This window comes from Haliotis cracherodii, unplaced genomic scaffold (genome assembly GCF_022045235.1).
Source record: "Haliotis cracherodii isolate W230 unplaced genomic scaffold, xgHalCrac1.p SCAF_17, whole genome shotgun sequence".
Lineage (NCBI taxonomy): Eukaryota > Metazoa > Mollusca > Gastropoda > Lepetellida > Haliotidae > Haliotis > Haliotis cracherodii.
In genome coordinates, this window is record NW_027266272.1 from 13148751 (window position 1) to 13220839 (window position 72089).

A 72089-nucleotide genomic window follows, 5' to 3' on the forward strand; every position below is an offset into this window, starting at 1 on the left:
ATCATGACCATCGATGTACGCAATCTACACTATCCCGTTAGATGCCTTTTACGACAAGCATAATCGCCTTTTACGGCAAGCATGGTTTGCTGAAGACCTATGCTACCCCGGATTTTCACAGGTACTATTCCTGCAATATCACGGCGGGCGACACAAGAAATGTATTCATAGATCTAAAATGAAACAGATGAGGCTGTTTCACTGGTCATGTATCTTTCTAGTTCAGGGAGGTAAATCAGTGGAGTGAGTGAATATGGTTTTACGCCGCTTTCAGCAATATTCCAGCAATATCACGGCGGGGGACACCAGTAATGGACTTCACACATTGTACCCATGGGGTGAATTGAACCCGGCTCTTCGGCGCGACGAGCGAACGCTTTAACCACTTTGCTGCCACATCTTGCAGTACGTTTAATAAACACTGTTCTGAAATGCTGCTATTCTCAATGACATTGTTTTATGACCACTATTCCTCTTTGTTATCATTTGCGATCCTCAGTCATTCCTAACTTGGCTTAAACATAACGCTTGTCTTCGCCACTGCATAAGAAATAGATTTCAGTTGGAACTATATTGGCTACTGTCACTGTCCGACTGACACATCACTTACCCTGTGACGAAATCAATATCAATGCGCGCATTCCAGGAAAACTCGCAATGTTTCGGTAATGTTTGTGAGAGAGGGAAAGCGATTTTGAAGCACAGAATTAAAGAATGACATTATATGATAAAGAGGTTATCACGCTTGTGTGCTTGGGGATGGTAAATATCCTGTATTAGGAATAAACACTATGTATTTAGCTCGCCAAGGCTCGCTAAATACAATGTTTATTCCTAATGCAGGATATTCACCATTCCCAAACACACTCGCGTGATAACCTCTCTATATTTGCGTTGAAACATGGTGGAATAGTTAAGAGCTATGAAACGGGGTGAGTATTGGAAGATTGCGGTTTTTTAATCCAGAAGTATTTGTTGTTCTTCAGATGGTTTCTTGAGGTAGCAATTATCTCCGCTGATGACGTATATGAATCTGTACTTTTGAGTGTTGTGTTATGTCTTGCAACGAACCCGTTACACTTAGCCAAGATTGGCACAACAGGGTTGAGCTCACAATGTCTGACTGGCGTACGTAAGACAACGTGACCGTGTTGTGCCGCCAGCACATATGTCCTGTACTTTACAGGGTTGTTATTCAGCCGAATTTTCTCCATGCGTTGAACTTTCGTTTCATATGGTCTGAAGTCGACAATGTCATATATTCCTGTATGGTTGCCTTCAGATTATCCATGGTTTGGGCGACAGTATCTGATTCCCGGACGTTATATTAACTGGCGTTGTCTATGACAATGACACTGACGTTGTTTAAAATGGACAATAGCTGAAGTTCCAACCAGTCTATGAACACATCACCTCCTATAATTTCCTTATGAAATTATCCAGTTTTCTTTTTCGCCTCGAAAACTAGCACACATCCATTAATAAGCCCCATATGCATATCATGGGTTGCAGCGTGCACAGCAATGACACGATTACCTTTACCTGATGGTCTGTGGATGGTTTTTGCCGATATCTGCCGATAACCACATGTAGTCAGTGGAATGATTCATCAAGGTAAATTATCTGGACGCCCTGACTGTGATAGTTATGAATAGTTCGCAGATAATGATAGACAGGATGGAATATTTTCCCCTGAAAAGTGCTGGGTCATCGCCAGACGCAGTGCATCTTCCCGAGGCAAGGGAGTTAACTGACTATAAAAGTCCAGTTTCCACCCTTGGCGAATTAAGGCTGGTATTATGGAATTACATTTTGGCTGGATTAACGAGTCTATGCATAGTCCAATCAAAATCGCGCACCGAAATCGAAATCTGGTTCGTAAACTGTCAAGCAGATTTCGGTCGATTGCAGGATTTGCAAAGCATGTGCACCGCTAACTCGTTGTCAACAGATATTTTCTAAATCTTTTCATGTTTTTAATCAAGGTGCTCACGTGATTTGATGCATTTTGCGATGTAATACCCGTTTTGTCACAATATAGATCTTGATTATCGATCAGATTGTCTTGACTGGGCGCCGCCGTTTGGTTTGAAACAAATGCAAGTGATACGAGATATGGAATCTGATTGGTCCATAGGAGAGGCATAGACGGGACATAACTCGTAATAGCCACTGGTGGCGCTCCGATCGAGCCCAGGATTTCCAACCTAGTTCGGCAAGGGTGGAAACTGGACTTTTAAAGCCAGTTAACTCTCTTGCCTCGGGAAGATGGGCGCAGTGTATCGAAATCCCATCTCTTGGAGGGCAATAGTTAGTGCAGTTAACATTAATTGTATCTTGAAATTCCTTCCAAATTCTACTACAAGTCAGGATTACCTTCTGCTCATAAAGCTCGTACACTATACGCCTTACCACCCTGTATCAAAGCTGTCGAATATCCTTTTACGTCCTAGTTTTGTTTTTGAGACCACCCCTGTACCTGTTTTGTTTTATTTACGAGGGGCTTCCAATAAGTTTTACAACTTCAATATAAGACCTAGTCGCAGAATATCTTTTGCACTTATCTTTCGATATATTCTTCATTCATCTCAATACACTTATTCCATTTGTCCTTCAAGCTTTTAGTGCCACTTTTATAGAAATCCGCAGATTGGCCCTCTAACCACGCCTCTGTGGCAGCCTTTATGTCCTCGCCATCCTGGAAGCGTCTTCCACGTAGGGCAGATTTCATTTTCCGGAACAGGAAATAGTCACTTGGGGCTAAGTCTGGGCTGTACAGTCAAATCACCTACCCTACAGTTAGGTCGATCGGTAGTTTCTCGATATTTCAATAACAACAGTCTGTGAAAAAATATAATCCTTTATTAACAGTCAAAGCAGTTTTCTAGCATTTCCGACAGTACTTTAGTGGTATTAAAAGCTTGAAGGACAAATGGAATAAGTGTATTGAGGTGAATGAAGATTATATTGAAAAATAAAAGTGCAAAAGATATTCTGCGACTTGGTCTCATGTTGAAGTAGCAAAACTTATTGAACGCCCCTCGTATCATACCTTAGACTTGATGGTATGGATTGAAAACCATATAGCCTGGGCAGTTCGGTAATTCAACCAATCTAAATTAATAAACGTTTTCCCTCAATCTATCTAAAGTGTAAAGAACTTGTATACATTTCCAAATACAGGCTCCATATCGTGTGCCATGGTTATGGCTGAGCAAGTGTAATGTAATATGCATCATGGGAGCAATGATAACAAAACAAACGCAGCATCATTTTGTCATTTTTGAAGATGCACATCCAGAATTTTCTCAAAATGATTTTTGTTTGTGGATTTGATGTTTTATGAAGACTACATTGTTATGATTGAACAATGCCATTTAGAAAGTGGTCAAATGTAACAAATGTTATATTTGGGAAAACACTTTCTTTGAAAAGTACAGACTACCAGTTTTCGGACTTTCATTTTTGTGGAAGCCTCGGTGCCTGAGTGGGTTAGATCGCTGACTTTGTGTGCTGGCGATTAGGTGCCTCACTCTGGCAAGTGTGGGTTCGAATCCCGGACGGGACTCAACCCCCCAAAAATACGAGAATCTGTACTTTACTAAGAAAGTGTTATCCCAAATATAACATTAGTTACATTGTTATCATTATAATGGAGTCAAGTGCGCATATTTCTATAGTCCGTTTCAGACTGCCATCATAGATATAAACTTCCTGTTTTCGTTCGAATTTGCCTTCTGTAAACTTGTCGATAGGACTCCTTGTGACTGAAATACTTCAAACCACAGGTAGGGCGATCAGTAGTTACTCGATATTTCAATAACAACAGTCGGTGAAAAATTATATCCTTTTTTAACAGGCAAAAAGCAGTTTTCTAATATTTCCGACAGTACTCGATCAGTGCCCCTATAAAACATAAGCCAATGCAACTGACATGTTTGACAAAAGAACAACTCGGACAGCTGGCGCTATAAATAGTTTTCCGGGAAATCCCTGTTGAAGCGAAAGTCAATAGCACAAAACCAGCACTGATATAACATCAACACTTTGATACGCCTTTGCTGCTTTTGGAAGGAAACTCGAAGTCAGGTGAGACAGTACGAATGTTAAATTGTTTACAATATTTGTTTTTCCTAAACACGCGAAATCGCGTGACACCAGTGTCCGTGATATATGTAAAATATCGTAGTTCACTTGGTCACTCATGCCTGGCCTCGAGAAAGCAGGCACTTTTAATCTTAATTTAAAATTTTAATCAAAACACTTACTTAAGTGTTGTAATGTAATGTTTGTACTTATATAATGGATAAAATGTTATTTAAGGTTAGGTTTATTAGTTTTATTGATTTCATTATCGCGGTGTTTATATAAATAAAAGAAATATTTCAAATCCTATTCCGTGATAGTTATCACCAACGTTTTACATTCTCCCTCAACCGTAATCTACTGCAGGCCTCTACATACTCAGTTATTGTGGTATCTAATTCTGGTTTCAATATTCTACAACGAGTGTCGTGGCATTTACAATTGATTTGTTTAATTACATGAACCGGTTTTAGTTTCACGAAAACGGTTTCGGTTTGTTTGTGGGTTCTTAAAAAACATTAATTCCGACCATATTAGCTACACGGGGACATATTACATATCTCACCAAGGCCATCTGTTATAATTAGTTCACCTGGGAAATTCCTGGAAAACCGAAATCGAGAAAAGTCGTTAAAACGTTATTTGACCAAGCAACGGCTGGGACTGCTGTCAACAATAATGCTATAAATAGTTTACTGTGAAATCCATGCATGATAGCGTAAACACTGAAATATTAACTATTTAGTAACTTAATTAACTAAGTGTTTTTTCAGTGATTTCCAACCTTAATAAAATTATTTCACTGATAATGATTCTTTGTTTGTTTGTTGTCAACACCGCACTCAGCAATATTCCAGCTATATGGCGGCGGTCTGTAAATAGTCGAGTATGGACCAGACAATCCAGTGATTGACGTCATGAGCATCGATCTACACAATCGGGATACGATGACATGCATCGACCCGCCACTCAGCCCCTTTGGGGGTCAGCCCCACCATTTGTACAATTTTAAATCCTCACCACCAGAGAATGCTTCCAACCAAATATGGTTGATATCTATCTCTTAGTCCCAGAGAAGAAGGCGTTTAAAGCATTATAGCCACCTAGAGATGCTTCCAGTCAAATTTCGTTAATTTTTCAATTAGTGGTTCAGAAAAAAGTCGTTTGAAAGACTTACGGACGTAGGACGACGCCCCCTCAGCCCCGTGGACGTTGGTGACCAGGTGAACTAATAATAGAGACTAGATCTGACAATCCAGTGATTGACATCATGAGCATCGATCTACGCAATCTACACTATCCCGTTAGATGCCTTTTACGACAAGCATAATCGCCTTTCACGGCAAGCATAGTTTGCTGAAGACCTATGCTACCCCGGATTTTCACAGGTACTATTCCTGCAATATCACGGCGGGCGACACAAGAAATGTATTCATAGATCTAAAATGAAACAGATGAGGCTGTTTCACTGGTCATTTATCTTTCTAGTTCAGGGAGGTAAATCAGTGGAGTGAGTGAATATGGTTTTACGCCGCTTTCAGCAGTATTCCAGCAATATCACGGCGGGGAACACAAGTAATGGACTTCACACATTGTACCCATGGGGTGAATTGAACCCGGCTCTTCGGCGCGACGAGCGAACGCTTTAACCACTTTGCTGCCACATCTTGCAGTACGTTTAATAAACACTGTTCTGAAATGCTGCTATTCTCAATGACATTGTTTTATGACCACTATTCCTCTTTGTTATCATTTGCGATCCTCAGTCATTCCTAACTTGGCTTAAACATAATGCTTGTCTTCGCCACTGCATAAGAAATTGATTTCAGTTGGAACTATATTGGCTACTGTCACTGTCCGACTGACACATCACTTACCCTGTGACGAAATAAATATCAATGCGTGCATTCCAGGAAAACTCGCAATGTTTCGGTAATGTTTGTGAGAGAGGGAAAGCGATTTTGAAGCACAGAATTAAAGAATGACATTATATGATAAAGAGGTTATCACGCTCGCTAAATACAGTGTTTATTCCTAATGCAGGATTTTTACCATTCCCAAACACACTCGCGTGATAACCTCTATATATTTGCGTTGAAACATGATGGAATAGTTAAGAGCTATGAGTATTGGAAGAATGCGGTTTTGGAATCCAGAAGTATTTGTTGTTCTTCAGATGATTTCTTGAGGTAGCATTTATCTCCACTGATGACGTATATGAATCTGTACTTTTGAGTGTTGTGTTATGTCTTGCCACGAACCCGTTACACTTAGCCAAGATAGGCACAACAGGGTTGAGCTCACAATGTCTGACTGGCCTACGTAAGACAACGTGCCCGTGTTGTGCCGCCAACACATATATCCTGTACTTTACAGGGTTGTTATTCAGCCGAATTTTCTCCATGAGTTGAACTTTCGTTTCATATGGTCTGAAGTCGACAATGTCATATATTCCTGTATGGTTGCCTTCAGATTATCCATGGTTTGGGCGACAGTATCTGATTCCCGGACGTTAGATTAACTGGCGTTTTCTATGACAATGACATTGACGTTGTTTAAAATGGACAATAGCTGAAGTTCCAACCAGTCTATGAACACATCACCTCCTATAATTTCCTTATGAAATTTACCAGTTTTCTTTTTCGCCTCGAAAACTAGCAGACATCCATCAATAAGCCCCATATGCATATTATGGGTTGCAGCGTGCACAGCAATGACACGATTACCTTTACCTGATGGTCTATGGATGTTTTTTGCCGAAATCTGCCGATAACCACATGTTGTCAGTGGAATGATTCATTAAGGTAAATTATCTGGACGCCCTGACTGTGATAGTTATGAATGGTTCGGAGATAATGATAGACAGGATGGAATATTTTCCCCTGAAAAGTGCTGGGTCATCGCCAGGCGCAGTGCATCTTCCCGAGGCAAGGGAGTTAACTGACTATAAAAGTCCAGTTTCCACCCTTGGCGAATTAAGGCTGGTATTATGGAATTACATTTTGGCTGGACTAACGAGTCTATGCATAGTCCAATCAAAATCGCGCACCGAAATCGAAATCTGGTTCGTAAACTGTCAAGCAGATTTTGGTCGATTGCAGGATTTGCAAAGCATGTGCACCGCTAACTCGTTGTCAACAGATATTTTCTAAATCTTTTCATGTTTTTAATCAAGGTGCTCACGTGATTTGATGCATTTTGCTATGTAAGACCCGTTTTATCACAATATAGATCTTGATTATCGATCAGATTGTCTTGACTGGGCGCCGCCGTTTGGTTTGAAACAAATGCAAGTGATACGAGATATGGAATCTGATTGGTCCATAGGAGAGTCATAGACGGGACGTAACTCGTAATAGCCACTGGTGGCGCTCCGATCGAGCCCAGGAATTCCAACCTAGTTCGGCAAGGGTGGAAACTGGACTTTTAAAGCCAGTTAACTCTCTTGCCTCGGGAAGTTTGGCGCAGTGTATCGAAATCCCATCTCTTGGAGGGCAATAGTTAGTGCAGTTAACATTAATTGTATCTTGAAATTCCTTCCAAATTCTACTACAAGTCAGGATTACCTTCTGCTCATAGAGCTCGTACACTATACGCCTTACCACCCTGTATCAAAGCTGTCGAATATCCTTTTACGTCCTAGTTTTGTTTTTGAGACCACCCCTGTACCTGTTTTGTTTTATTTACGAGGGGCTTTCAATAAGTTTTACAACTTCAATATAAAACCAAGTCGCAGAATATATTTTGCACTTATCTTTCGATATATTCTTCATTCATCTCAATACACTTATTCCATTTGTCCTTCAAGCTTTTAGTGCCACTTTTATAGAAATCCGCAGATTGGCCCTATATCCACGCCTCTGTGGCAGCCTTTATGTCCTCGCCATCCTGGAAGCGTCTTCCACGTAGGGCAGATTTCATTTTCCGGAACAGGAAATAGTCACTTGGGGCTAAGTCTGGGCTGTACAGTTAAATCACCTACCCTACAGTTAGGTCGATCGGTAGTTTCTCGATATTTCAATAACAACAGTCTGTGAAAAAATATAATCCTTTATTAACAGGCAAAGCAGTTTTCTAGCATTTCCGACAGTACTTTAGTGGTATTAAAAGCTTGAAGGACAAATGGAATAAGTGTATTGAGGTGAATGAAGATTATATTGAAAAATAAAAGTGCAAAAGATATTCTGCGACTTGGTCTCATGTTGAAGTAGCAAAACTTATTGAACGCCCCTCGTATCATACCGTAGACTTGATGGTATGGATTGAAAACCATATAGCCTGGGCAGTTCGGTAATTCAACCAATCTAAATTAATAAACGTTTTCCCTCAATCTATCTAAAGTGTAAAGAACTTGTATACATTTCCAAATACAGGCTCAATATCGTGTGCCATGGTTATGGCTGAGCAAGTGTAATGTAATATGCATCATGGGAGCAATGTCAATAAACAAACGCAGCATCATTTGTCATTTTTGAAGATGTACATCCAGAATTTTCTCAAAATGATTTTTGTTTGTGGATTTGATGTTTTATGAAGACTACATTGTTATGAATGAACAATGCCATTTAGAAAGTGGTCAAATGTAACAAATGATATATTTGGGATAACACTTTCTTTGAAAAGTACAGGCTACCATTTGTCGGACTTTCATTTTTGTGGAAGCCTCGGTGCCTGAGTGGGTTAGATCGCTGACTTTGTGTGCTGGCGATTAGGTGCCTCACTCTGGCAAGTGTGGGTTCGAATCCCGGACGGGACTCAACCCCCCAAAAATACGAGAATCTGTACTTTACTAAGAAAGTGTTATCCCAAATATAACATTTGTTACATTGTTATCATTGTAAAGGAGTCAAGTGCGCATATTTTCTATAGTCCGTTTCAGACTGCCATCATTGGACTTAGAAAAAATATAAACTTCCTGTTTTTGTTAGAATTTGCCTTCTGTAAACTTGGAATTTTTTGTAAGGAGTAAATAACCGCACAGATGCCAGAACAGTCTGGCAAAAAAAACACGCCATTAGTAGGCTTAAAACATCACAAAAACACCACCCAACATAAACAACTCAACCAACCCTACCGAAAAGGCAAATAACCTAGCAAAACACTTCTCGGCCATAAGCAGCAACAATAACTTCAGCGAAAAATTCCAACAAAAACTTAAAGCAGAAGCCAAACCTACCAAAGAACCAAATTATGATAACCTCGAAATAAACCAACCTTACTCAATGGAAGAACTCCTGTACGTACTCCAAAATAGGAAAAAAGGAAGTGCCCCAGGACTAGACCTAACATCCTACCAAATAATCACCCCCCCCCCCCCCCCCCCCCCCAAACTACTCCAGGCACTACTTAAATTATATAACCTAATCTATCAAAACGGACAGGTACCAACTCCCTGGAAACAGGCACTAGTCATCCCAATCCCTAAACCCGATAAACCAACTAATCAGGCTAATTCTTATAGACCAATATCCCTAACCTCAAACCTATGTAAAGTAATGGAATCTATGGCCAAAAATAGACTACAGCACTACTTAACTCAAAATAACATCGTAAAACCAAACCAAAGCGGCTTCACTCCTGGCCGCTCAACCTTAGATAATCTCGCCCGACTAGAACAGGACATTAAGACAGGACAACTCAACAAACAATACACAACAGGCATCTTTCTGGACTTCTCCAAAGCATTCGACATGGTTTGGCACAACGGGCTAATACAAAAACTTAAAAAAATAGGACTAAAAGGACAAATAATAAACTACATCAAGGACTTTCTAAACGATCGTAAAATAACAGTGGGTATAGACCATACACTATCGGACCAGTGTCCCCTAGAAAATGGCACTCCCCAGGGCAGTATCCTCAGCCCCACACTCTTTAATATAATGAAAAATGATCTCTTCGAGAGCTTATCCCCTAAATTAAACACATCCAAATTCGCAGATGACGGAGCCCTCTGGATCCGCACTAAAAGTATCAAAATATCCCAATATCTACTCGAAAAATCCCTAAACAAAATACAGCAATGGGCTGACAAATGGGGCTTCTCCCTAAACTCGGAAAAAACAACAGGAATAGTATTCAAACACAAAAACATGAAACCGGCCACCCCTAATCTTCAGCTAAACAACAAACCAATCAAATTCCAAAAACAAACTAAATTCCTAGGCCTAATTTTCGATCAACATCTCTCATGGGATGCTCACGTAAAATACCTAACTACTAAATGCAGCAAAGACTTAAACACACTAAGATGTCTCATTGGCTCCAACTGGGGGGCCTCTAAAGATACCCTCTTCTCACTATACATTTCACTAATTAGATCTAAACTAGACTACGGCTGTGCCATCTACGATACTCTGAACCAAACTCTAACCCCAAAACTAGACTCAATACAATATCAGGCTCTTAGATTAGTCACACGTACCCAACATGGCACCTCTCTCACTTCACTCCAGGCCCTAACAGGAGAAATGCCACTAAATCTACGCAGACAACACTTAACCTTAAACTTCTGGGCCGCGTCCCAATCAAACCCCCTCAACCAAAAACTTAAAAAACCAAAAAATCCGACCTCAAAACTAAGCTCTAACTAGGAAACACCTTCTACTTACACCAATATCCCAACGAATAACCAACTACCTAAACAAACACCAAACAAACAATCTAAAACAAAACTGCAAACAATCAAATATATTTACCCAAAAACTCAAAATCCCCAAAATAGACATATCTCTAGCCAACTCAATAAATAAACAAACCGACCCAAACATAGCTAAAACCACTACACTAGCATACATACACGAAAATTGGCCAAATTGGTGTCACATCTACACAGACGGATTCTCTGATCCGATCTCCAGCCACACAGGTTTCGGAGTCCACATCGCACAACCAACCAGAAATACACAATCCTTTCGACTCCCAACAACCAATCTATCTTTAGAGCAGAGCTAATGGGCATGACCTCAGCCCTCCATAACCAGCAATCTTAAAAACTTAAAAAAAATCCTAATACTCACAGACTCACTAAGTGGACTGCAGGCCCTCCAAAATAAAAACACCAAAAACCGCCCCAAACTCATAAACCAAATACTAAAAAGCGCAAACAACTTAACAGAGGCAGGCAAACAAATAGTATTCATCTGGATCCCCGCCCACGTAGGAATATACGGCAACGAAAACGCCGACAAGGCTGCTAAACAATCCCTCAAAATCCCTGAAATAAGCTTAATGCTACCCATATCTAGACCAGAGATCAAAAGTATCAACAAACTAAGTTCTCAAAAAACCCTTAACCAAACCCAAAACCCTTCATCCATCCAAAAAAATCGATAGAATAATTACTAACCTCCAAACAGGACACACCAACCTAAATAGCCACCTCAAAAAAATTAAAAAAACACGCAACAGGAAAGTGCCCACACTGCAAACACCTAGAAACCCCAGAACACGCACTCATACACTGCATCCACTACCAAACACACCGAGCTACACTACAAACAACCCCCAATCTAAATAAGGTTCTTACTCTAGAAGCAATCCTAAACCCATAAAATAAGATAGAAAAATTTAAAGCCCTAGGCGTATGCTTAATTAAAACAGACCTAATTAAGCGCATCTAATTCCCAACAAACTACTAAAACAAACCACATAAACCAACAATCACACCTTAATAATCTCCCTTAGTCCGCCCACCATACCCCCTTGGCATCTATTCCAAATCTAAAAAATTCTAAACTTTTCTATATGAGCAACCACTAAATTCTCCCACTGGGTTGCCAATTTTCTTTTCCCTTTTCGGAAATACACTAAATGGCCCGGCCGGGCCCGTGTGCGAAATACGCTAGAGTCGGAAAGCGCACGTAAAATCTCCAATGTTACTAAGTAAGTAAGTACTGACATGTTTGACAAAAGAACAACTCGGACAGCTGGCGCTATAAATAGTTTTCCGGGAAATTTCTGTTGAAGCGAAAGTCAATAGCACAAACCCCGCACTGATATAACATCAACACTTTGATACGCCTTTGCTGCTTTTGGAAGGAAACTCGAAGGCAGGTGAGACAGTACGAATGTTAAATTGTTTACAATATTTGTTTTTCCTAAACACGCGAAATCGCGTGACACCAGTGTCCGTGATATATGTAAAATATCGTAGTTCACTTGGTCACTCATGCCTGGCCTCGAGAAAGCAGGCACTTTTAATCTTAATTTAAAATTTTAATCAAAACACTTACTTAAGTGTTGTAATGTAATGTATGTACTTATATAATGGATAAAATGTTATTTAAGGTTAGGTTTATTAGTTTTATTGATTTCATTATCGCGGTGTTTAAATAAATAAAAGAAATATTTCAAATCCTATTCCGTGATAGTTATCACCAACGTTTTACATTCTCCCTCAACCGTAATCTACTGCAGGCCTCTACATACTCAGTTATTGTGGTATCTAATTCTGTATATTCAGTTATTGTGGTATCTAATTCTGGTTTCAATATTCTACAACGAGTGTCGTGGCACTTACAATTGATTTGATTAATTACATGAACCGGTTTTAGTTTCTCGAAAACGGTTTCGGTTTGTTAGTGGATTCTCATAAAACATTATTTCCGACCACGGGGACATATTACATATCTGACCAATGAACGACAGGGACTGCTGTCAAGGCCATCTGTTATAAATAGATTACCTGGGAAATTCCTGGAAAACCGAAATCGAGAAAAGTCGTTAATTAATAAAACGTTATTTGACCAAGGAACGGCTGGGATTGCTGTCAACAGCCATGCTATGAATAGTTTACTGGGAAATCCATATTCCACATTGAATTATCAAAATATTTCCGAATACATTCATTACAATTCTCAACAATGGTAGCGTAAACATTGAAGTATACACTCCTGAAGTGCTTTGTCAGTGATTTCAAACCATGACATAATGTTTCACTGATAATGATTGTTTGTTGTCAAGGCCGCACTCAGCAATATCCCAGCTATGTGACGGCGTCCTGTAAATAATCGAGTGTGGACCAGACAATCCAGTGATTGACGTCATGAGCATCGATCTGCGATGACATGCATCAACAAAGTCAGCGAGTCTGACCCGTTAGCCGCCTCTAACGACAATCATTGATTGCTGAAGATCAATTCTTACCCGGAAATTCATGGGTCATGTGCTTATGAATCATTGTCAAATAGTGAGCGTATCTTGCCCAGCCAGTAACACGACATTCGTTAATAGCACCAAACCAATTAAAATCACATGATGAAAAGTTAGGGTCCCGGGATAATACGACGTGAAAGGATTTTCAAGTCAACTGACACTGAATGTGCCACTCAGTATTCTAATGTGCATGGGCAACTGTTCTTAAATAAAAGTTCAACGCCAGAGAATAATCAGCCTGTTTTTCAGTGATCCATTCATATAATTGGACCCGTGAAGATTCCGGGGTAGAATAGGTCTTCAGCAACCCATGCTTGCCGTAAAAGGTGACTATGCTTGTCGTTTTTTGTTTGTTGTTTAACGCCGCACCCAGCAATATTCCAGCTACATGACGGCGGTCTGTAAATAATCGAGTCTGGACCAGACAATCCAGTGATTTACATCATGTGCATCGATCCACGCAATTGGGATACGATGACATGCATCAACCAAGTCAGCGAGCCTGACCACCCAATCCCGTTAGTCGCCTTTTACGACAAGCATAATCGTAAAAGGAGACTAACGGGATCGGGTGACATGCATCAACCAAGTCAGCAAGCCAGACCACCCAATCCCGTTAGTCGCCTTTTACGACAAGCATAATCGTAAAAGGCGACTAACGGGATCGGGTGGTCAGGCTCGCTGACTTGGTTGATGCATGTCATCTATCCCAATTGCGTGGATCCAAACTCATGAAATTAATCACTGGTATGTCTGGTCCAGACTCGATTATTTACAGACCGCAGTCATATAGCTAGAATATTGCTGAGTGCGGCGTTAAACAACAAACCAACCAAACCAACCAAGTTTGTTTCATTAGTCGCAAAGTGAAATGTTTTCAAATAATGTGTGAGGAGTGAGTATGTTTTTTCATAGCTCTAAATAATATTCCAGAAAATGGTTTCATTCATTGTACCCATGTGCTGAACCCAGCTCTTCAGCGCGACGAGCGAACGCTTTAACCACATATCCTGCAATCCTGGTATTCTCTATGCCATTGTGTTGTGACCACTATTCCCCTTTGTTAACATGTGCGATCCACAGTCATACCTAGCTTGGCTTACTTGTGTGTATCTGTCGACTTAACTGTATAATGTCATTACAGTGTGCGCAATCTGACGAAAGATGGCATATTCATCATCGCATAGAGAGATGTCCTGTGCCTTTGGTAGGATGGCAATTCAGGACGGCTATTCTGAAGACCCAGAAGGATCAGGGTTGATGTACGCTACTTCAGATTTGAGGACCAAACAGCAGCGTTTTAGGCAAAGTCGCCCACGCATGAGCCGTGGGCAGATGTGGACGGATGAAGAATTTGTTCCAAGCGAAGCAGTAAGAGACTGTACTACCCGGAAGATAGTGTGGAGAAGGCCAGATGTACGTTAATTTTATTATTAGTACAACATGTACAGCGAAAAGGGACAGCTATTTGGAAACATAGTTGAATGTTTCTCGCGGACTGCAGTCGCATGGCAAAAGTATTGCTGTGCGGAGTCCAGCCATATGACGGCGGTTTGTTTACAAATAATATAGTCTCGACCAGACTATCCAGTGATTGACATCATGAACATCGATCCACGCAATTGGGATACGATGACATGCATCAACCAAGTCAGCGAGCCTGACCACCCGATTCCTTTTCGTCGCCTTTTACAGCAAGCATGGGTTGCTGAAGACCCACTCTACTCCGTATATTTACGGGTCTTACATCACATAGACATGTTTGCATTGATGAAGGAACTGTTTAAAAAAGCGGGGCTTATCACCAATAGGGGCGGTCGGGTAGCCTAGTGGTAAAAGCGTTCGCTCGTCACGCCGAAGGCCCGGGTTCGATTCCCGACATGGGTACAATGTGTGAAGCCCATTTCTGGTGTCCCCGCCGTGATGTTGCTGGAATATTGCTAAAAGCGGCGTAAAACCATACTCACTCACTCACTCACTATCACCAATATGTCGGAACATGTTTTCTATAAGATAACATTGGGTCATTGAATCATGGACGTCATTGTTGCAGACAATATGGTTGTTTCAATATTTACCAACATGAGGAAACTGAACCATGGGTAGTAATGGTACAGCATTGTACGTAAACATATAGGCACGTAAACTATGTGACGTATCCAAGCTGGTTTTATCATTTCAGGAATTTCTCAGTAATCCGCAACTTTTTGTTGGTGGTGCTGAACGGTATGACGTCCAGCAAGAAGGGTTTGGGACGTGCTGGTTCCTATCCATGTTAGCAAATCTTGCTGACAAGCCGCGCCTGTTAAAGAAGGTATGTGTAGTGTAACAGTACACACAAACAACACCATTCCCGTGCTCGTTGGTTTCACCGAAGTGGTAAACGTCTGATACCTGCATCACTTCGGGCTTTCCTCCCACATGAAGCTAACACGCCGTGATGTTGGTTTGTTGGTTTGTTGTTTAACGCCACACTCAGCAATATTCCAGCTATATGACGGCGGTCTGTAAATAATCGAGTCTGGACCAGACAATCCAGTGATTAATGTCATGAGCATCGATCCACGCAATTGGGATCGATGACATGCATCAACCAAGTCAGCGAGCCTGACAACCCGATCCCGTTAGTCGCCTTTTACGACAAGCTTAGTCGCCTTTTAAGGCAAGCATGGGTTGCTGAAGACCTATTCTACCCCGGATCTTCTCATGTCACTTTCAACTAACTGTCTCTATTCACAAACACCTGTTCACTGAGCGTAAGTGCGGACTTTGCAATCGCAAGGGATTCACATTATTCAAGCGTAAATCTGAAAGATCCCTTTTCCTATGTAAACGGGCATCAAATTCTCAGTTACTTGAAAGAGATTGGTCTGTATAATAAATATTCAAATATGTATAAATTAAATTTGGTGTGATGCTATTATCAACTGACATTATTGAAGGCTCTGTCCAGGGCGCTGAAGTACAGTAAACATATTGTCCCCCTGTGTGACACGTAATCCTATCATAACCGATGTAACTTTCACCAACCAGTGTTTTAAGCCAACCCATTGCGGGGTATATTTTTAATATTGGCTAGCATTGTGCACAACAATCAGTAGCTAAAGTGATGACGTAATTTCTGCTGGCGTATCACGCAGGAAGCCGAGGTACTGTAAGTCCCCATGATCCCCAGCGAGGTGACCTAGCTTTGGTTACTGGTGGCCTATGAACCTGTGTTTTAAACTGTATAAATAATATTGTCATGCCCAAATACGTTTGAAATTTTTTTTTTCAATTATAACCTTGCATCTATGACTCATTTCGGAATATATCAACTTGGTCTCGTCACTATGTGGCTGGAATAATGCCGATGCGACGTTAAATTTTAACTCACTCACTCACATGTCGTAATAATTCTCGTAAGATGTTGATTCGCTTTCAGGAAGCTTATAATTTATCAAGGGAGTCAGTCGTAAAATATCCGTTGGTTGTACTGATTGAAACCGCTGTAATATATCTTCATTGATACATATACGTGGCACATTAAATAGTCAACAATTAAACATCCTTGATGGGATATGAATGTATAATTTGCGGGCGTATTTCCTCTTTTGCACTCATTTAGGATATGAATATTAAGAAGTTTGCGCATCTGTAAAAGACATCTTCCATTATGTATTCACAACACTCTCACTTGGGTGTTTTGGATAGTCAAAATAATGTTAATTATAATCATGTCAAACAGGCAGATACGAAACATCATCATTCATCTATAACACAATCTGGTTCATCAGACGCCCTTGCGTTGAAATCCCTCAACTAGAAATCAATAAAGACTGAGCCATTCCGACTGATGGGTCTATGTACATAATATTCTTGCGTTTAAGGTGATCAATGCTAAATCATACGCACCTGGAACTGACGGAATCTGCTGCTGCAAGCTGTGGAAGTTTGGAGAATGGGAGGACATTTATATCGATGACTATCTGCCCCTGTATCGTTCGAAAGACGGCCTTCAGTTCTATGGCGCCATGTCCTGGACAGACTCTAACGAATTGTGGGTCTCCTTTTTGGAAAAGGCTCTAGCGAAGTACGCACGTCCCAGATGAGACACCCAATGCCACCTGCTTGTAGATTGTAGAACATGTGAAATGAACAGGATAACTATTACCTATTACTCTACCACATTTAATTTGCTAACTTTATGGACGAATGCACTGACAGTCATTTTAATTTTTTTATCCTGACGCCAAATATGCCTGTCACACGTCCAACTATAGAAGTCGAGAGTTTTGTCTTCACACAAAGCTAAAGATTAATTATTAATTTCAATTATTATTCTGATTTGGTGTTGTTTCTCTGTCTGTTGTTAACGCAGGGAAAATTCAGCCTAATGACGGCGGTGTGTAAATAATCCGGAGATTGATATCATGAGCATCGATCTACGCAATTGGGATACGATGATATGATTCGGACAAGTCAGCTGGCCTGGCCATCCGATCCCGTTAGTTTCCTCTTTCGACAAGCATGGGTGTCTTTAGGCCATTTCTAACCAGGATCTTCACCCTTCTTACCTAGATCTTGTCTCTTCAAAAAGACGGAGTACGTCTAATAAATATATACATTTTATTGTTTAGGATGTACGGGTCGTACTGTGTTGTCAGCGGAGGTGGCTTGCCGAGCGAGGCCTACCTTGCCCTGACGGGAGGTGTTGCCGAGACGGTCCTGCTTACAGGGTACACATCCAGTCCCCACAGCCTGTTCCAACGACTTGACAAGGCGCTAAAGACTGGCGCAATGGTGACATGTGGTATTCTTGTAAGTAGTATTTTTTCTATGTTTCTCCTTTGGTGTCAAAAACGCCATAATCTGACAACATACCAGAGATAATTGATAAGTTCCGATTGACAAGGTTTTGTGGATAAACATCAAATAATGTGCACATCAAAAGATTTCACTCTTTCGCAATTCCTTCGATATGAGAAGCTCAGAACTTATAACGATTCTGACCATGAGATCAAAACAGCTGGGATATTGTGTGTACATCGTTTGTATAATACCCAGCAGGCAAACTATACATACAAATACACAAAGTCCCTACAGCACAGACCCGTGAAGATTCCGGGGTAGAATAGGTCTTCAGCAACCCATGCTTGCCGTAAAAGGTGACTATGCTTCGGGATCGGGTGGTCAGGCTCGCTGACTTGGTTGAAGCATGTCATCTATCCCAATTGCGTGGATCGATGCTTATGATATTAATCACGATTATTTACAGACCGCCGTCATATAGCTGGAATATTGCTGTGTGCGGCGTTAAACAACAAACCAACCAACCAACCCTACAGCACATGTTAGTTCATTGTTGTATCCTTTACCTTGTATGTTCCTGTTAGATGTCTCCAGTGACTATCTGTCTGTTTCAGGAAGAATACAGCGGTGACCTTGGCCTAATGGGACCACATGCGTATTCTCTGAATCGAACAGTCGAGGTAAAGTAAGCCTATTTTGGAGTACACCATTATGACATGTGTATACCATTATGATATATCCATAAAAAGTTCGATTTTGGTATTTTCACATTTCTTATTGGTCCGAGTTTATAACTGTGACTCTCTGTTTTCTTTTGTCATGAACATTGTTAACATCAAATGAAGCAACAGAAACCTTTATTGGCTGTAGAGGCCCGTATTCTACACGTTTAGCCGTACATGCTTGATCCCCACGGCTCTATGGACTAAGTATTAAAAAAACAGACGGACTTTGATAAGGTACAGCTTATGATTATGATTCCTCCCAGTACATTTGACTACTGAGCGTGTCGTAAAAGGCGACTAACGGGATCGGGTGGTCAGGCTCGCTGACTTGGTTGATGCATGTCATTGATCCCAATTGCTTGGATCGATCCTCATGATATTAATCACTGGATTGTCTGGTCCAGACTCGATTATTTACAGACCGCCGTCACATAGCTGGAATATTGCTGGGTGTGGCGTTAAACAACAAACAAACAAACCAACTAACTTAAAAGGTAAAACTATGCTGGTCTTCCTCATCACCTCCAGTACCAGATACGATAGGAATAAGGGCAGGACTTATAATATTTGATCAGGTAAGATGTTAACAGACGAAGGGTACCGTTTCTGTGGTGATGTTTTGTAAGTCTGAAATGCAGGTGACGAGTTTCGACGGGGAAGTTGTCCGTCTGATCAGAATAAGAAATCCACATGGAACAAACGAGTGGAAAGGAAAATGGAGTGACAGGTAAGTCTGTTTCGTGTCTTAAACAGATGCCAATCTTTCATAGGGCATTTTGTAGTTCATTAAACATTTTGGGCACGGGTGGCCTCAATAACCTATGATGGTGAATTCGAGTCCGGTTCGCCCTGAATGATTCGCCCTGAATGATTCGCCCTGATCCATTCCTCCTGCTTTATTCATACGTAATAATGTTTATTGTCTTGCTGCACCTTTCACCCGCATTTTAAATGTGGAGAGTAGCGTGCCATATAAATTGCTTTAATATTTGTAAACTTGTTAGAAAAGGGCATTGATGATTAATGTGTTATTTTATGTTTCTGAATATATTTAGTATAGTATACGACTTTGGTGTTGCAGGAGCCGTGAGTGGCAGACTTTGGCCAAAGGAATTCGAAGGAAATTGCGCAGAGACAGAGACGATGGAGAGTTCTGGATGAGTTTGGAAGACTTCATGTCAAATTTCACGCAAACAACAATTTGTTCCCTTACTCCTGATTTTGACAAAGATGGACAATCCGACCCATTAAGTGAGTAGCCCTACCAGTGTTTATTCCAATAGTTCCGGGATTAACGTAAATATTTGTATCCAGATAAATACACGACACAATTCAATCGTAATAGAGAAAACAGAAATTCTGTACATTAGTGTTCATTGTAGCAGTTGTAGGACGCAGGCGCATGTGGATAAGAATCCGCAACATATTTGGATTGTTCTCTTTCTTAAAATTGCCAATCATATCGAAGTTCTTTGTATTTGTTTAAGACTATGTGCGGAGGATGTTTGGAGAGTGGGGACGAAAAATGGAAATCACCATTCCAGGGATCTGTCGGAAGCCGATGTTTTCAGAGAAGTATAGAGGTTGTTGATCATTTTCCTATCAGCTGAAATCATGAACATTGTTCTGAGTGAAAGCCTTAACATACGTTGAAACCAGACTATGTTGATTGTAATGGTTTCATGCAATGTGACCATTTAAAAAACCATCAGTACTAATGTACATTATTGTATGATCAGATTATATCAACGTAACGTAAACAATAACGTAAACATAACACTGTTATTGTTTCCATAATATTCATGACATTGCGCTTTTCCGGTTACTCAGTGTATTGTTACATGTTCCATCATGGTACGCGTATCTTGCGCCTACACACCTTCTTTGTGGGAGTAACGTCATGATCACCCACATCGAATTTCTGTCGTTTGTGAGCTTGAACTGAACAACCAATCAAAAGGATTCTTCTTAACAAGAGTTTGGCATAAATCTAAATTCAAAATAGTGGCGTCGTTCGAGCGAACCCTCGACATATAAGTATGGGAACACTCACATATTTGTACCATACCATATGTAGGTAACATATCGAGCACTGGACATCCTGTGCCTAATAATCCAAAATGATTTTTAACTGGCCAACACTTTTGGGAGACTAATATACAGGTTTTGGTTCAAATTTGGCAAATGTCAAAGACAGGATAAAGAGGAAAGCATCACCAAAACGCAACAATGTACATGCTTTCCATGGTGTCTGTGGGTATGCTGCACACAAGGGTATAAAGGATGACACTGCTGAATCCAATCTCATTAAAATCAGATCTTAGTTCTCGCTACCGCTAAACAAAGATCTGAAGACATCCAATTACGGGTCACGTCAGACCGACCTTGCGGGAACTTTGACCGACCAATGGAATGACCAATCAGAAGGCAGCTTTCTCGTGCTTTACGGTACTAATTTCAAATTGGCAATTAAGCTTCGAAACGTATTTTGACAAATTCGCGATTACAAATTTGAAACCTGAACAAAAGAACATTCTGGAATGGCTAATAGATGGTCTAGATTGTACGGATACAGTCGTTAAACCCGTAACTATCGTTCGGAGTTAAAGTTTTCGAGGCTGTATGATCAGAAATCACATCCCTACTGTCACTTTCATAATCTGGTAAGCGATGTTCTGATTAGTCTGATGAAAGGTCGTTCTGACGTGACCCGTTATGGGATGTTCTCAGATCTTTGTTTAGCGGTAGCTGCTGAATCTTGTCATTGCATTAGTTTTACCACCGTGGCGCTAAGACGACCATTAAGCCATGTTGACAGAAGAAGGGTTATCGCATGGCTACAATATGGAATAGCCATTAAAAAATTTGCCAGACGGCTCCAAAAGGCACCATCTGTTGTCCATCGTCTGTGGCACAGGAACGGGACCCATGTTAACGACCTCATTCAGGCAGACCAAGATCACCCACTAGAGTTGAGGTCTGTTATGTCATTCTCACATCTTTACGCCAAAGGATCACAACAGCAGGAGCATAGCGACTTCAAGTTACAGCATCCACGCATACGAATGTCAGTGCACAGACAACCAGATACCGTCTCAGAGGTGCTGGTATCACCTCTAGGCGTCCAGGTGTAAGACCACCTCTACTGGCACGTCACAGAACCTCACGTCTTGCATGGCGTCGAGCTCATCTCCCCTGGAATAGGCAGTAGTGGTCGCAAGTTTTATTACAGACCAGTCGCGTTTTTGCATGCAGTTCAATGATTTTTGTGTAAGAGTGTTTCGCCATAGAGAAGAACGGTTTCAAGATACCACAGTCAGGGAACGGGACCGGTTTGGTGGTGGCTTTGTGATGACATCGGGAGGCTTCGGATCACAGAACCCCACTTTATCATGTCAGTGGAAATCTGACAGGTATTCACTATAGGGACGGGATTCTTAGGCCAGTTGTTCTCCCTGCTTTGACTGCTATTGGACGTAGTGCCACACACCTTGATGATAATGCTTGGCCTTACAGGGCCTGTGTGGTTTATGACTTCATCAGGGATCACCAGAACGCAGTTGCATGCCTATTCGCCAGAGCTGGCACTGATGGAACACCCGTGGGACGTACTGGGGCGACTGGGGCAAATCACCCTCCTCTTGTCAACCTGCATCCACTCGTTGCCACTTTAACTACTCTGTGAGACAGCGGTGCAGAGATTGTGTCCAATCCAGGAATCGTCATATACGTTATTGACACACTTCTTGTGACTTTATAAAATTACATTACTGGTCTTGAAAGCAATTATATCTAGGTGACTTTGTTCACATATGTGGTCGTCATTGGATGAATCATTTTAAAATCATAATTTCTGTCGATTGTATTTGCCTTTTTGTACCGTAGTTAAAACCTGGGTGTTCCCTTACATGATTAAATGAGCTTTTGTTAACAAAATTGTTACTACGAATGAGAATGAACTTCTAGCTGGATAAAAATGTATTCTTGAGTCTTAAGCCAGTGAGAAGAAAGTCCTGCTGCTACCAAGATTTTCCATGTGTATTCAAGACTGACACAATAACATGAGTCGAGAACCAATCTGATGTAATGTCATTGGATGGCCAGTTCTAGTGTTATGTCATCCCAACTGGAGTCAGGAAAAACCTTTGGTTGCGAATGGGTCCTGGGTATTTAGCAGAATGGAATGGATATAGAGTACGTTTGTTATTCGAGGATGGATAACAGTTTATTTTACCTGTAACGTTTTATACTGTCAGGCCTAACACCGGAGGGATCCATCCCAATAGTGGTTCAAATCATACAGAAAGAAGTCGACAGGAGCTTCTACTGCGACATCGGCTGTAGCTTATCAGACGTAAGTTTGAGGCGAAAAATACTGGGCAGACGATGATTTGCACATGGATTCATTAACTTAACATAGTCCTCGCTTAATGTCGAGTCAACTGATATTAGATCAAACATTATGTATATGAGTGAGAATGGTTTTACGCCGCCCTTAAGCAATATACCAGTAATATCACGGCGGGGGACACCAGAAATGTGCTTCACATATTGTACCCATGTCGGGAATCGAACCCGGGTCTTCGGCGTGACAAACGAACGCTTTACCCACTATACTACCCGACCGGCCCTATATGTATATGAACATAAACATCACCTGTATTATTATCAATTTATCACATTGCACGAACCTGTTATAAAACTGAAGACAGATTTTCTGGCTTTGAACTTAGGATATTGCTAAATTATCCATGCAACAAACACGATGTTCCAATATATGTCACAATCAAAAGCATGGTACGGTCTTTATTACAGGCGAATGGCAGACGTATTCCTGACATTGAGCGAAAGCCGACACACGCTGCTGAACTCCAGCGAGTGTTCCGGTACATCCTGCCACCAGGCAGGTACACTCTCCAGCCCTCCACAGCTAGAGTGGCAACCAACAGGGAGTTCCTTGTACGAGTGTTCTCTCCCTGTCCAGTCTTTTCAAACAAGTAAAATGTGTCCATCTGTACATCACTAGTCACTTGCCAATAGAATCGACACCGAAGTGTCGCTACAGTGTACATTCGTGAAGAGAGATCATCCACAATATATGATATATTTTAAATTAATTATTTTTAACATCGGAGAAATCATGCATGTTTCCACCTCGGGTACACCACTAGCAGGACATAAGTAGTACATTGTACATGTCGTGAGGTTTGGGTCAACCAGGTACATATATAATGAACTTCTTAAACGAATTTTACTTCTGTTCAAAAACACCTGTTATATCAAAATTTTATTTGAAATGTGGAGCCTGTTGTTTTTATTTCTTTTCTTCTCAAGTGTTTGTCAGCAGATAGTGACGATTGACAGAAAAGATTCCCAGAAACTGATTAAAGCATCTGGTCAAGAACAAACAATGCACAACCCGTTACGGAAATGATCATGATGAATGTTCGAGGGGAAGTTAACACAAAACTAAAACATATATCCTTCTATTTTTTCGCGAAACAAAAGATTACATGTAACGAAAAGTTAACTTCATGAATTTAATAATGCATTAATTCAATGTTTTTTTGTAATATTTGAATCGCTCTACAGTGTACTGAAACATCGTTACACTCAAGTTGTCTCAATCGTTACAGGCGACATGCAAGGTCTCAAGGAATGACGCGTTGTCAGATTTCAGCAGCTGGTCATATTGTCCCCATATCATTAACAAATAACGTGTGCAGGTGTCGTGGTGAATAATAATACAAAGGGACATAACTCCTAGATTATTTTGCGTTTGAAAACAATCAGCAAGTAGACAAGGTTCACAAGGTACCTATCCTGCCCCTAGGACGACCTGGGTGCCATGACCCGTGAAGATTTCAGGGTAGAATAGGTCTTCAGCAACCCATGCTTTCCGTAAAAGGTGACTATGCTTGTCGTAAAAGGTCACTAACGGGATCGGGTGGTCAGGCTCGCTGACGTGGTTGATTCATGTCATCGATCCCAATTGCGCGGATCGATGCTTATGACATTAATCACTGGATTGTCTGGTCCAGACTCGATTATTTACAGACCGCCGTCATATAGCTGGAATATTGCTGAGTGCGGCGGCGTTAAACAACAAACAAAACATCGTTTGTACTCGCCATTGAACAACCGGAGGATCAGAACATGTTTATAACTGATGTTATTGTCCCCGAGAAAAACAACGAAATGTGTATGTGTTTTTCATGTCAAATGATTATTTTTATACACAATTGTAGTGCATTATATTCGCTTAGCTATTGCAGTGTGTATTGTTCATTATATTCCTTAGCAATAACAGTTTGTGTAGTTTATCATTCTCGTTTAGCTATTTCTGTGTCTGTGACCCGTGAAGATCCGGGATAGAATAGGTCATCAACGACCCATGTTTGCCGTAAAAGGCGACTATGCTTGTCGTAAGAGGCGACTAACGGGACCGGGTGGTTAGGCACCCTGACTTGGTTGATGCATGTCATCGGTCCCAACTGCGTTTATCGATGCTCATGATGTCAATCACTGGATTGTCTGGCCCAGACTCGATTATTTACAGACTGCCGTCATATAGCTGTAATATTGCTGAGTGCGGCGTTAAACAAAAACAAACAAACCCAAAAATAATGTGTATGTTGTTCATGGTATTCCTTATCAATGTTCATTGTGTTCGTTTAGCTATTACTGTTTATGTAGTTCATTAAATTCCTTGGCAAATAACAGTTCGTGTTGTTCATAATATTATTTTACCTTGTACATCTTGTGAACAGATATTACCTTTAATTAGTAAAAACGGAAGAGATTATTTGGGAATAGTTATTACATTAAAATAATATCACATTCCTTCGTACATATGATTGCATCAGTTCGATGTCGCTGCTTACAGTGTCACACTCTGAATTGTCTTTCGCTGGAGTGTTTACTGGCTGCCCTCTTGTGGCCAGAGTGTTGCTGAGTGCGGTGAAGGTCAGCAGACAAGCAATTATTTTTCTACTGAACTGTATTGTCTGTACTGGCATTGGTTCCTGGCGTGCCCAAGGGACGCAACTCTGTACCTTAGACGACTGGGCCACCCGTGCTTATCGGCAAGTTAAGAGTGTTTTTGGTGCACACAAATTCCAAATAAAGGGTGACCCTTTCATTTCTCCATATATTTGAGACCGTAGTGTCTTGAAGGAACAGCGCTAGGGATAAGGAAGGACAATATCGGCATCACTGTTAACCGGAACTTTTAATACACAGCATATAAACAATACAACATCAAATACACATGGCATGGAATACCAGCCTTCACACCACAAACACAACGATGGTCAACTTTCGGGCGTTTCCTCCGGGCGGCACATGCTGCTCGAGGTACACAAGACAACCTGAATATCTACACTACGTTGGACATTTTACACAGCTACACAAAGTTAACATCTATTGCAATTCCTCATTGAACTGGACTGTGCGGAGTAATAGATCAATAGGGATTGGCTTAAAATAATAGAGCATCTGCTGACTTAAGACGCTCCTTAAGATTGTAAGAAAACATGGATGTCATTGTCGGTCCAATAGTCAACTTTATCTTAATGTCGAGCAATGTTCAGTAGCTCCAGCCTTTGGTGTCAACATTTTACATTTTCGCGAACACCTGGTATCATCACTGTTTGATAGTGATTCATAAACACATGCTCATGATATAGTCGGAATCGTACAATGGACTCGTTGAAATTGTTTATGGAATTTTGTTTGTTATATAACAATTGGTAGATTGACAAATCAGCGCATCCATATATCAGATGACGCTGACACGAACGTAACTGAAAGAATACCACACAAATACAAATGTAAGGAATATGTCAAGATACAGGTGACCTATGCTAGCAAAGTAAATAGAAGCAGTTCCATAATTGGATATACACACGTATGCATTTCTTACGTCGACACATTTTGCAGCTGAAATGTTTGTTACTAAGAAAATTGGAATCCCAATATGACTGCCAGAAGGCCTTGTATTTTAACGAAAATAGTTTCAAAAATCTTCTCCTAAAGTTTAGAGAGCCAGAAACCGGACAGTTGAGGGGTGAAATGATCACCATATGTAGTGCGAGGCAACATTCGCCATAAACATCTTCTCGTTTACTACTGGATCAGTGAAACTGAAGTGTCAAACGATTGTTCCCACCAATACGTGAATGAATTTGGTTCAAGGGGTTCGAATCCGAATTTCAATGGCCGCCACTGTCGATTGTTTTCAAATGTAATGACATTTGGTACCGTAGTATTTCTTAACATGTGCATTCATGGTTTTATTGAGATTTTTTATGGTCATGAGGAACCACTAGAGCAATACCGATGAAACTACACACGTTTATGTCCGCGAATGACGTCGCTTGAATTTGTACAAGAGGTTGGCCTCAACTGAAGCAGCCATTATGAAAAGGTTATTTATAGCCACTACTCTGTACGTTTGCGGCAGTGGGTCTTAACACATATATTCCATGTTTTGCGATCTTTTAATTTTTTTCCTGTATTTGACCTTTGGCTTTATACACTTCTCCCACACTTCCTTACAACGATATAATTGTTGATCGTTAGAATATATTATTAGTTTTAAGTCCTCAGTATTTATCCAGACACTATTCTTATATCTATGTTGACAGCAAACCTTTGTTTTGTTGGCATTATAAACTGTTGGCTACATATCCAGGTTAGCTACGGTGGCGTGGCAATATGTGCATTTATACATACAATTTGAAGCATGAAATCGCCGATGGCATTAAAAAAGAGAAAAACAAACAAGTGAAAAACAAATCATTCCAATAGCCGGAAGGCGACATGCTCGTTCAAATACAAAGTAAAGATGTCACGCTATCAGAGCGTTTTCTATACCAAATAGTTCTTGCTCATATCTTCACTGCCGTGTAGATTTAAAATATATCTATGAGACACTGAAATACAACTAACACCACTAAAGGCATATATATATATATATATATATATATATATATATATATATATATATATATATATATACAGGTAACAGTAACAGTTCGATATACTTAAACAGCAGAAGGGACACGGGTGGCCCAGTCGTCTAAGACGGCGCGATTCGCTGTGCAGAGTTGCGTCCCTTGAGCACGCCAGAAACCTATGATTGTGGGTTCGAATCCCGGTTCGCCCCGATTATGTTTCTAGGTTTGTCAGCACCATACCCGTGCTCGTGGATTTCACCGAAGTGGTAAACGTGCATCACTTCGGGCTTTCCTCCCACATTAAGCTGACACGCCGCGATGTAACTGGAATACTGTTAAAAGCGGCGATACATCCAATTCACTCACTCAAACAGCAGAAGCGTACTTACAGGATTAACTAGAATGGATTAAGGTGACCGAAGCTTGTTGTACATAGATATGTGAAGCGGTTTGTGAAATGCATCCTGTATATCCTTTTCGCTCACTTACACTGTATATTACTTGCTTGTAAATTGTCTTGGTATCTACACCGAAATACCAACAGTTGTAATAGAAAGTCATCATCCATACTTAATATCTCAACGCTACTCAAAGAAGGAGGCGTCGAACAAGTTGGATTTTAGGGACGTCCAGCGTACAATTCATCTTTTTGGCTCTAACTTTAGGCAATTTATATTTTCTGTATACTGGAACAAATACATTTTGGAACAAAAACAACTTGTTGATCCCTAACATCCTAGCGATATTCGCCATCTTGTTCTCCTGGATCTGCAGCCACGTCAGATGTACACACATGAGATCCATGCTCCTCTATGAGTGTTGGTGCTGTCACTGCTCCACGACTATGTCTGTGTTGTCCGCTACTTGGCTGAAAGAACAATAGATGATTCTGAGTTGTTTGGTTAATTGTGGGCACATTTGGAAATGATGGGCTACACGTATGATTACGACAATGTATCTGAAAAGGAACACGTAAAGACATGACATACACGTGGTACTAAATTCAGGTTTTTTTTGTCAAAGGTGAGCAACAGGTTAGACAGTTTTGTTATTATTTAATACGCTAAGATGAATAAGTACCTAATTCCGAGTTTTTGTATTCAGATGCGTAGCATATCAAACATATGTGGCATCATCAACATAATTTGAACTTGTTGACAGATAATTATGTAAGAAAGATGTCTATCTCTCTCCCTTGTAAAAGACCAATGGGAAGTGTTCATCACCACACCGATCTGATTTCTCATGGCTTCTGGCTTCAATTTGACTCTGCTAAAAGCTTTTAACTCGGTAACAAAACGTTTCCGACATCAATACAACGGGAAGACATACGGCATCAATACAACGGGAAGGCATAAGGGCATCAATACAGCGTGAAGACATAAGGACATCAATACGACGTGAAGACATAAGGACATCAATACAACGGAAGACAAGGGCATCAATACAGCGTGAAGACATAGGGGCATCAATACAACGTGAAGACATAGGGGCATCAATGGAACGTATAGATATAGGGGCATCAATACAACGTGAAGACATAAGGGCATCTATACAACGTGAAGTCATAAGGGCATCAATGTAACGTGAAGACAAGGACATCATTACAACGTGAAGACATAAGGGCATCAATACAACGTGAAGACATAAGGGCATCAATACAACATGACGACATAAGCGCATCAATACAACGTGAAGACATAAGGGCATCTATACAACGTGAAGACATAAGCGCATCAATACAGCGTGAAGACATAAGGGCATCTATACAACGTGAAAACATAAGGACCTCAATATAAAGTGAAGTCATAAGTGCATCAATATAAGGTGAAAACATAAGGACCTCAATATAAGGTGAAGACATAAGGGCATCAATACAACGTGAAGACAAGGGCATCTACACAGCGTGAAGACAAGGGCATCAATACAACGTGAAGACATAGATGCATCAATACAGCGTGAAGACAACGGCATCAATACAACGTGAAGACATAGGGGCATCAATACAACGTGACGACATAAGGGCGTCAATACAACGTGAAGACATAGGGGCATCAATACAACGTGAAGACATAAGGGCGTCAATACAACGTGAAGACATAAGGGCATCAATACAACGTGAAGACATAGGGGCATCAATACAGCGTGAAGACAAGGGCATCAATACAACGTGAAGACATAAGAACTGGAGTAATAAGGGCATCAATACTACGTGACGTTATAAGGATATCGATAGAACGTGGAGTCATAAGGGCAGCAATACTACGTGACGTTATAAGGATATCGATAGAACGTGGAGTCATAAGGGCAGCAATACTATGTGGACAGCCTATTGTATGACGTTACCTGCAGTCGGACAGTGGATACGGTGAATACAGCCGTGCCAGGAACTCCCTGTTTCCTTCGCGATCTCCTGTCGATGGAACCAAAATGTAGCGACCTGGCGTGAGTTCGAAACGGAATGTGCGCTGCTTCATTCTAGCATAGTGTGTCTCGTCTTTCTCCCTCTTGATGCTGGTGACTACCGACTCGTCGTCAAGACTCTTACTCTGTAAATAAACAGTTATAATGCATCTACGTTTTGGCCATTTAATATTCGTTGTTTGAGACAGAAGTCTTGGATTTTTAGCTCCTCTCTATGCCAGTCCACTTACAAGTTGTACCCAATGTTCCGCATGTGTGATGTCCAGGAACATTAGAGTGAGTGAGTGAGTGAGTTGGGTTTAACGCCGCTTTTAACAGTATTCCAGTTATATCGTGGCGTATCAGCTTAATGTTGGAGGAAAGCCCAAAGTGGTGCAGGTCTCAGACGTTTACCACTTCGGTGAAACCCACGAGCACGGGTATGGTGCTGACTAACCTAGAAACATAATTGGGGCAATATGGACAAGTTTTTGTCGCTTCTATTATTTACGCTGCCAATATCATTGTACACCTACTTTGAACAGATGGCAGTTCAGGTTATACGTTTCATCCCCGCGGTCAGCTCGCTGTATGATGTGTACTACGACTGGTACGGGATCTGTGAATCAGAAGAAATAACTAAACTATTAAACTGTAAATTATTAAACAATGTCACATTTTGGTTGGTTTGTTGTTAAACGCCCCTCATCCATATTCCAGCTGTATGACGGCGGTCTGTAAAATAATCGAGCCTGGACCAGACAATCCAGTTATTAATATCATGAGCATCGATCCACGCAATTGGGATCGATGACATACATCAACCAAGTCAGCGAGCCTGACCACCCGATCCCGTTAGTGACCGTTTACGACAAGCATAGTCAACTTTTACGGCAAGCATTGGTTGCTGAAGACTTATTCTACCCCGGAATCTTCACGGGTCTAAACACTGTCACAACCTGTCTGCATGCCGTAAGATGCGACTAACGGGATCATGTGGTCGACTTGCTGACTAGGTTGACGGATATTATCGTATCACAATTGCCTTGATCTATGCTCGTGATATCAATCACTGGATTATTTTTAGACCGCCGTCATTTAGATGGAGTATTGCTGAGTTAACCAACAACAAACAAACAAACAAACAAACAAACCTAACCTGGGTTCACTTTTGTGCACACAATTTCGACATGGTTAAAAGTACTGATGTCCAACCACGAAATGACCTCAACATATATTTAGATTACAAATGTATCCTCAACCTATACATTCTTTGTTAATCAAATTATTTCGCTGATTGTCTTGTCCAGTAGTTAAATGAAGGAATACGCTATTTATTAGGGTTGATTGAGTCAGAGACATGAATTTATGAACATTTATGCAATACGTAATATCACAGTGGGTAACATCTAGGATGGCCTTCACCTTGGTGTACCCTCTGGTGAATCCTAACCATCATCACGACTCTAAAAGATTCTGTGTTTTTTAAAAATGTATGAATGGCAGGTGCTACCGGTAGGGCAGGACATGACTACCCTTTTCGCGAACACCTGATGACATTTTTCAGTGCCCCATTGACATAATTCTCACCTCTATTTACCTTTTAAACCAAACGGAATCTGTTTCGGCAGATAATTGAGACCGGTTGGTTGGTGTTTTATAGTTAACCACATTTGTCATCATTAGCTTGTTTTGCACAGATTGTGGAATATTCGTCGTAAAGTTCATCTAATTTTTATATGCCTTAAAAACCCTTACTTAATGTTACTGGTATACATCCCCTGCCTTACCTGGAAAGCCATCTTCATGAGGAACTGTGAATGCCAGTCTAGGATTGTCTTTGAGTATCTCTGCTTCTGGTTGATTTTCTCTAGAACTTCCTTTCCACTCCCCGAAAATCCTCAACACGTAGTCTTTGAAAGTTTAAAAAGAGTGAGCGAGTGAGTGATTGTGTGAGTATGGTTCACGCCGCTTTTAGCAATATTCCAGCAATATCACGGCGGGGGACACCAGAAATGGGTATTACACATTATATCCATGTCGGGAATGGAACCCGGGTGTTCGGCGTGACGAGTGAACGCTTTAACCACTAGGCTACCCGACCGCCCGTTTTAAAAGAGGACGGTAATAAAAATATAGACAATGAATAATGTGATAATAAAGTGCAATAGGATAATGATAAAGGATGATAATGAGTAAATACCATGAACAACTTAAAACACATTTTAACAATCGGTTTGTCTTTGAACTTCAATCGACTCGTCTAAGGCGCCGCTATTTACTGTGCAGAGTTGCGACCCTTGATCATACCAGAAACATATGAAGCGGTGTTAAAACCAACTAACACACTTATACAATCACACACACTCACTCACTCACTAAAACTTACTTAACTGCTCCGCTTCTCCATTTATGTCAAAGTCGGGAGTAAGAGAACACACTGTTGTTATGAAGAAAATCACTTTGAAATCTCTCAGAGCCATCCAGAACTCGCCATCTTCTTTGTCCTCCAAGAGCTGGTTCCTGTCCTCATCCGTTAACTTCTTCCAATTAGGACTCCTGGAAACCATAGCAACCAGGTGTAAATAAGAGGTACTTGAATCAAGATCAGTATGACAGTTGGAAACTGTAGAACAATGTAAATACATGCCCGTTTCTGGTTACAGCAGCAGGATACCCAAAAGAACTTAGTCTTACATCGTCCAACTTTCATACTTTTGACCAAATTGTGTTATTCCTGCAGCACATGGTCTCTGGTAAATCTAATAAAAACCAATCATGTGTCCAGTTGTGACAATGAGTGAGTGAGTGAGTTTGGTTTTACGTCGCTTTCAGCAATATTCCAGCAATATCACCGCGGTGGACACCAGAAATGGGCTTCACACATTGTACCCATGTCGGGAATCGAACCCGGGTCAACGACGTGACGAGCGACCGCTTTAACCACAAGGCTACCCCACCGCCCCTGTTGTGACAATGAAAACAAGTGTTGAATATAATGTTAAACGCAAAGGGTAATCTTATGGAGTGAGTGAGTGAGTGAGTGAGTGAGTGAGTGAGTGAGTGAGTGTGGCCCTAAGTGATGCAAGTCATAGACTTTTACCACTTGGGTGAAACCCACGAGCACGACAATCGTGCTGACAAACCCATAAACATAACCATTTATTGTATTTAATCGCATTTCCAGGGCTGAATAGAAACAAGAATATGTCGAGGTACCCTTTCGAATTCGGTCCAATCAAATTATTATTATACTAACTTGTCACTCCACTTTCCTGTCCATTCATCGGAACCCCATGGGTTTCTCATCCTCAAGAGGAAAGCTCGCTTCCCGTTCTTTTTCGTCACCTTTGATAAAATGGCAAAGTTAGAGAGAGAGTCTTTCTCAAAATGTGTCCGGAGGGACGAGTAACACAAAATGAGTATCCCATGCTTCAAAGTCCTGGGTGTAGTAGTTTCAAGATATTTTGCGTTCGCCTACTATTTAATAAAGGGAGCCTTTTACTGTACACGAGTGAGTGAGTTGGGTGTAACGCCACTTTTAACAGTATTCCAGTTATATCGCGGCGTGTCAGCTTAATGTGGGAGGAAAGCCCAATGTAATGCAGGTCTGAGACGTTTACCATTTCGGTGAAACCCACGAACACGTGTATAGTGCTGACAAATCTAGAAACATAATTCGGGCGAACCGTAATTCGAACCCACAATCATAGGTTTCTGGAGTGTCCAAGGGACGCAACTCTGCACAGCGAATCGCGGCACCTTAGACGACTGGGCCACCCGTGCCCCCTGCTGTACACGAACATGTACACTTGGTCTCCGTTAGATTTAAGTCACCAGTTATGGTAAATCATTGGCACGATTAACCAAAGGACTGAACAATAAACGAACTGTAAACGAACGTAGACCATTACAAATACTACCACATACATTTACTGGAAGAAGGTGAACAGATGAAAGTGATGGCATGGCAACAGAGTAAAGCGAGTGAGTTTTGTTTTATGCCATGTATATATAAGACAGCCAGTAATCAAGTCTAGACCAGACAACCAGGGATATGAGCAGGAACAGTGGTCCACGCCATCGGGGTACGATGACATTCAACCAGAAAAGTCACAAGACCATTGGATCAAGTTTTTCAGTACCACTTCAGAATACGTTTTATGTCAACATCACCAACGTCAAGAATCAGCTGCAGGTCATGTTTACCTCTTTTGCTGCTATCAAGGTGTAGGCATGGCCCGGAATAATGCCGTCGGGTGGTGTTGTGCCCTGAAATAATCAAAACACGTTTTATGACGGAGGCATCATGATCATGTGTACGTGTAGGGATTACGATTTCTCCTCATCGTTCTCATTAAGTAAGAGGAGCGACGGTCGGGTAGCCTGGTGGTTTAAGCGTTCGCTCTTCACGCCGAAGTTCCGGGTTCGATTCCAGACATGGGTACAATGTGTGAAGCCCATTTCTGGTGTCCCCCGCCGTGATATTGCTGGAATATTGCTAAAAGCGGCGTAAAACCATACTCACTCATTCACTAATTAAGTAAGAGTATTTTATGATTGCATTTGGCATATACATGCTGACGCACGATAAATAGATATATAATTTCCTCAAATAAACATAATATGAAGATTCGATTCTTTGGAATTCTTTGACTTATAAAAATAAAGAATACAAAACTGATACTTATAGCAGTTGATCAGCAAACATCTTACCATTCACATTCGGCAAGAGTATTTTAGGATCATTGCACTTGGCATATACGCGCTGGTACACGATAAAGATATATATATTTTCTAAAATATACATTTTTAGTGTTTCGAGTCATCATTGGGGGAAATTATCACAAGTTGGTATTCATCCTATTTTGACTTTCAGAAATTAAACCATACGAACCGAGTGGATAGAAAAAGGATATTGTCTTTATCAAGTCAACACGTAGAAACAACACACTTACAGATTTCGAGGAACAAGTCACAAAGGCTCCACACTTCAGCGCATTGACAATTCGTTTAAACAGTGTGTTTTTATTGGTGTACTCCATGATAACTGTCTCAGGCACGCCGCCAGTCAAGGCGAGGTAGGCGTCACTTGGCATGCCCCCTTCAGCAACGCTGTACGAGTCGTGACATCTATTCCAAAAGACATGTGACCAGTTAAAGCGACACACAAATTAAAGCGAGCCTATAAAGGGTGAATTTACCATCCATATATTTAATACACATCTTTTCACGTGGACTTCGGACGTGCAAATTCGGCTGTTTCAACCATTACAGTACGGTGAGCATCTGTGTCCTGGAAAAAGGGCCTTCCATTTTAAATCGTGCCGTGAAGATTTCGGGGTAGAATAGGTCTTCAGGAACCCATGCTTGCCGTAAAAGGTGACTGGGCTTGTCGTAAAAGGCGACTAACGGGATCGGGTAGTCAGTCTCGCTGACTTGGTTGATGCATGTCATCGATCCCAATTGCGTGGATCGATGATCATGATATTAATCAATGGATTGTCTGGTCCAGACTCGATTATTTACAGACCGGCGTCATATAGCTGGAATATGTGCGGCGGAGTGGAGTGCGGCGTTAAACAATAAAGGACCTTCCATTTTATATCGTGGGATGGGAATGCTTGGCGTTGTCGGTCATGCTTTTGCTATACATTCTTCAAATACATGAGACATGAAACTTTTATCGACAACAACTTGTTTATTGTTTCTAGATATGAAACGTTAACGTTGGAGAACAAACAGGCTTGGCTATCCGACGAAACACATTCCATTGGGCGCAAAACAGCGACGGAAACAATATGAATGGATCACTGAAATTCAGTGATGACATCCAGTGTCGCGAAAACGACTTTCCAGGGTAACGTCATACCATTGGCTTCCTCGTTGTATTTTTATCTTTGCACGTCGATCCCACCTCTTTAAACACACACATATATGCTTCTTGTTTCTTTATCAGTTGACAATGTGGGTGTGAACATTTAGATACATGTGGAAGCGGCAATTTTTTAGTTTTCCCGCTATATAAGCTAAATTTTGATCATGAACCTATATTGTTTCAAAAAGAGCAACATTTCATTCATAAAGTTAAATGTAAAGGCGTAAGTTATTTGTCTATTGTCAGTTTGGTATTGTGACGTCATAGTTCTCCTAAGTTCTATATATTACTACTTCATGTCCGTTATTCAGTTATGGCCTGACGAGACTCATACGTGGTTCGAGTTGAGTGAGTGACTGAATATGGTATAACGCCGCTTTTAGCAATATTCCAGCAATATCACGGCGGTGGACACCAGAAATGGGCTCCACACATTGTACCCATGTCGGGAATCGAACCCGGATCTTCGGCGTGTCGAGCGAACGCTTTAACCATTAAGCTACCCGACTGAGTTGAAAGCGCCTGCCAATTAAAACTGTGTTCAATCTTACTCCACTTACTTAATTATTACCATGTATATATATATATATAGAGAGAGAGAGAGAGATAGAGAGAGAGAGAGAGAGAGAGAGAGAGAGAGAGACAGAGACAGAGAGAGACAGAGATAGAGATACTTACACAGTATTCAACTGATAAAGAAACAAGAAGTAGCCCTGACACATAGTTACAACAATAAACAAGTTGTTATCCATATCCATATCTCCATGTTCTTCCAACTCATTAGTGCCCATCAATAACCTCTTCAAATACAGGGGCGGTCGGGTAGCCTAGTGGTTAAAGCGTTCGCTCGTCACGCCGAAGACCCGGGTTCGATTCCCGACATGGGTACAATGTGTGAAGCCCATTTCTGGTGTCCCCCGCCGTGATATTGCTGGAATATTGCTAAAAGCGGCGTAAAACCATACTCACTCACTCACTCACTCTTCAAATACAATTGATATAATACACGTCTTTAACTTACCCCGCAAGCGCCTTCTCCATAAGCGAAACCCACATTTCATTAGTTCCTGATTTTGACTGAGCTCCAAACAACTCATTTGTTCCTTTTTCTACTGGCAAGATGTCATCATTATAAACGTCAACCCATTCCCCGAACCTCCACAGCCGACAGTGAAAGATTCCGTCTGTCTTAGGTTTGAAGGCGTCATTGTCAATCACCTGAAAATTGATGACATAACGACCTGTTGGTATATATGACACATTTTTTTTCAAATAGTCAAATGTACATGAATAACCAAGAGTGTCAAACATCTAGACTTTAACATTCAGTCTCTGTATCTTCGCCATATGTGATTAGTATGCAAAACAGCACCGATTAAAAAGATGTAATTACTTGCGAAAACGACTTTCCAGGGTAACGTCATACCATTGGCTTCCTCGTTGTATTTTTATCTTTGCACGTCGATCCCACCTCTTTAAACACACACATATATACTTCTTGTTTCTTTATCAGTTGACAATGTGGGTGTGAACATTTAGATACATGTGGAAGCGGCAATTTTTTAGTTTTCCCGCTATATAAGCTAAATTTTGATCATGAACCTATATTGTTTCAAAAAGAGCAACATTTCATTCATAAAGTTAAATGTAAAGGCGTAAGTTATTTGTCTATTGTCAGTTTGGTATTGTGACGTCATAGTTCTCCTAAGTTCTATATATTACTACTTCATGTCCGTTATTCAGTCATGGCCTGACGAGACTCATACGTGGTTCGAGTTGAGTGAGTGACTGAATATGGTATAACGCCGCTTTTAGCAATATTCCAGCAATATCACGGCGGTGGACACCAGAAATGGGCTCCACACATTGTACCCATGTCGGGAATCGAACCCGGATCTTCGGCGTGTCGAGCGAACGCTCTAACCATTAAGCTACCCGACTGAGTTGAAAGCGCCTGCCAATTAAAACTGTGTTCAATCTTACTCCACTTACTTAATTATTACCATATATATATATATATATAGAGAGAGAGAGAGAGAGAGAGAGAGAGAGAGAGAGAGAGAGAGACAGAGACACAGAGAGACAGAGATAGAGATACTTACACAGTAATTACTTGCAATCATCACTCGTTACTTTGAAAATAGACTTTCTCTGAATGTCGTGTACACATTTTGACACTCATATTCCTTACTTTGAAAACTTCTGTACGCCATCCATTCTTAAAGTTTGGAATATATTGCCCTGCCCAACTCTTTCTTTCGACACTTTTCATTAAAAACGCAGAATAGAAGATAAATGAATCGACCAATTTAAATCGGTAATAAGGTGATTGATTAGCATAAATTATATTATTCATTATTATCAAAAAAATATCTAATTCTTTTTAAAGCGTGTACATTTCACTAGCATCCTGAAAGATGCTGTACATAATGCTTATATCTCATATAAGAAATGTTCGAATCGTGGTCGTTGTTTATCGTACAATTTAACACTGCAGGGAGAATAAACCACTCAGGGCTGTGCCCCTAATGGTTTATTGTACGATACACAACCCCCACTCTTCGTATATTTTTTAAATACGGTCATGGCGCAATGGTACATTATCAGTACACTTGTGTTAGACTCCGAATAACTCGCCAGTAGTTGCTATAACCTTTGGTAAAACGAAGTTTCTCTGAAGTGTTCCTATCGGTTATTTATAGTGTATAAAGTGCTCAAGAATGCAAGTAAACATCACGAGATACCTTTTTGAGAAGTTTTGGTCTTTCGGCAAGATTTGTCAACATTGACAAGAACCAACATGTTCCAAAAGTTCCTTGGTTGATATCCCCCTTGTCAGCACCCCCAGCAAACAGCACTGGATCCTCCACAATCTCCTTATAGAACACAACACGGAAACATCAAACGGTTATACATGTACGTGAGTAAAAGTTTAAGTCACATTCGACATTTTTCTTGCCACAGAGCGTTATCTAAACAGGAAAAAGATACCTTTATAATATGTTGTTGAAATGTCAGAATGGCATACATTACTTGATTACTCTGTGAAAAGTTACTGACAAGCTACACTGTTTATACAGCGGACATCCTTGATACATGAAATATATATGTCACCTGATATCGATTCTGAAACGGAACAAGTAGATTGATTCAGCTGTCAGACAAGCATTAATTAAGTCTGTGTTTTAAGCCTTCACTTTTGATACTGGCACTCGGAGGAGAGTAGCTTAGTGAGTACTTCTATTATTTTGTGACTTTGAGTATTGTTATTATTATTCTGAATTCAAAACGATATAAGCACATGTATGCTTACAACCCTGTCTAATAGTGTTGGTGACATTTTAAGCATACAATTACTTTTATATGGAACCATTCTCGTGCTAATAATGAACGAACACATTTTTCTCTCTGTATTAATATATCACTTAAAGTACATGCTTTGTATTAATGAAACTTTTTCCTATTCTGTTCTCAGTCTCCTATATGTCCTTTATTGGAAGACATACCATAGTACAATATGTATTTAACTATATTATTAGAAGCGGGCATTGTCATAGCTTGTACCCAATTTTGTATGTCAATGAACAGTGTCTAGATCAAATACATGATTGCGCTAAAATAGTATATATTTGCGTTTCCAAAGCCTAGAGATAGTCTCCGGAGACTAGTGGTTATAGCGTCTGTTGTTGCAATCAACCCGCCCACCCCGCCCACCCCGCCCACCCTCCATACTACATGATGGAGATGGTTTTATCCTGGTGTACGGGTTAATGGATAGATGGCGCAGGGAATACTCACGTATGATCTCTTCCATTCGATTTGATGCGCACTTGTATCAACTTTTATTATCGCCGGTTTATCGAAGTTGGGGTCTGTCCACTCCTGACCAGGAGGAACTTTGGGGCGTTCTGTCTTCCAAGCTGCTGGAAGAGGCGAAGTCCTGAAGTCTCTTGTCCAGAACTTTAATCTAGAACCCTCAGGATCTTCCTCGTAACTCATACTTCTGTTTAGTGGTCACCTGGCAACCAATTGATTATGCGTTTCAACTAATACTTCAGTATGGCTAAATGGTGATTGTGTACATCTTTTAGTTTGGATGTAATATAATATAACGCAGGATACATCTTTAAACATGGTGATCTATGGCTAATTAACCCATTTGAGTGAGTGAGTGAGTTGGGTTTAACGCCGTTGTTAACATTATTCCAGTTATATCATGGCATGTCAGCTTAATGTGGGAGGAAAGCCCAAAGTGAAGCAGGGGTATGGTGCTGACAAACCTAGAAACATAATCGGGGCGACCCGGGATTGAAACCCATAGTCACAAATTTCTGGTGCGCCCAAAGGACGCAACTCTGCTTAGCGAACCTCAAGCCTCTGTCACTTGTGACCCTTACCTATTTGAAGAATGGACACATCTCCTCGTGTTTCAGTTCACAACAGAAACATTGCAATTTCGAAATTATCAACTGGCTGTTGTCCATCTTGTCAACGCTGGCGAGGGTTTCTTAATACTTATTTATGATTCATTTGTCAACAATCACAATAGAACCGAAATGAGAGACATCCGTGGTAATGGTTGCCAGGGTTTTAAAGTAAGAACACTTGGCATAATCACGAATAACACCACGACAAAGAAAACGTTGAGGTATATATTTTACACTCTTCAAAAAACGAAACGCACAGGTAGATTTTTAGTAAATGTATTGTACCTAATAAAATCGATATATTTCATTTAATATCACAAGATACATAGATACAAATATGGAATTTTGATGCTCGATAGTCACATATTGTCGTTGTACAAAGGCATTGACAACTGTTCATTGTCATGTCACATAAGGCCACAAGGTTACGCTGAACTCAGTGTCTCGTGTGACCGCCTCGGGCAGCAATCACGGCTCTGCATCTCCTCGGCACTGACTGAATAAGTGTATGAATTCTGTCCAATGGAATTCTGCGCCATTCCGCTTGTAACGTGTTGGCCAGTTGTGGGGGTGTCTGCGGCGTGATCTGACGTTGACGTACACGTCGATCGAGTTCATCCCACAGGTGTTCGATTGGTTTGAGATCTGGAGATCTCGACGGCTAGGGCAAAACGTTGATGTTGGCATTATGAAGCTAGACTAGCGTGACACGAGCTGTGTGCGGTAGGGCGTTGTCCCGTTGAAACAACTCCCTCTGGCGGTCCATGGTTGGAAGATGGTGAGGTTGAAGAATGTGATTCACGTAGCGATTTGCTGTCAAATTTCCCTGAACCACAACCAAGTCAGATCTCGTGGGGTAGAATATGGCCCCCAACACCATGACACTACCGCCACCGAAATTTCGAATTCACGTACACAATGTGGGGCAAAACGTTAATTTCGACGACGATAAACACGTTGTCTTCCATCTCGCCGGTGAAGAAGAAATCGTGATTAATCGCTAAACCACACTCGTCTCAAGTTTCTTAAATTCCAAGGTTGTAAGGTATGGCACCAACGCAAGCATCGCTGTTGCAAAACAGGGACGATAACTGGTCTTCTGGGTCGGAATCCAGCCGCGCGAAGATGGTTCCTGACAATTGGTCCGATATCCTCCTCAAACCAGGGATGCGTCCTGTAGTCTGTGACATTGCGATGACGTAGGTAGAACAGTCGAATGTAGAGATCCTGAACCGGGGTGGTAACTCTTGGTCGAATCGCGGACGGCATTGGAATTGAACTGTGTGTGTCGGCCACAAAGGCGGCAAATGGTGCTGTGGTAGACGTTGAAGTGGTGTGCAACAGAAGACAGCGATTTCCCTCCATGGATACTCCTATGGCGATGTTCCGATCGGCAGCGCTGAGTCTCGACACTTTCGAGTTTGAAAAATGTTGATAATTGAATGACAAATTATTGACTTATGCTTGCTTTATATAGCCACTACCACGAGTTATGAATGCCATAACGTGCACGTACATTTTGCTTTACAGTTTTCCTCCATGACATTTTTGAACAAGTGTGAAAACAATGCCTTTTAAGACATTGCAAATCGACAATGGCTGCGTTTTGACGAACCGTTTGTCGAATATCAAGCCACCAACATACTACCTGTGCGCTTCTTTTTTTAAAGAGTATATATACACATGAAAGGATGCATATCGTCAGCTATTCTATTGGATTCGTTTTCTGCACGTTTATTAAGATTTATTTTTTTCATTTATTGAGTTACAAATGTAAAAGTCGATGTGCACAATGTGTAAATCCGGGGAAACGCAAAAATAAAATTAAAGTCAATTCTCAGTAATACCATAGACAACAATAACAACTTCACAGACTGCTTATTGAATCAGTAAAACAGAAGAACTGCAGACAACGCTATGAAATCAGTGACATCCTTCAGTTCAATAATGCATCAAAAGCCCCGCCCACTCTATTTTCAGCCAATCAGGAAACAGACAAATATGTTTTCGGTTTATGAAGCATAAACTTAACAATAATTCCTTGGTTAGCCAGTCAAATGATATGGGATCATTTGTAGTATTTTTAAAACCTTATATGTGAGACCGCCTCATTGGTCTAGTGGTAGAGCGTCCGCCCGGAGAGCGGGAGGTCCGGGGTTCGATCCCCGGCCGCGCCATACCAAAAGACGTTAAAAGATGGTACTTGTTGTTACCCTGTCTGGCGCTCGGCATTAAGGGGCTAAAACAAGGACTGGTCGACTTGGAGTCAGTATACTGTGTCTGTGTGGGCTATTAATGTTAAACTGCGGCATGGTATCTCAGTGAGCTAGCACTATAAATCGGCATCAGTCCGGCCTAGTACAAGCAGCCACACAAACACATACACGTACATGCACGTCGCTATATATGTGTAATAATCTGGGACGCGACGTTAAACCCAATTTCACCTCACCTTACATGTGAGTTCGTATTAAATACGTCAAAGCTCTTCGGGGACGACCTTAAAGGTCATGTGTCACGATTCAGTGTTAGCAAGACACAGATTGGATGACTGTTATATACAGTTTATCAAATGGATGTACTATATAAGTGATTCCTGCTATGCTTAATAAGATGCATATACACTGTACATAATTTGTTCCAATTGTTGTTAACCATTGCTTTAACAACTAGGCTACCCTACCTCCCATGAGAAGGGAAATATCAGTACGATAAAAGTTGTTATCATACGACAGATAGTGGTATCGATGCGATACACCAGTCTGATAAACTTGATATCACGATCCGATAAATATGCAAACTAGGACATCTAGCAGGGATAGCGTTCGAGCTCCTAACATTAATGATGTGCCTGCTCACCCAATAAACAATCTATGTAAGTTCACAATAAATCCTAAGTTTTCATAAATGTATATGAAAACAATATATATATAAACATATATATATATATATATATATATATATATATATATATAAACATATATACACATATATATACATATATATATATATATATATATATATATATATATATATATGTGCTATGTGAGATATAGAAACACACAAGGGTAAATATATATATATGTGTGTGTGTGTGTGTGTGTGTGTGTGTGTGTGTGTGTGTGTGTGTGTGTGTGTGTGTGTGTGTGTGTATTCTATATCTCACTTAGCATATATTAGGAATAGCAAATGTGTCACTTACTCGCACAAGGCTCGCATATTACAATTTATATTCTTGATATATTATATCTACGATACGGAAACAAAACAATAGGTGTCACGTGATCACAGGGATGAACTAAGGATGGTGTTTTCAAGAATTCGTGTCCGTAACAATGCAGGCGCCATGATCTGGTCACACCGATGACTTATTATAGTCATTAGGGTGAGTGAACGTTTCCACATAACAATACTGGTGACATTCATAAGGATTTAACAGGACAGAGAGACCACATGTCATGACCCTGCTGTAAAATCAGGGATGTAATTTAGGCTCTTGTCCTCATGCATCAGTATCTGTGACAACTCTGACACATTGAAATTGGGCACTGGGATGCCTGTGGTAGGGTAGCCTAATGGTTAAAACGTTCGCTTGTCACGCCAAAGATATGGGTTCGCTTCCCAATATGAGTACAATTTAAAGCCCATTTCTGGTGTCCCCCGTTTTGACTTTGCTAGAATATTGCTAAAAGCGAAGTAAAACCATCCTCACTCGATAGCGATATACTGACATGGTAGGAATGATTTTTGTGACAACTGAAATTGAAGGAAAGTTCAAAAGAACAGAGATGAGAATATTAAGGGTCCAGTTATCAAGTATTTTATCATGGTCATGTTTATTTAATCAGCTGTTCTGAATAGATGAGATACAAATTTATCTGGGTAAATCTATTGCTCGTAATGGATTACTTTTAACAACTGTAGAGCGTTTGCTGCTTTAAAATTAGAAAGTTAACCCTGGTTAGCATAACGAGGAAATGGTCGGAGAAGTGCTGTGCCTTTGATTGGAAAGTTCGCGAGAGTGTCGTCTAAAACCGAGGGCGAAAGATCACAGGTCATGTACGTTCTCAGGGTCCCCCGTCATAATGGTCCACACACGGGGCGGCCTAAAACAATACTCACTCCTCTCACAGGCCGGGATATAGAAGTGACTGGCCTGGGGTTTTGTTCATAGGGCGTTAAACCCAACTCAGTCGTCTACAGGAAGATGGGAAGATTCGACGCATTTTACCGACGTTGGACTAGTCATGGTAGCCCGGGGCATGGTGTTCCCTCAAGCGAAGGCTTTAGAGAGAGCATCGTATTCAAGGATTAAGTGTGACTAACAAGGCCCAGGTGTAGCTCGACCAGTGTTTCACCGTGTTACGTACAACGCTTCAATGTATTTCCCTTCAGGGCACGACCCGTGTATGCCAGATGTGACACTGAGTGAAATGGAATGTGGACACCGAATTACCTGTATGAAGTGAGCTAATAATATCCGCAAGGAAGCGTTACAAGCCCAAAACTAAACTAGCGGGTGATGGAAAGTATACACTTGAAAATTGTATTTGATAAAAAGAAATTGCAAAATTATTCAGCCCAATCTCATTAAAATCAGACCTTAGGTCTCGTTACCGCTAAACAAAGATCTGAAGACATCCCATTAGGGGTCACGTCAGAATGACATTTCATCCGACCAATCAGAGCGTCGCTTACCAGATTATGAAAGTGACAGTCGGAATGTGATTTCTAATCATTCAACCTTGAAAACTTTATTCCGAACGATAGTTACGAGTTTAACGACTGAATCCATACAATCTAGCCTATCTATTAGCCATTCCAGAATGTTCTTTTGTTCAGGTTTCAAATTTGTAATCGAGAATTTGTCAAAATATGTTTCGAAGCGTATTCGCCATTTTGAAATTAGTGCCGTAAAGCACGAGAAAGCTGCCTTCTGATTGGTCATTCCATTGGTCGGTCAAAGTTCGCGCAAGGTCAGTCTGACGTGATCCGTAATGGGATGTCCTCAGATCTTTGTTTAGCGGTAGCTAGAACTAAGATCTGATTTTAATGAAATTGTATTAAGCCGAAAACAGTCGCCGAAACACAGCAAACTTCAGGTCCAAAACACAACTCTGATAACCGTATCAGATACATCGCCTTCGAATAACCATTTGTGTTTGTTACAGTTTTAGCCACCATCAAACATGGGTGTATTCTTTCTTAAGCCAAGCAGTTTATATTTATAACAAACCCTGCTTCTTAGAAGCACTATTTCACGAGAACTGGATTTTCAGTGGTCCATTCAAATAAGTTTCACAGCCATTTTGCCCTTAACGCTTAATCTAGACTGGCTATACGTTTTATATAATTAATTATAATTAACGCATGTTAATGTGTATGGCTATGTTTATAAGCTACATGTAGGACATGTACAGTAAACTACGGTTATAACGAACTCAAAGGGACCACTAATTTTAGTTCGTAATAACCGTTGTTCGCTGGGACTAAAAAATAAGTTCGTTATAACGGTCAGTTTGTTATAAGCGTGTTCGTTATAAACGTAGTATCATTAAAAGACAATTAAGTGTAAAATTTTAAAAAATGAAGAAAAAGGCGACTCAAACCAACGTTAGAATTAAATGAAATGGAAGGGTATATGTGTGTATATATATAGCGTTGTATAAGGTAGTGTTGACTAATCTGAATGTATAGGTGAACAAATCAACTCATTAACACCACACGTAACAGACTATTACCTACTTCATGCGTCTTGATACCAATGTATGAAATGTTGACTGTTAGTATGAAAGATGGGATGGTTAAATATATATTTAGAATGTCCTTGCATGAATTAGTCTGAAGCTGTGGGTGAGCAACTCAAATCTTGGACAACCCTTGATATCTACAATAAGCACTCTGTCCACCTTACGATGTCAGGTATTTGCTGCACTGTATGTACTAGATGTATAACGGCAACGTCAACGTAGCTACATCACAATAGATACGCTATCAATTGGTCATTGTGACGTAGTTTCTTCTCTACAAGAAACTGTAAAGTTTTCTCATTGCACAGGCCTTGCGACGTGTAAAGTTCGCTGTTCGGTCCGGAAAGAAAGTAGAGTAGCTACACCATGTATTTCTATACTGAATACGTCTCGTGTTGAGACACAATATCAACGCGATAGTGGATGTTTTGCATATCATAGATAAGAAAATGTCAAATGTTGGAAGATAATATAAACAGGATATAAATGACGAAGCAGATAATGGTTCACATAATGGTTGTTCGAAGAAACAAGAACAGCATGATTCTCCAACGAAACATGAAACTCCGAAATCATTTTAAAGCATTTAAATAAATTACGGGGTTCACATAAACACACTCTAGAAATGTTGAATGTTAAAATACACTCATTACATGTTTAAACGCACATGACAAATTCAAAGTAAACATACGCCAACAGTTACCTTAGCCACTGAGAGGCCTCTCCAGCTATAGCGCCTGTCGCAGTCAAGCGTTAACCTAAATGCTAGTTGTGTTTACATGTCCTTGATTTTGACATGGACGTCGACTGATCTAGGTCAGCAAAGCCAGTGAGTACATACCTCACGATACCATCGCATATAGAAACAAATACTTCTTAGATCATATGTAACTACTATTACAGTAACGACCGGGATTACAATACACACGTCCCTTTCATTAATACCTTTACATTTCCTATTATATTAACATTTCTCCTATACCTTCACCATACACAATGCATCCCGGATCCCTGTGTGACAGGTGACATCTATTCATAGCGGCCTGCCAGGTATTCAATCAAGGGGGGCATGTAACATGGAGTCTCAACGCTACACTGCGTAAAGCCGTCGTGCATGGCTTCTCTCGTCACTGTAGCAGGTTATCATAAACATGTAGCATGATCAATAAAACCTAGATATGCCAAAACAGCAATACGTTATGTATGATAAATACATACTACACGATCTACATCTGGTATACATGCTTGTAGTACTCACCTGCTTCAGATATAGCTGTTCAATAAACACACAGCTGGTACATTATGCGTAATAATATCCCATGTTGAAAGGACTATATATGTTTGCTCAGAACACTGCGTCCGGTCCACTCCCGGGCGGTTATCGACTTCGGAAACGCGGAACACCAAACACGCATTTACTCAACGTGCAGGCACGTCAGCACTCCCTGAACTATTGATATTATAATTAACTGTGACAGTGATCTTATTTTCCGCGATTCTGATTGGTGTATGCAGTATCACAATGGCTTGTTATACTCATTAACGGTAAACAAGGCAGCACTCGTACAAACCGGAACTACTTTCGCAAAGGGGATTCCCCGTGACTCCCTTCAGCGCATCTCCGTTTGAAACAGTGTCTAAAAATAGACACTCCGTGTATTGAACTGCCATGAGCACATGATAGGAGCAATCACAAATTTATATTTTTATTGGTAAGATTTGGTGATCCATACATTTATAATTACATTTTGTGCATTCATGATCAGCCAACCATAACGCCGCACTGTAGGTTTGATATCATATAGTTCGTGAAAATGATGAAAAAATCTTGAAACGATCTTGAATATACATTTAGAGGAAATAGTTCTTCCAAAATGGTATTTGTTATGTGGAGATGTGGATTAAATCTCTCCTTTATGCCTGCCACAGTAGTAGTAGATTATACCAAATACTCAAAGTTTACCTATAAAATTGTTACGGTGAAGCTGATAAAAGGGACGAGATATGATACTGTTTAACTTAAATCCAATTGAAATGACGTGATGTGTTACAGTTGAACGTGAAGGTAATTGAAAGGACTAGACACAATGTATGATAATGTATACTTCTGTGTACTTCTAATAATACCACCCGTGAAGATCCGGGGTAGAATAGATCTTCATCAATCCATGCGTGTCGTAAAACGCGACTATACTTGTCGTAAAAGGCGACTAACGGGATCGGGAGGTCAGGCTTGCTGACTTGGTTGATGCTTGTCATCGATCCCACATTGCTAGGATCGATGCTCATGATATCAATCACTGGATTGTCTGGTTCGGACTCGATTATTTACAGACCGCCGTCATACTGCTGGATAATTGCGGCGTGCGGCGTTAAACAACAAACCAACCAACCAACCAACCAACTTCTAATAATACGTCCCAGAGAAACTAGTGTTTCTGGGTGATATATGGTCAAATGTGTGTTGAAAACAACTATCACTTTAATAAGAGCCGGACAGGATGAACTTGTGGCAGACACAATGGCAGATTCTGTATCACTTTCTAGATGCCAGTCATGCGAGAGCTGAATTGGAAGGTCGTGGTATGATACAGTTTACCTTGAAGGTAATTACAGTTTACCTTGAAGGTAATTGAAAGGACAAGGTATGAGATACAGTTTACCTTGAGGATAATTGAAATGACGGGTCATAATACAGTTTACCTAGACGGTAATTGAAAGGTCGTGGAATGATACAGTTTACTTTGAAGTTATTTCAAAGGACGAGGTAAGAGATACAGTTTTCCTTGAAGTTAATTGCAATGACGGGGTATGATACAGTTTACATTGAAGTAAATTTAAAGGACGAGGTATGATACAATTTACCTTGAAGTTATATGAAAGGACGAGATATGATACAGGTTATCGTGAAGGTAATTGAAAAGTCGTGGCATGATGCAGTTTACCTTGAAGTTAATTGAAAGGACGAGGTATGCTACAGTTTACCTTGAAGTTAATTGAAAGGACGAGGTATAAGATACAGTTTACCTTGAGGGTAATTGAAATGACGGGGTATGATACAGTTTACCTTGAGGGTAATTGAAAGGACGGGGTATGCTACAGTTTACCTTGAAGTTAATTGAAAGGACAGGGTATGATACAGTTTACCTTGAAGTTAATTGAAAGGACGGGGTATGCTACAGTTTTCCGTGAAGTTAATTGAAAGGACGGGGTATGATACAGTTTATCTTGCAGGTAATTGAAAAGTCGTGGCATGATGCAGTTTACCTTGAAGTTAATTGAAATGACGAGGTATGCTACAGTTTACCTTGAAGGTAATTGAAAGGACGGGGTATGATACAGTTTACCTTGAGGGTAATTGAAAGGACGGGGTATGCTACAGTTTATCTTGAAGGTAATTGAAAAGTCGTGGTATGATACAGTTTACCTTGAAGTTAATTGAAAGGACGGGGTATCATACAGTTTACCTTGCAATTAATTGAAAGGACGCGGTATGATACAGTTTAGTTTGAAGTTAATTGGAAGGAAGGGGTATGACTACTTTCAAGGTAATTAAAATGATGGGGTATGATACAGTTTGCCTTAGGGGTAATTGACATGACGAGGTTTTCGGGAAAGGTTTCTAAACATGCCTATCTATAAGCCTGTCCTTGACCCAAGATGATTTTCTTTGGAAATGAATATAATGACTACCTATGGTGACACATTCATTTTGAGACACAGACTATCCCACAGTTGCATTTATGTCGAGTATGTCGAACTTCCAGTCACGCCTGTTCAAGTGCTCATTCAGACATTTTATGTTCTGCTTCCACGTAGAAAGTTGGCGATGAATTCGTCAATTGTTGACAGCAGTCTCGAAAAATCCCAACAGCGATATCTATATTGATACTTACACCCAGCAAAATAGTCATAAAATAGCAGGGTACCAGGATGCGGCTCTGGTACCCAGTACGAGAGATATTGACTCTCGCATCGACCATCTGAAGATACGGCTTCATGAAGCCCGCCATACACCACTTACAGTTTGTGGATGTAGGCCATCTAAGGAGAAATCCATTGTGTGTCCCATATGTCACTTGTAATAGAGTATGCAGACTGACCTTTTATTTTCTGACAGCACTGTCACATTGGTAAGTGGGGGTATCACGTTTTACACTTCTCTGTCGCAAACGAACTGTTCCTGGCGACAACGTATGTCAAATTCACCATAATGCCAGTTCCTAAGTTCAGTTGGGTTCAAGCTCAATTGGCGAATATAGGGCCCTTATCCTACTCATGAATTTCAATTAGTACAAGTTAAACTGTATCACACTTCGTATGTTCCAGACGTCAACAATCACTCGGATTTTCTCAGCCATATTCCACCAATTGCAAGAAACGATTAACGTCATAAACATAATACGGATTCTTTTGTTAATTTCAATAAATGTATGTTCATAACTGTTATCCTTGGTCTAATCTACTACTTCTACTACTACTACTACTACTACTACTACTACTACTACTACTACTACTACTACTACTACTACTGCTGCTGCTGCTGCTGCTTCTGCTGCTAATAATAATAATAATGTCCTTCGCTTGGATGAGGTCGGCTGAAAAAAGTGAAAAGTGAAACAGAAGGTTTTCTATTTGCTGCTTAGGACCAGTCACTTCCCACTCGAAACCGTCAATGTGATATCGCATCAAAATGTAAATATGAAATGTAGATTATGTAATCATGTATTTAATGAGACTGTCCAACACATCGTAGGTGGATGCCCAGCTTTGGCACAAACACAGTGTCTTACGCGACATGATGGAGTGGCTCGATCATTTTATTACCGTCTTCGCCATGCTTGTGGTTTTGTCACATAGGTCCATCCACAGTACGACCCAGAATATGTAGAGGGCGTCATGGAAAATGATGAATACAAAATTCTTTGGAATACAGCCTAGGACGTAATAAACCTGATCTTGTCCTTTTGGATAAATCTAATGAAATCATTTATATTATTGAAATTTCTGTCCCTTTTGACACCCATGTGATTGACAAAATTCAGGAAAAACATGGCAAATATGCTGACCTCGCTTTCGAAATGTCACGCTTGCATCCCATGTACCAAGTTGTCCGACTCCCCATTGTTCTTGGTGCCTTCGGTTTGGTACCTCCCAATCTGTTGACTGACATTGGGAGAGTACCCGGGTTTGCTACCAGCAATACAGCCCTTCTGACAATCTGGGTAATGCAGAAGGCTGCAGTGTTGGGGAGTCTTCACATTCTCCCAAAAGTTCTGGGTGGGTTTGACTAGGCAGCGCTTCCTGGGAGAAGTCTCATTCGCTGTCTGGGCTGCGTGTAGAGGGGGCAAGGGTCCTGAGCTTACGATGAGCCTAGCCAGCCTGACTGTGCCAGGATGACCCAAACCCTCTTTGCTGCATATTGTAAATACTAATAATACTGGGGGCGGTCGGGTAGCCTAGTGCTTAAAGCGTTAGCTCGTCTCGCCGAAGACCTGGGTTCGATTTCCCACATGGGTACAATGTGTGAAGCCCATTTCTGGTGTCCCCCGCCGTGATATTGCTGGAATATTGCTAAAAGCGGCGTAAAACCATACTCACTCACTCACTCACTAAAAATACTAATACTGATACTGATAATAATATAATAACCCTTTGCATATTTATTACAAAATATCTGCTACAAGCAGAATCGATGGTACATTCCAACTATGTCATATGCAGGTGTGTATCACTATCACATGGTGATGGTACCAGGTGAAGGTATCCTGCCCCATCGATGGCACTCGCGATCAGATGTATGAAATCGAGTGAGATTACAGACTTTCGACCTTGCACTTCAAACAATACCGCTTAACTACAACGTGTCACTATTCAGGAAAAAGGTGATTATGTTTAATATTTCCCTTTAATAGTTTGGCAGAACGCAGCTTTGAACAGTATTTGAGTTTGATGACGGTGTGTCAGCTCCGTGTGGGAGGAATGCACGACGTGATGCAGGATTTAAAGGTTCATCACTTTTGTAAAACCTACAAGCAAAAGTATCGTGCTGAGGTAAATGACTACGAACCTTCTAGCGCCTTACGGGGGCACGGGTGGCCCAGTCGTCTAAGGCGCCGCGATTCCCTGTGCAGAGTTGCGTCCCTTGGGCACGCCAGAAACCTATGATTGTGGGTTCGAATCCCGGTTCGCCCCGATTATGTTTCTAGGTTTGTCAGCACCATACCCGTGCTCGTGGGTTTCACCGAAGTGGTAAACGTCTGAGACCTGCATCACTTCGGGCTTTCCTCCCACATTAAGCTGACACGCCGTGATATAACTGGAATAATGTTAAAAGCGGCGTTAAACCCAACTCACTCACTCACTCTAGCGCCTCACGGGCAGCTTGGGTTTTATACTCTCCCGGGAGCTGAGAGCTGGAAATCGAGTGCACACTAGCACCGCGGGTAACAATAATGTAGCACCATGAGTATTTACTTGGTGAATGTAATTTGGCGTATTATGAATTAACTTATTAATGGTAATTTCAACTTTAAAGTATACTTCAAACACATGATGACCACCTCCGTGGTCTAGTGGTAGAGCGCCCGACCGGAGAGTACTAGTACAAGCAGCCACACACACACACTCACACACACGCACGCACGCACGCACGCACGCACGCACGCACGCACGCACGCACACACACACACATGTGCATGCACGTCGCTATATAAGTGCAATAATCTTGAACGCGAGGTTAAACCCCATTTCACCTCAACTCAAATACTTGACACCAATAACTCAAGCCGCTTCCGCGATTCACAATACGACTGAACAATATTTTATGTATGTTTCGCTGACTTGTAGCTCACCTAAGTTTGGAAAGTTGAACACCACATATTCAAAAGCTGCCTTTCTACAATGGACGAAGAGGCGAATATCTTTTTCAAAATAACCAGAGTTTGACAAGTCCTCACGCCCTGTGGAACTGGTATCTGTGATAGATGGTATACAATCAATGAGCAAGTTCAACACAAATCGACCCGTGAAGATCCTGGGTAGAATAGGCCCTCAGCAACCCATGCTTGCAGTAAAAGGTGACTTTGCTTGTTGTCAGGCTCGCTGATTCATGTCATCGTATCCCAGTTAGATCGATGCTAAAGGAGTCAATCAAGTGATTGTCTGGTCCAGACTCGATCTGTTGCAGAACGCCGTCATATAGCTGGACTATTGCTGAGTGCGGCCTTAAACAACAAACATACAAACAAATAAAAAACAACAAGTAGATGTTTAAAGAATTTAATTGCGCAACTTTGTCCGACGTGACATTTGACCTAGCCATGTCTGCTAAACAATTATCACCATTCAGTTTTCAGTGCTACCATAGCAAAATACCAGTCGTTATCCCTGCAATGCATACCTGTCAGTTGTAAGTTTCCAAACTATGTTTATGATATACTGGTAGTTAAGTTCAATATCCTGCATATTTCACCAAACAATGCGTAGTTGGTCCCATTGTCTGGCGACGTTTCCTCGTTGCTTATGACAACATACACAGATTTCATTTTTAAAGGACTTTTCAACCTGAGTATGTCTCCCAAGATATCAAATTAACTTTGCCTAGCGCACTTTAATGCCACGTGAACGCCAACATAAGAGACATGGCGGGATTGTGTAATATGCATTCAAAAATTTACGTTGAATACAATACAGATTTAGACATATTGTTTTTAAAAAACAACAATACATGCACGAAACACTCGTGCATGTACGGCGATTCACGTATTCGTTTCCTGTTGATGTTTAACGCCACTCTCAACAATAATCCTACTACAAGACTTTGCTTCTTAAATAATTAAGGGGGCACGGGTGGCCCAGTCGTCTAAGGCGCCGCGATTCGCTGTGCAGAGTTGCGTCCCCTGGACATGCCAGAAACCTATGATTGTGGGTTCGAATTCCGGTTCACCCCGATTATGTTTCTAGGTTTGTCAGCACCATACCCGTGCTCGTGGGTTTCACCGAAGTGGTAAACGTCTGAGACCTGCATCACTTCGAGCTTTCTTCCCACATTAAGCTGACACGCCGTGATATAACTGGAATACTGTTAAAAGCGGCGTTAAACCCAACTCACTCACTCACTCACTCTTAAATAATTATTTGGCCAGATAAAGCAGTTATATTATTAGCAACGTCACACACCGTCGAGCACAATGACACACAACTAGCGTGGGTGGCTAGAGACCAACTCAAACACTCGCCGAGTTGCTAACTATTCGCCGAACAATGGTTACTGTCAACGTCCGGTCCCCTGCAGATGGCAGCTGTTGAAATGACTCACTTTCGCAAATATCTGTTGTGTAATAATCCGGTCACATTACAATGCGGAAGTGGATACAATTACGTTTTCTGCAGATAGGACTACAGTAAACTGCGTTTATAACGAACACGCTTATAACGAACTGACCGATATGACGAACTCATTGTTTAGTCCCGACCATTTGTTGTATAAATGCTGTATAAATGGTTATAACGAACTACGGTTATTACGAACTAAAATTAGTGTTCCCTTCGAGTTCGTTATAACCGTAGTTTATGTACTTCGAAATAAAGATGATGTTAAAGCGTTGTTCAGATACATGGGTTAATGAAGCCTCTGAAATACAATTTTGAAGTTGTTTTTCTCCAGCAAATCTGTTGACGATTTAATGGGGAATAAAACGTCAATGCCAGATTATATTCAGTCTTAAGTATCTGCCAGATCTCATGAAGCGTAAAAGGGAAAATAGCGGTGAAAATTATATGATTGGAACAGTGGAAATCAGCGATGACACTAGGTGTTCGCGATCTGTTTAGGAGGAACGTATTCCATTGATGTAATCTATATATACATGGGGCGGTCGGGTAGCCTAGTGGTTAAAGCGTTCGCTCGTCACGCCGAAGACCCGGGTTCGATTCCCGACATGGGTACAATGTGTGAAGCCCATTTCTGGTGTCCCCCGCCGTGATATTGCTGGAATATTGCTAAAAGCGGCGTAAAACCATACTCACTCACTCACTCACTCACTCACTATATATACATACTTGTTTTGTTTCAGCTCACCCGGCCGTTAGCTATTTGTTTAGATTTCTTACAACAACATGTATAATAACAACCATTTATATTCCCCTTTTATCCGGGGGCACGGGTGGCCCAGTCGTCTAAGGCGCCGGAATTCGCTGTGCGGAGTTGCGTCCCTTGGGCACGCCAGAAACCTATGATTGTGGGTTCGAATCCCGGTTCGCCCCGATTAGGTTTCTAGGTTTGTCAGCACCATACCTGTGCTCGTGGGTTTCACCGAAGCGGTAAACGTCCGAGACCTGCATCACTTCGGGCTTTCCTCCCACATTAAGCTGACACGCCGCGATATAACTGGAATACTGTTAAAAGTGGCGTTAAACCTCACTCACTCACCCATTTTATCCACTATTGGGCGTAACAAATTTGGCCAACAAATATGTCATTATTAAAGGACGTCCGTGGATTGTTACGAGATTTGAAGCCCTCATCCGGGGGATAACATCGGGCTGCGTCAGCCCCGAGGTATGATTCCGAGCATGAGGGTTTTAAATCTTATAAAAACCCAAGGGGGAGTGCTTTATCTTACTTATATACCGACTATATCTCTTGCTGGCGTACAAGTACCCGAAAAAGAGGATTCTTCAAAGCATTGTGGTTTATCAGCGCCTTTTGACTACAGATACGAGGGTTGCAATTACAATCATTGTTACAAACTGAAAGATATTTAGCTTGTTCAAATTATAAAAAAGTTTAATAAGAGCTTATTGTAAACTTAGGATTTCATCATATAATTTTAATGTAAATGTATGTCGCAGGTCCAAAGACGGTGATGCTCTATTTGTACAATCTGATCATCTGGAGAAGTAGAAGATCTAGATGAATACCATGTCTTTGTTATATGTGAAACGTATTCCCTTTTAAGGTATAAATTTCTCCCCATGTTGCAAGGTATTTTAAAGAACGTCAGTTCATGATAAATCTTCTGACTCTGAAAATCCTGATATGATCCATGCTGTTGTATTAAAAAAACATGTCTTTAAAATGAGGAATGTGTAATTAGTTTTAAAATCTAATCATGTACATCACGTGACAAATGTTAGTATCCAATCTGCATTGTACTATGGGCCTTGATGCCTAAATTACTGAATAAACTGTCTGTCTATCTGTCTGTCTGTTTCTCTGTTGCAAGCTGAAACCACTGATATATTAAGATAACATTCGTTGTTGGTGTTGATATCATTCCGCACATGTCTTTATGTAAATTGTGTTTCACCCTTGGTGAGGGTCTACAAAAAGACACTTGGACAGAGGTACATTTTATAGAATATCCCTGAGTCTAGAGGAACTATCTATGGAATACTAGTATCCATGGGCCAGAGTTTCAGTTTCATGTTGTTTAACGCCGCAATCAGCAATATTACAGCTATATAACGGCGATCTGTAAATAATCGAGTCTGGACCAGACAATCCAGTGATTGACATCATGAGCATCGATCAACGCATTTGGGATACGATGACTTACATCAACCAAGTCAGTGAGCCTGACCACCCGATCCCTTTAGTCGCCTCTAACGACAAGCATAGTCGCCTTTTACGGCAAGCATGGGTTGCTGAAGACCTATTCTGTCCCGGATCTTCACGGGTCTGTTTATAAGTATATGTAGTGTGGGATGTATGTATAAAGTTCGTGTACTTGAAACTAGAGTAGTGAAGGGAAGGGATAGTAAGGACTAGAATTCATGTCATAATTTAAGTGGATCGGTTAAGGAGTTGAATTCACGACGAGAGCCAATCATACAGTGAAGATACCGGCAATAAACAACAACCAAACGTCACCAGTCCCCGTCGATCTCACCAGTTCGAGCGTTGACTCTCTCGTTTTGTTTTGTTTGCAAGAGCACATTCTTTTGACCCGGATACATGACCCAGCTGTAACGAGCAGGTTTCAGACAGAAGCTATGAATCACGACAATCAACCTTCCTCATTGAAAAGCCCACGCACTCGACACGAAGCATTCACGTGGGTAAAATTGTTGTCTGGTGTCTGGAGCAAATGTCTGTTTTGCTTGTTTAATAAACAAAACACTGGCCCTCGTGCGCTAACCGAGAGATTAAAATCTGAGTGAAAGGAAAGATTCAGAGATCCCCAGAGAGTCCATTCTCTGATAGTCAGAGTGTGTGTGTTGTTGGGTAAAAGGGACTTTGTTCAATAAAATCAGTTAAATAACAAGAGAAGGTTATTGACATTGGAGCTGACGTGCGTTTAGAGGTGACATTGAGTAGCCTGCACTGTACAGCGCTTGCTCACGTGAACACAACATGCAAGAACATGGGGCTTCAAAAGGGAACGAGCGATTCAGAGAGAGTCATAAAAATCTTGCTCAGAAGTTTTATTATCAAGGTTGCAACATTCAAAGCCTCAGTAAAGCTTTCAAAATAATTTATGGAAGACATTTGTAGGACATTTCCAAATTTGATGAATCAGTGAAAAAATGATATCCAATGCAATTCCCAGTTTGAACTTACAGAATAGCTCCTATACAGTGCACTGCCATACCCTAATTCCTTTCTCTGACATGGCTCCTATGCAGTGCACTGTCATACTCTAATTCCATTATCTGACATAGCTCCTATGCAGTGCAGTGACATACGCTCATTCCATTCTCTGACATAGCTCCTATGCAGTGCGCTGTCATACCTTAATTCCATTCCATGACATAGCTCCTATGCAGTGCACTGACATACGATAATTCCTTTCTCTGACATAGCTCCTATGCAGTGCACTGACAAACGCTAGTTCCATTCCCTGACATAGCTCCTATACAGTGCACTGTCATACCCTAATTCAATTCTCTTACATAGCTCAGACAGAGTGCGCTGGCATACCTTAATTCCATTCCCTGACATGGCTCCTATGCAGTGCACTGTCATACCCTAATTCCATTCTCAGAAATAGCTCCTATACAGTACACTGAAATACCCTAATTCCATTTCCTGTCACAGCTCCTATGCAGTGCACTGACATACGATAATTCCCTTCTCTGTCATAGTTCATACACAGTGCGCTGTCATACCTTAATTCCATTCCCTGACATAGCTCCTATGCAGTGCACTGTCATACCCTAATTCCATTCTCCGACACAGCTCCTATTCAGTGCGCTGTCATACCCTAATTTCATTCTCTGAAATAGCTCCTATACAGTGCACTGTCATACCTTAATTCCATTCACTGACATAGCTCCTATACAGTGCACTGACATAAGTTAATTCCATTCCCTGACATAGCTCCTATACAGTGCACTGACATACCCTAATTCCATTCCCTGACATAGCTACTATTCAGTGCACTGTCATACCCTAATTCGGTTATCTGACATAGCTCCTATTCAGTGCGCTGTCATACCCTAATTCCATTCTCTGAGATAGCTCCTATACAGTGCGCTGTCATACCCTAATTCCATTATCTGACATAACTCCTATTCAGTGCACTGACATACGCTAATTCCATTCTCTGACATGGCTCCTATTCAGTGCACTGTCATACCCTAATTCCATTCCTTGACATAGCTACTATTCAGTGCACTGTCATACCTTAATTCCATTCCCTGACATGGCTCCTATACAGTGCACTGACATACGCTAATTCCATTCCCTGACATAGCTCCTATGGAGTGCACTGACATACCCTAATTCCATTCCCTGACATAGCTCCTATGCAGTGCGCTGTCATACACTAATTCCCTTCCCTGACATAGCTCCTATGACAGTGCGCTGTCATACCCTAATTCCATTCTCTGACACAGCTCCTATGCAGTGCGCTGTCATACTCTAATTCCATTCTCTGACATAGCTCCTATACAGTGCACTGACATACGCTCATTCCATTCTCTGACATAGCTCCTATGCAGTGTACTGACATACGCTAATTCCATTCTCTGACATAGCTCCTATACAGTGCACTGACATACGCTCATTCCATTCTCTGACATAGCTCCTAAGCAGTGCACTAACATACGCTAATTCCATTTCCTGACATAGCTCCTATGCAGTGCACTGACATAGGCGAATTCCATTCCCTGACATAGCTCCTATACAGTACACTGAAATACCCTAATTCCATTTCCTGACATAGCTCCTATGCAGTGCACTGACACACGCTAATTCCATTCCCTGACATAGCTCCTATGCAGTGCACTGACATACGATAATTCCCTTCTCTGACATATTTCATACACAGTGCGCTGCCATACCTTAATTCCATTCCCTGACATAGCTCCTATACATGGCACTGTCATACGCTAATTCCATTCTCTGACATAGTTCCTATTCAGTGCACTGTCATACCCTAATTCCATTCCCTGACATAGTTCCTATTCAGTTCACTGCCATACCTTAATTCCATTCCCTGACATAGTTCCTATGCAGTGCAATGACATACGATAATTACCTTCTCTGACATAGTTCATACACAGTGCGCTGCCATACCTTAATTCCATTCCCTGACATAGCTCCTATACAGGGCACTGTAATACGCTCATTCCATTCTCTGACATAGTTCCTATTCAGTGCACTGTCATACCCTAATTCCATTATCTGACATGGCTCCTATTCAGTGCGCTGTCATACCCTAATTCCATTCCCTGACATAGCTCCTATACAGTGCACTGTCATACCTTAATTCCATTTTCTGACATAGCTCCTATACAGTGCACTGACATACGCTAATTCCATTCCCTGACATGGCTCCTATACAGTGCACTGACATACGCTAATTCCATTCCCTGACATAGCTCCTATGCAGTGCACTGACATACGCTAATTCCATTCTCTGACATAGCTCCTATACAGTGCAGTGACATACGCTAATTCCATTATCTGACATAGCTCCTATACAGTGCACTGACATACGCTCATTCCATTCTCTGACATAGCTCCTAAGCAGTGCACTAACATACGCTAATTCCATTCTCTGACATGGCTCCTATGCACTGCAATGACATACCCTAATTCCATTCCCTGACATAGCTCCTATACAGTGCACTGGCACACCTTAATTCCATTCTCTGACATAGCTCATACACAGTGCGCTGTCATACCTTAATTCCATTCTCTGACATAGCTCCAATACAGGGCACTGACATACCCTAATTCCTTTCTCTGACATAGCTCCTAAACAGGGCACTGACATACGCTAATTCCTTTCTCTGACATAGCTCCTATGGAGTGCACTGAAATACCCTAATTCCTTTCTCTGACATAGCTCCTATGCAGTCCACTGACATACACTAATTCCATTCTCTGACATAGCTCCTATACAGCGCACTGTCATACCCTAATTCCATTCTCTGACATAGCTCCTATACAGTACACTGAAATACCCTAATTCCATTTCCTGACATAGCTCCTATGCAGTGCACTGACATACGCTCATTCCATTCTCTGACATATCTCCTATACAGTACACTGAAATACCCTAATTCCATTCCCTGACACAGCTCCTATGCAGTGCACTGACATACGCTCATTCCATTCTCTGACAGAGCTCCTATGTAGTGCAGTGACATACGCTCATTCCATTCTCTGACATAGCTCCTATACAGTGCACTGACACACGCTAATTCCTTTCCCTGACATAGCTCCTAAACAGGGCACTGACATACGCTAATTCCTTTCTCTGACATAGCTCCTATACAGTGCACTGTCATACCCTAATTCCATTCCCTGACATAGCTCCTAAACAGGGCACTGACATACGCTAATTCCATTCTCTGACATAGCTCCTATACAGTACACTGAAATACCTTAATTCCATTCTCTGACATAGCTCCAATACAGGGCACTGACATACCCTAATTCCATTCCCTGACATAGCTCCTAAACAGGGCACTGACATACGCTAATTCCTTTCTCTGACATAGCTCCTATGGAGTGCACTGACATACCCTAATTCCTTTCTCTGACATAGCTCCTATGCAGTGCACTGACATACACTAATTCCATTCTCTGACATAGCTCCTATACAGTGCACTGTCATACCCTAATTCCATTCCCTGACATAGCTCCTAAACAGGGCACTGACATACGTTAATTCCATTCTCTGACATAGCTCCTATGGAGTGCACTGACATACACTAATTCCATTCTCTGACATAGCTCCTATACAGTGCACTGTCATACTCTAATTCCATTCTCTGACATAGCTCCTATACAGTACACTGAAATACCCTAATTCCATTCCCTGACATAGCTCCTATGCAGTGCACTGACATACGCTAATTCCATTCTCTGACATGGCTCCTATACAGGGCACTGACATACGCTAATTCCATTCTCTGACAGCTCCTATGCAGTGCACTGACATACGCTCATTCCATTCCCTGACATATCTGCTATGCAGTGCACTGACATACGCTAATTCCATTCTCTGACATAGCTCATACACAGTTCGCTGTCAAACCTTAATTCCATTCCCTGACATAGCTCCTATACAGGGAACTGACATACGCTCATTCCATTCTCTGACAAAGCTCCAATACAGGGCACTGACATACCCTAATTCAATTCCCTGACATAGCTCCAATACAGTGCACTGACATACCCTAATTTTTTTCCCTGACATAGCTCCTATGCAGTGCACTGACATACGCTCATTCCATTCTCTGACATAGCTCCTATACAGTGCACTGACATACCCTAATTCCATTCCCTGACATAGCTCCTATACAGTGCACTGACATACCCTAATTCCTTTCTCTGACATAGCTCCTATGCAGTGCACTGACATACGCTAATTCCTTTCTCTGACATAGCTCCTATGCAGTGCACTGACATACCCTTATTCCATTCCCTGACATAGCTCCTATACAGTGCACTGACATACCACCTATTCCATTAACTAACACAGCTCCAAAACAATGCACTGACATACCCACAAACCCATTTACTAACATAGCTCCGACACCATGTACTGTCATTCCCCCTATTCTATTTCCTCTGATTATTCCTTACTTTACGCTGTAATAACCTCTAGTGGCATGCCGAATGACATATCCCTCTAGTTTACACTATCATAACCTCTACTTGCGTGTATGCAGACACATCCCTTTACTTTACACTATCACAACCTCTACTCGGGTGTATACAGACACCCCCTCTACTTTACACTATCATAGCCTCTACTTGGGTGTATACAGACACCTCCCTCTACTTTACACTATCATAACCTCTACTTGCGTGTATACAGACATATCCTCTACTTTACACTGTCATAACCTCTACTGGGGTGTATGCAGACACCCCCTCTACTTTACACTATCATAACCTCTACTGGGGTGTATACAGACATATCCTTCTACTTTACACTATCATAACCTCTATTTGGGTGTATACAGACACCTCCCTTTACTTTACACTATCATAGCCTCTACTTGCGTGTATGCAGACACCCCCTCTACTTTACACTATCATAACCTCTACTGGCGTGTATGCAGACATCTCCCTTTACTTTACACTATCATAACCTCTACTTGCGTGTATGCAGACACCCCCTCTACTTTACACTATCATAACCTCTATTTGGGTGTATACAGACACCTCCCTTTACTTTACACTGTCATAACCTCTACTTGGGTGTATACAGACATATCCCTCTACTTTACACTATCATAGCCTCTACTTGCGTGTATGCAGACACCCCCTCTACTTTACACTATCATAACCTCTACTGGCGTGTATGCAGACACCCCCTCTACTTTACACTATCATAACCTCTACTTGGGTGTATACAGACATCTCCCTTTACTTTACACTATCATAACCTCTACTTGCGTGTATGCAGACATATCCCTCTACTTTACGCTATCATAGCCTCTACTTGCGTGTATACAGACATTTCCTCTACTTTACACTATCATAACCTCTACTGGGGTGTATACAGACATATCATTCTACTGTACACTGTCATAACCTCTACTTGCGTGTATACAGACACCCCCTCTACTTTAGACTGTCATAACTTCAACTAGCATGTACACAGACACCCCCTCTATCAGATGCTCGCGACACAGCATACAGAGAAATGATTCACGCTAACAGTTTCAAGAAATGTCCCTCAATGCTACTGGCGTAACCGTCTATACAATGTACATTTCCAATAACAAACACGCTTTGAGAATTATCAACAGCCCAACGTCTATAGATTCTTAAGAACATGTGTCCAATGAGTGCTCCACGGACACGCTCTAAAGCGGTTCAGAAGTATATGCGGCAATCAAACATTGCGCCATGTTAGACTTCAATGTACGTGTAGTTTCAGCAGGATTGTAAGATGGCTGATTGCAGGATATCTTGACGTATGTTGTGTCCGGCCTATGGTTCTAACGCACTCTGTGAGGTGCTCTGGATCTGTGAATTTTGCATCCAGTGTTGGTGACAGGCGCACCTGCTACAGTTATACTGGTGAGTTCCACAACGGCATTATTACATCACAGGGATTACAAAAGCAGAGAGCCAAACAGCTGGAATATTGCTGAGTGCGCAGTTAAACAAACAGAACAGGGTTAAGGTGTCGTTCTCGAAGATCACAGTCACAATTTATTCAAAAAAATCCTCGTATTGAACGTATGTCTTCACAGCACACGTCTGATGTGAGAGGGGGCGTTAAAGCGTTCGCTCGTCACGCCGAAGACCCGGGTTCGATTCCAGACATGGGTACAATGTGTGAAGCCCATTTCTGGTGTCCTCCGCCGTGATATTGCTGGAGTATTGCTAAAAGCGACGTACAACCATAGTCACTCACTCACTAATGTGAGAGACTTTCAAACGTGGCCCTGAAAATGGATCACATTTAAAATTTGCGCTGTGGCCATCAAAAGACACATAACGGCTATAGTGGTTGATATCAAACTTTGTATGTGTAATATTTAGTATTGACATGTGTGTATGTAAGTGTGTAATGCATGCTCAATACAGGTAGAAATATCACTCCAGTGTTGTCTGATATTAAATCTGGTCCTGTGTGAACCAGGGTTTGCACGTATCACTAACATCCCACCCGCTACATCCCAACACCCCTATTCATCACAACTCAACACTTTACCTCATCCCACCATTCGAACCTCTGTGTAGATCTCCACTGTAACCTTGCACCTCACCACAACTAAACGCTTCATCTCATCCTACCCACAATATCCTATATTCATCTTCATCGCAACCCTCTACTCCATCACATCTCAACACTTTACGGACGGTCGGGTAGCCCAGTGGTTAAAGCGTTCGCTCGTCACGCTGAACACCCGGGTACAATGGGTACAATGTGTGAAGCCCATTTGCGGTGTCCTCCATCGTGATATTGCTGGAATGTTGCTAAAAGCGGCGAAAAACCACACTCACTCACTTTTATTACATCACATCCACACGGCAACATACCTCTTCATCACAACTCAGCACTTAATCATAACTCAACACTTCATCACAACTCAACACATCATCACAACACACCACTTCATCACACCACAACAGTTCATCACAACACACCACAACACATCATCACTATTCAACACTTCATCACAACTCAACACTTCATCACAACTCAACACATCATAACAACTCAACACTTCATCACAACTCAACACATCATCACAACACACCACTTCATGACAACTCAACACTTCATCACAACTCAACACTTCATGATAACTCAACACTTCATCACAACTCAACACTTCATCACAACTCAACACTTCATCGCAACTCAACACTTCATCACAACTCAACACTTCATGACAACTCAACACTTCATCACAACTCAACACTTCATCACAACTCAACACTTCATCACAACACTTCATGACAACTCAACACTTAATAACAACACAACACTTCATCACAACACAACACATCATCACATCAGAACACTTCATGAAAATTCAACACTTCATCACAACTCATAAATTTATCACAACACAACACTTCATCACAACACAACACGTCATCACAACTCAATACATCATCGCAACACAACACATCATCACAACACAACACTTCATCACAACTCAACACTTCATGACAACACAACACTTCATCACAACACAACACTTCATCACAACACAACACTTCATGACAACTCAACACTTCATCACTACTCAACACTTCATCACAACACAACACTTCATCACTACTCAACACTTCATCACAACACACCACAACACATCATCACAACTCAACACTTCATCACTACTCAACACTTCATCACAACACACCACAACACATCATCACAACTCAACACTTCATCACAACTCAACACTTCATCACAACCTCAACACTTCATCACAACACACAACACATCATCACAACACACCACAACACATCATCACAACTCAACACATCATCACTACTCAACACTTCATCACAACTCAACACTTCATCACAACACAACACTTCATCACAACACAACACTTCATCACAAATCAACACATCACAACACAACACATCATCACAACTCAACACTTCATCACAACACAACACTTCGTCACAACACAACACAGCATCACAGCACAACACATCATCAGAACACACCACAACACATCATCACAACTCAACACTTCATCACAACACAACACTTCGTCACACAAAATTCACTATACCTCTTCATCGTAGCCCCCAAACCTTCTTCAAAACTCAACACATCATCACATTACATCCACTATGCCCCTAAAACGTCAAAACCCACCCACCCCATTAAACATTTCTCACGCGATCAGTTTTAAGTCAGAGATTCTTTATGACCTGTGCCCCCCATTCAGAAGTCTGGACATGTGCCTTTGTGCCGTTCATAGTATACCAGTTTTATTGTTGATGTCATGGCGCTCAGAAACGAAAATGTCCACAACGTAGTGCGGTCATTAATTTTGTCCATTCGGAACTGCTCGTCTAAGTTCATTTCCGAGATATATGCTGCCCCTACTAAGGTTTCGTTTGCCATTGCTGAAGACATGTAAGCCTCCACACTGATTGGGTGATTAGACAGTTCACCTCAGCCTCGAAATTGAATAGAGGTTCTGGTTTTGATGACTTTTTTATCATATTTATTACAGTAGTAGCAATATATCTGCCACTGTATGTCTCATTCAACACTTGATATGTTTTTTTTTCCGAATCATTTCATTTGTTCACCGTTCTGAAGCATCCACTCTTCGTTTATGATGCATTACACATCAAGGGAGGGAACTCCTCTCACACTCAGTTGAGTGGAATCACGCATAGATGCCAAAACGATATAAGTTGCACACAAATATTTCAGATGCTTAAACGCTGTATGTAAAACGCTGGAGATGTTTCTAGTTGATAGAGATATTAAGACCAGGCTTTTTTATATCATGGTTTACGAATATACTGACTATAAAAAAATAACATATGAATAAGAAATATAAAAAGAAATACAGGGAGTTTGTACAGCCGACATGATATAATTATTTTGTTTTTAAAACAAACCCAACTCTTATACAGCCGTTATCGATATTTATGAACTATTTAACAGACTTTAAATAAAACTTTAAATGAAATTGTATCTTAAAAACCATATCGCAAATCGCAAAAGGAAATAATAAACATATTTAAAAAACAAAAGTGGCCTATACATTTCAAGTGCAAAAAGGCCTCTGTGTAGTTGCAGGTTAGCTGACCATGAGACCAGTACAGTCCATCCCTGTACAACTCCTGATTGCTATAATGGCAGCTTTTGAACCTACTGATTCCGGTATAGCTGGATGACGGGAAGTTGGTGTTTGTGGTATCATACACACGCACACAGTGAAAAGTTTGTGTGTTTGTTATTTAACGTCGCACTCAGCAATAGTCCACCTATAAGACGCCGTTCTGTAAATAATCAATTCTGGACCAGACAATCCTGTGATTAATATCGTGAGCAACGATACGCCATCAACTAAGTCACCGAGTCTGACCACCCGAATTTGGTTGTCGCAAAATTTCGACAAGCATACATTGTAGGTGCGTACATCAGAAGAAGGCACGACCATTATATATTCTTTGGTTGGTCTGGGAATTGGTTTTAGAGAGAATTGTTTGTTCATTGAAACAAGGCACACGTGCTTTTCTCTGAAAAGTGTTGCCGTTTTCCGAAACAAAAATGAACGAAGTTCCGTAAAATAGTTTTTCTCTCCAGATTTGGTGTAACAAATAAGTTACAAGGTTAGGAAAACTACACGCAAAAGTTACAAACTGATGCGTGATGTAGGTGGTCGTTTCTCAGTCTGTTTATGACATGAATTAAAATAAGGACCTATAATCTGAAATCGTTTGTAGATTTCTATATGTAGCTGATATAATAAGTTGTTAAAGTGTATGTGATAATTTATCAAATACAACCTTTCAGTACCACAGATTGACAGTGGAAATGAGTTTGCCATCAATTAATCGTTCTCTTGTGAAATTGATCTATTTTATTCCCATCTTATACGCTTAACAAGCTTGCTTAACTTTACCGAACTGCGTCAAGTTGGACTTCTCCCTCTCGTCGTGATGCCACAGAACACCTATACAAAAATCCTGAAACGTTGCTACTGATAAAAAGAAAGAAAACATCTACTAGGACTGATTATAATAATTGATTACAAAACGAGAAAATGTACACGTTTCATTTGAAAGGTTATTAAAGTTGATCATTTATGGTGAGAGCCAACAGTCAATTTCGTGGTACTGATGAATCAACAAAAAGCAATCAAACACATCTGGGTCTTGATCGTCACTTGATCGTACAGATGATGAAAGTTTCATAACAAAGCTTCTAACCGCTTCCAGGGCACCTAGGAAATGTCATTAATACCTCGTATGACGTACTCGGACGTCCAGACATGCCTGGACACGACGTCACACCAAGGACGTCAGGGTCTTGATGACGTTGGGTGTGTGGTCCCGTTCCACCCATGACGCACGTTCCAGCAACTGTACGCTGTTCTGCGGGGTTAAACATTGTTTTATCTGCCGCCCAAGGTGATCCCTGAGAGACTCTATCTGTAACAGGTCGGGTGAGTTTGACGGCCAGGGCAACACCGGTACGTAATTAATGTTGAGAAAGTCCTGGATTATTCGAGCTTGGCATCGTGTTGTTGGAAATGGAAGCAGAATGGCATTATTGTAACGTTAGCGATCAAATATCCAGGCGTGTCGTACTTTCATAACAAATCCTACCTCACCTCATGACGCCATCGCCTCCAAAAGGGTTCACCCCTAATAGGTTCATCCTCAGGCAAATCGTTCACCTCTCCGTCGACCATCAGGATTGAACCAATTGAAACTGCTCTCGTCGCTGAACAGTACCCATAACCAATAACGTCAGTGCCAACGTCCCACGTCTATTAGGCCAATGATGACGGGTCAAAGCCATTCCGCGGTGGAGTATGTAGGCCTCAAGGCCTGTGAGGTTATCTCACGTGGTCGTTCCGTTCGTGGCCTGTGTCAATGATCACCCGAGCGTTCTTGAAATATGTACCTGCGTAGACAAACAGCTTCATTCCAAAAGCTCTCTCTTTCGGTTCTACTGTTAACCTTGGCATTTTTGTCACGTACTCTTATGACCCGTAGGGGGCACGGGTGGCTCAGTCGTCTAAGGCGCCGCGATTCGCTGTGCGGAGTTGTGTCCCTTGGGCACGCCAGAAACCTATGATTGTGGGTTCGAATCCCGGTTCGCCCCGATTATGTTTCTAGGTTTGTCAGCACCATACCCGTGCTCGTGGGTTTCACCGAAGTGGTAAACGTCTGAAACCAGCATCACTTCGGGCTTTCCTCCCACATTAAGCTGACACGCGGCGATATAACTGGAATATTGTTAAAAGCGGCGTTAAACCCAATTTACTCACTCACTCACTTATGACCTGTAATGTTTCAGGATCCAACCGATAGCTTTTTATACCCTCTTTTGCATTTCCATCTCGCGCTATCATAAAAAAACTATTCCGTACAAAGTTGACGAAAAGGAATGTTTCTCAAAATGCACGGACTGTTGACAGTTAGATGGTATTTGGCGTTTTGGAGCTATCGTTTTCAAACTGACGTTTCCTTGAGCTAAAGTATTTTCCCAATCTAACAATGTGTACTTTCTTTTGATCGTCAGTTGACATTAATTAATCTTCGGAGGTCCTATTTGGAATGATGATAAGAAGTCGCTCATTTGTGACTGGATTTTGGATTTGTCCTGAAAATAGGATATAACTGAACGATCGTCCGAGACATTTAATTCATTACGAGTTTTATCTATGAAAATCTCGTTGATTTGTGTTTCAATATTGGTGGAACAGGTCTCAGGCCTGGTAGATTCCCTAGAGCTCCTTTGATTGGTGTATATAATTTCAGACCCATTATGGTTACACTCATGCAAATAATTTTATTCTTTATTCAATGTCAGTGTCCATACCCCGCCCCTGCTAAAACAGTGTATGTGCAGTCAAGCATTGCGTAGTTGATACAATAGTGCCTGAACAAAGCCTTGCTAGACATGTCACGATCATGTAAAAGGCTTGACTGTTGCGTAGTGTAACTTTTTTTTGTATGTTTGTTCGTTTGTTAAGTTGTTGTTTAACGCCGCACTCAGCGGCTCAGATGACTCAGGTTGAGGTTTCATGATTATTGTTACGATTATTCGTTGCTTGCTGCCATATTATCACTATCACTAAATAAGTACCTTGTTTCAAAACACAGCGTGTAAATGTAAAATCTCATAACAGTCTGATCTTTTACTTGCACATGATATATCTCTACGTTAAGATCTGAGGGTACCTCTACAGAAGGTCGTGTCAGATGAACCCATGGGTAAACTAACTTTAGGATGCTTGCGTACTTGAGCCAATGAGATGTCCGTTTTCTTAAACGTTTGGACTTCATTTGTTTACACCCTGAGTGGGAACTTCAGATTTTAACTAAAGAATACCCACACGGGACATAAATATAACTTTATGGTATCTTGTGGGTGCAGATACCGCTGAGTTTAGAAACTACAAACGTGTATAAATATCCCAGACCAAATAATGGCGCGGGTTTCATCGTGTACATTCGGGAAAGGTCGTTAGAACTCATTTTCGAGGTACAGAAGTCAGATATGCTGGTCTGAATATTTCGCGCACTCGTACCGAGAATTCAGAAGCCTCGGCGCTGATTGCCTGATCAGAGAGTTCACCTGACGCGACCTTCTGAAGAGGTGTCCTCAAATATACACCAGGGAGGTATACGAGTAGAAGATCTGACATAATGAGATAGATAAATTTAAGATCTCTTTAAATAATAAAACGTTCTTTTTGTGATTGTATAATAGGGTGTTTTCCACTTCCAGCAGTCAAAGTCAGTCCTTCAGTCAAGACAAGCTTATCAAGATTTCTGCCATCATATATTTTCCTCTGGTCTTTGAATGTCATTTAGACGTGATACACATAAGGAAGAGAATTTATGGATGTCAACGTCCTTATTATGAGGAATACAACGTTTCGGAGTATATACTTATTCCAGCTGGTGTATAAATGCTATGAAACAGAGAACATATATATGCACCTGTATTATTCTTGTCCTTACAATTCTCTGCTTCATGCTCCGAAACGTTGTGTTTCTCATAATAAAGAAGATGACATAAATACTTCCTTATATTGGGCGATCGGGTAGTCCAGTGGTTAAAACGAAGACCCGGGTTCGATTCCCGACATGGGAAGAATGTGTGAAGCCCATTTCTGGTGTCCCCCGCCGTGATATTGCTGGAATATTGCTAAAAACGGCGTAAAACCATACTCACTCACTCTTCCTTATGTTGCAAAGAAGGACGGTGAGAGGATGGGTTGTTGTCGACATGACGATGCCTATTTGTTCATGACATTCAAATTCTCAGAAATCTCAGATTTCAAAAGCACAGTTCAATAAATGTAAATGTCTGAAACACTTGATTGAATTTCTTTTGAATCTGTATTTCAGACATTACGCGTATAATCGAGAGAGTGCTGAACCTTGGATATGCGCCATGTTTGTTCATGGCAGTAAAAATACCTACACTACAAGATTTGTATAAATTTAAAAAACTAGAGGGACACTTAATGAATATACTAATGGTTCTGATCATGTAAATATAAAGGTCAAGTCCAGAGAATAACCAGTCTCGATTATGCGCGAAACAGATTCCATTGAAAGTAAAAGGCAAACGAGCTGTTAAAATTATACAAATAGATCACTGAAAATCCGAGATGACACCACGCGTTCGCGGAAAGGGTACACTATGTTAGAATATCACGTCTTCATTGATATTGTGAATGGCGAAGAACGGGGATGTTTTCATACATATTATCACATGAGTGCATGTAGGCCCCCTTCACGAAGCTGTTTCTATTTTCAATACAAATTGATGTAAAACCAATGACAGCAGTCCCACCATCCTTCAGTCTTTTTATTTAATTAAAATATCAGCTTCTACAGAGCAGTGAGTGAGTGTGTGAGTTGGGTTTAACGCCGCTTTTAACAGTATTCCAGTTATATCACGGCGTGTAAGCTTAATGTGGGAGGAAAGCCCGAAGACCCAGACGTTTACCACTTCGGTGAAACCAACGAGTATGGGTATGGTGCTGACAAACCTAGCAACCTAATCGGGGCGAACCGGGATTCGAACCCACAATCATAGGTTTCTGGCGTGCCCACGGGACTCAACTCTGCACAGCTAATCGCGGCGCCATAGCCGACTGGGCCACCCGTGCCCCCTCTACAGAACAGGAGTTCAGGAGCTACTCTTAACAGTCTTTAAGTTGTAACACGGCGTGATTGCTTCATTTGAAAGGAAAACTCGAATTGATGCAGGTGTTAGACGTTCACCTCTTTGGGGAAATCCACGATC

General features: G+C 41.1%; 2 protein-coding genes across 2 annotated transcripts; one reads left to right on the forward strand and one right to left on the reverse strand.

Moving 5' to 3' along the window:
• The first annotated feature begins 12065 nt into the window (after positions 1-12065).
• On the forward strand, positions 12066-25411 carry LOC139464406 (calpain-1 catalytic subunit-like). Its single transcript, XM_071245936.1, has 11 exons — positions 12066-12141; positions 14387-14658; positions 15425-15556; positions 17112-17314; positions 17862-18042; positions 18648-18713; positions 19397-19485; positions 19840-20009; positions 20246-20341; positions 23015-23112; positions 23574-25411. The coding sequence occupies exons 2-11, from the start codon at positions 14407-14409 to the stop codon at positions 23757-23759; spliced, it is 1473 nt and encodes a 490-aa protein (XP_071102037.1). The 5' UTR covers positions 12066-12141; positions 14387-14406; the 3' UTR covers positions 23760-25411.
• A 2907-nt stretch (positions 25412-28318) lies between these two features.
• LOC139464408 (calpain-2 catalytic subunit-like) lies at positions 28319-47616 on the reverse strand. Its single transcript, XM_071245937.1, has 12 exons — positions 47435-47616; positions 39798-40017; positions 38744-38875; positions 37021-37217; positions 35080-35254; positions 34331-34393; positions 33381-33469; positions 32511-32680; positions 31912-32034; positions 30658-30740; positions 30065-30267; positions 28319-28586 (listed from the first exon to the last, which is right to left on the reverse strand). Exons 2-12 carry the CDS (start codon positions 39996-39998, stop codon positions 28547-28549), a joined length of 1476 nt encoding a protein of 491 aa, XP_071102038.1. The 5' UTR covers positions 39999-40017; positions 47435-47616; the 3' UTR covers positions 28319-28546.
• Positions 47617-72089: the final 24473 nt, after the last annotated feature.

Bases quoted from the DNA above. Each gene is read 5' to 3' on its own strand.
- LOC139464406 (XM_071245936.1), top strand. From the start codon at position 14,407: ATGGCATATTCATCATCGCATAGAGAGATGTCCTGTGCCTTTGGTAGG. The intron at 15,557-17,111 runs GTATGTGTAGTG...CTTGCGTTTAAG, and splicing joins AGCCGCGCCTGTTAAAGAAG to GTGATCAATGCTAAATCATA. The intron at 23,113-23,573 runs GTAAGTTTGAGG...TCTTTATTACAG, and splicing joins TCGGCTGTAGCTTATCAGAC to GCGAATGGCAGACGTATTCC.
- LOC139464408 (XM_071245937.1), bottom strand. From the start codon at position 39,998: ATGAGTTACGAGGAAGATCCTGAGGGTTCTAGATTAAAGTTCTGGACA. The intron at 37,218-38,743 runs GTATCTCGTGAT...ATCAATTTTCAG, and splicing joins GACCAAAACTTCTCAAAAAG to GTGATTGACAATGACGCCTT. The intron at 35,255-37,020 runs GTAAGTTAAAGA...CTTTTGGAATAG, and splicing joins ATGGAGAAGGCGCTTGCGGG to ATGTCACGACTCGTACAGCG.